Source organism: Ostrinia furnacalis, unplaced genomic scaffold (genome assembly GCF_004193835.3).
Source record: "Ostrinia furnacalis isolate ACB-3 unplaced genomic scaffold, ASM419383v2 OfSCF1638, whole genome shotgun sequence".
Taxonomy (NCBI): domain Eukaryota; kingdom Metazoa; phylum Arthropoda; class Insecta; order Lepidoptera; family Crambidae; genus Ostrinia; species Ostrinia furnacalis.
In genome coordinates this window covers 1-72,089 of record NW_021131877.1, presented here as the reverse complement: position 1 = coordinate 72,089, position 72,089 = coordinate 1, and the positions used below count along the sequence as shown (strand labels likewise).

The window sequence follows — 72,089 nt, the reverse complement described above, 5'->3', positions numbered from 1 at the left end:
TTAGACAATGAAATAGACGAGTCCAATTAAAAAAATTGAGATGACCCAATAATCTAAGATGGATATTTTATTCAATTTATTCACAAAACTGGTATCGATATTGCCAAATTAGTGGAAACAGATTAAATGCAATATTAATGAGGTGGAGTTGGGCATTTTCGCTCTCTCGCTTGGCGCCACCTGCTCGTGATTATGCTTGTGAAACTTTTTGAAACTGTACTTTAAAACAGTGAAATGTAATTTAATATTCGAACGATGCAATAACAGAATCAAATGTAAATGCTTTACGTAGGCAGGTAATTAAGAGGGAAATGATAACAGTATCACCGATCGCGTTGACCAACTCAACTGAAGCCCAGGTGAGAGGTGATCGTATCTCAACGTCTTAATGCTGCCAACAATAGTACCAAAGTCGATTAAATGTCGGGTTATTGTAATCTGGAGCGTTCTGAAATCGCTTTGTTTCGTTGAGTAATGGCCGTTTCGAAACGGATCGTTAAGTGGAAGCTCTAGTGTTTGTATGACAACGTTACTTCATCGGACCTAATGAGAGAAACAAAAGACTGAAGATGAACTATGTAGAGCTATGAGAATTAGAGTACTATGTTGATGCAACTCATTTGTCAAAACCATTATGAAATAAATATCGTGCAATTAGAAATGGTGGCATTAAAGTAATGTTGTGAAAATAATTCGGTAAGGTTTTCTCTACATAAATAAAATCGATATCACAAGTTAAACACTGGTAGAATAATAATTACACTACGGATGGAAAAGTTTAATTAAGATACTGAAAACGAAAGTATTTTGAAAGTTTAATTGTTAAAATTTGTCGTGCGCTCATTAACTGTCGCGCCAGAAAGTAAAATTTCACTCGCAATTTGAATTTCGTTTTCGTAAATAGGTACAGCATAAACTGTGTTCGATAAAATCTCTCCGCGATTTTGTCCTTTCGAATCCTTGACGTAGTTTTTGTGGCAGCAGCTGTGAGGCAGGTGCGCGATGTTACTTCGGCGAAATTCGCCGGCGTTCGGCTCTGCGCCCGCGCCGGTGTAATCGCCGCTCGGGGCCCTTAAACAATTAACCACAAATGCTGGCGGTGATTTTATAACGTGCAATTTATTGTGTTTATCTCGTTTTGGAATTTTATACAAAGGTTGGGAGATGGTTAAAGCTCAGTTGAGTAAGTTTGCCATTTACAAGCATTGCAATCAAGATTTCTCGTTGAATCTAGTTCTAGGATGAGTTTAAAACTTGAGAAATAAGGAAATATTGTTTAATTCGAATTTTAAAATGCGTGGTTTACAAATTGGAAGAATAATGTAGAAATGTTCAGAACGAAGTGCCTATTAACCTGAGGAAATCTCATTATTTCGAGCGACCTCGACCCCTCAAAATGCGTTGAGAGGAGGACCCTGTGCCCTACTTTATAAAGTAGGGCACCTCCATGGTGTTTATTGATTTCCCCTGCTGTGAAGGGCGTGGGACCTTGTGATTGTGCATTTTAATCTTTGTTAAGCCTTACAGATTCTGCCTCCCGAAACAAGAGGCTTTCCGCCCGCGGCTTCGCCCGCGTGGAATTTTGTCTGTCACAGAAAAACTTTATCGCGCGCGTCCCTGTTTCAAAAACCGGGATAAAAACTATCCTATGTTCTTTCCCGGGACTCAAACTATCTCTATCTATCTCTATGCCAAATTTCATCAAAATCGGTTGCGAGGTTTAAGCGGGAAAGCGTAACAGACAGACAGACAGACAGACAGACAGACAGACAGACAGACAGAGTTACTTTCGCATTTATAATATTAGTTGGGATAAATTCAGTATCAGATCAGAACATGAAATCAATATTGGCACAATATTGGTCACTTGTTTTGGGCTGTTTATCTAAATAAGTTATTGCTACAAGTAAAAGGGAATTGGTATGATTCGAAGTGACGTCAATGGTTTTATCGGACACTCGAGTTCTGAAGAGGGTGATGATTAGACCAATACCTGGTACCTCATGGTGACCAAGTGACTATGACGCTGGCGTTGACACTGACCTATAAATGAAATCATTAACATTGACATGTAATGTAATAAGCAATGTGGCTTTGGAATTTTTCCATAGAGCCACATGCTTGATGTTTGCGTGACGCATATTTGTTTATTGAATTATTTCACCTTGACCATGGCGTACTTCTTTTGGTGACGACATTATTAAATGGAAATAGAAGAAAGAAAGGGGAAAAAATTAATTTGGTTTTTAGGACTACACAGCTTAGTTCGTTCGTTTCAGCCAAATGACGTCCACTGCTGGACAAAGGCCTCCCCCAAGGCTTTCCATAACGACCGGTCCTGCGCTGCCCGGCATCCAGGCTCTTCCCGCGACCTTCACCAGATCGTCGGTCCACCTAGTAGGAGGCCTGCCCACGCACGTCTTCCGGTACCGGCCCGTGGTTGCCACACGAGAACTTTCCTCTCGAGAACTTGCCTGCCACTTAGCTTAGTAAAATAATTAAATTAGTCGCTTTATAAAAATATTTACAATTTTAAATTGCAAAATCAGTGCTCTACCGCCATCTTGCTACGTCCTTGTCATTAATGCAGACGGCGCAATCTAAAAGATAACATTTCACGATCGATGTGAGGATGAGACAACGTTTTTAATACCAACAGTGCGCGGGCGCATGTTGCTCGTAGCTAAATGTCAAGCGCACGCGATAACGCATCGATCCGATGTGGGTCGCTGATCTAGATTGCGCAGTGCGCAGCACTTACGACGCATAATTATGCTATTTAATCTTGGATTATTTTGCTTTTAGGATTGAATTTGCTCATCATCCTGACTTGAGGATTCAGAATTTGTTTTTCGTAGGATCAACTGATAAAGACTTTTCGATGATAGAGCTCTTAGTATGTTACTGTATAGAGATTTTTAAGTAGATGGTAATGAAACCTGTCCCGATTCGTATTTGACCTACTATGGTACAAGAAATAATTGAGCATTTTAGCATTATTACAATCTATCAAACGATGTCTGTCTATGTTATCAATTCGTCGCACTCAGTCACGTGATTACTTTTCTATCCATAACTCTTGGTTCATACGTTGACTTGGACTTTAAATGATTATAAAGTACCTACAATCTTTAAAACTATCTTGTTAATTGATTATCCAGTCTTTAAGCAGCCGCTTCCGTAATGAGACAAAAGTGATTTGAACAGATTGTGGGAGTGGATTTTATGATTAGTTCTCAAGAATCAAATTACTGAGCTGACAAATGCCGAGCCGCTCCCCTGACCTGCGCCTGGGCATACTTAATTACCCGTAATGGTATTAAACGTCGGATTTGCGGTTCATCTAGGGTTGCCAGGTCCAAAGACAGAAAAGCCGGACTCTGTGCTTTATTTGGCCGGACATTTTACCCTAAAAGCCGGACATGTGACTNCATGTTCATGTTCGATTTATGTTTGTTTAGTTTGCCCCTTAGCTTCGTAAAATAATTAAAGGGAATCAGGTATATTTTAAAGTAAAAATGCGAAATAATTTCAACAGACGTGTGTACTGATCGAATCCAACGGACAGAGAGTAAAACAAAAGAATGCCATATGATTTTTCACTGTCACAATATCCATATAGGTTTCATATCTCGCGATCGCGAACATGCCCCCGCGCGTTGAAGGCTCGTCCTTCAACCGAAACATCTTCTTCTGGGAGCAACGGAACAATTTTAAATTGCAAAATCAGTGTTCTACCGCCATCTTGCTACGTCCTTGTCATTAATGCAGACGGCGCAATCTAAAAGATAACATTTTACGATCGATGTGAGGATGAGACAACGTTTTTAATACCAACAGTGCGCGGGCGCATGTTGCTCGTAGCTAAATGTCAAGCGCACGCGATAACGCATCGATCCGATGTGGGTCGCAGATCTAGATTGCGCAGTGCGCAGCACTTACGCATAATTATGCTATTTAATCTTGGATTATTTTGCTTTTAGGATCGAATTTGCTCATCATCCTGACTTGGAATCAGATATGGTGGTTTGTTTTTCGTAGGCTCAACTGATAAAGACTTTTTGATGATAGAGTTCTGCCACTCTCTGTATGTCAGGGTATATGTATAAGTAGAGCTTGGACCTGAAACCTATTCCCTTATAAACTAGTTATTTTTAGATGGCAACGAAACTTACAATTAGTACCGATCTGATAGTATTTAACCAACTATGGAATAAGAAACAGCTGAGCATTATCACAATCGTATCAAATAGTAAGTAAGTATGATTGTATATTTTATCAATTCGTCTCAGTCACGTGCTTACTTTTCTATCCATAACTCTTGATTCATACGTTGACTTGTCCTTTGGATGATTATTACGTATAATCTTTAAAACTATCTTGTTAATTGATTATCCAGTCTTTAAGCAGCCGCTTCCGTAATGAGACAAAAGTGATTTGAACAGATTGTGGGAGTGGATTTTATGATTAGTTCTCAAGAATCAAATTACTGATCTGACAAATGCCGAGCCGCTCCCCTGACCTGCGCCTGGGCATACTTAATTACCCTTAATGGTATTAAACGTCGGAATTTCGGTTCATCTAGGGTTGCCAGGTCCAAAAACAGAAAAGCCGGACTCTGTGCTTTTTTTGGCCGGACATTTTACCCTAAAAGCCGGACATGTGACGCGGGGGGTGCAATTGTGCACGAGTGAGTACTATCATCATTGGTTGCCCAACATCCTGATGTGTGCGCTTCATATTATTCTGTGGCTCGACTTTCGCCTAGTGCAGCAGCCAAATAAAAAGCCTAACTAAAGCCTGACAGGCCGGACAAGACAATATTTGGCCGGACAAGACCGTAAAAAGCCACCTGGCAACCCTAGGTTCACCTTTAGCTGGCATTTCGGATTAGGCCGCGGTCTCGCGCAGACTTGACTTCTCACGCGCATTGGACAGACGAGATAATTTGCACGGTGCATTTGTGATTTAGAACACTTACAAATTGTGTCTAAGTAACACATTATAGAGCTATAGCAACAAAGATACTAAAGGTTTAACGCTTAACTTAGTGTAAGGTGTTTTTGAGACGTCTAATGTTACTGACGCGAGAAAAACGCTAGAATTGTAACTTCAAATTTGTATTTACAAATCGAGATCAAAACCACAGAATACGCGTAATTGTCGTAAGAAGTTGTGTTACTTCCCGGATAATATTGAAAAACTTTACGTAATAAACAAAAGTTAGTGCCCGCCAAGAATTTTGGCTGGCCGCCCAGGAGTGACAAAGAATCCCGCCGTACGTAACCGCAAGTATTTGCGGACAGCGGCGCTTGCGCAGCGATGAGTGCGCGCAGATTTACGCCCGCGCCGAAAAGTTTGATGGATGTGCTTACGTATAAGGATGGCACTGTGTGTGTGATTTTAGCGTGATTTAATAGCATAAGCGGCCCTGAAACGGTATTTGGGAACTGGTTGAGCTTAAAGACTAAATTGTAAGAATTTATTCGGTAGAAACAGATTCATTAAATTAGCCTATTTCAAATTAGGGCTCTACCTTTGCGGAAACTTTATCTTACCTTTTAAGCATAATAGCTTTAGCTGAGAAAATAAGATTTTTGAACATTACTTAAAACGATAGGACATTAGGTCAATTGAAACCTATAGAAAAGAAAATGTGGTACCTAGATGAAAAGTCTCAAAATTCGACACTCAAATTTTCTAGCATGAAGGTGTTTTTCAGCAATTAGGTTGGCAAAATGCCGTGAGCTCAAAACATTTCTAAATTCTTAGTAAATTATTCAGTTGTGTAGGTACCGCGGGCGCCGGCGCTGCCGCCTAATTGCGCGCGCGCAATGAAAGCGCAGATTTATGCGCCGCTTAGAACTGCCCATAAAGCGGTTTACACCTCGCTTTGTGCGTTAATTATTCACACACCATGTAAATAAGCCATTGTTCACGCAGATACATCAGATCCTACATGCTAACTAATATAACAGGATCGTTATTAGTTTAATGGCGGAGATTAAACCCGTGTCTACATAGTTTATTTCGCTCTGGCGCTTGTAAATGGCATGCACTTTGTTAAATTCTAATCAGAGCGCTGTTGTTTCCCCGTTGTAAGCTCGCGGCCGGTGCGCGAACACGGCTCGCGTGTTTTATGCAAACGGGCGAATTGCGACTAATTCGCGTTCGCGTCTAACGGTCCTGGAAGGTTTATGTTATCTTAATCTTTTGGTTTAATTGCTTTAATTAAACGCGAGGACTATCTTGACGCAGGAAGTCTTTCGTTAGAATTAACAGCATCGGCTAATCTGTTCTTTTCTATCTTTGCAGGGGCAAATTCGCGTCAGTCCGCAAACTGCGCCACCTGGTGACAGGCGAGGAGTATGCAGCCAAGTTCATCCGCAAGCGGCGGCGCGCTGCGGACACCACACGCGAAATCCTCCACGAGGTGGCTGTGCTAGCACTCTGCGCGGATTGCACGCGCGTTGTCAGACTTCATGAGGTGAGTACTACATGGATAAATCGGATTGACTCATTCTTTACAAAGAATGGCTTGATCTTCAGACTCCCGCAGACTTTTGTTAGCTTTGCCAATACTGTTCCTTTATAAAAATATTCCTGTGCCAAGTTCTTCACATCGCGAATTGGGACATATCCTGTAGACTCTCCAGCAGTTGTCAACTTGCCAAAATCGATTGCGTAAACTGTTCCCTTTGTTTAACAAGAACAAATAGGTACTTACCCCACCAAAACGTTTTCCAGGTATACGTTACCCGATCAGAAGTGGCCATCGTACTAGAGTTATGCGCGGGCGGCGAGCTGCAGCGCCTATTGGACGAAGAGGAGAGGCTTTCAGAAGGCGCAGCACGACGCGCGCTCAGACACGCGCTCGAAGGGCTCGCGCACTTGCACGCGCGGCGCGTCGCGCACCTCGACCTGAAGCCACAGAACCTGCTGCTCACAGCGTCGGGCGAAGAGCTGCTTATTTGCGACTTCGGCATCAGCAGAGCGATACAGCCAGGGGCGCACGTCAGAGAAATACTTGGCACTAGAGATTATGTCGGTGAGTTTTCGTAAAGTAGGATGTTGAAATGATCTTTGTTTACACTCTGCTGCATCAGTGCAGAGGATTTAATCCTGAAGTTGTGTGCGGAAGTTTCGTTCTGAACCTAAAAGAGAAGAGTGAGGAAGAGAGCTCCTAGGTTATTGATGACCTCAGATTCACGCCTTGAGGTTTCCTATTACACTAGTTGCTGGTAACCTCAATTTTTGAGAAGACAAGGAGAAGGCCTGGAACAGGCCAAAAGAAACCTTCAAAACCTCGTTGTGAATAAAAGAGAATATAGTATTAAAAACAATCAAACTAGGTAATATTGTAGTATGGGTAGTAGAAACTTTGAACACTTTTGGAAGAGTAATCAAGAACCAATAATGGTTGGTGTCTTTAGCGCGATTTATTAGCTGACTTTGTACTTGTCAATTCCAGCACCCGAAATCCTTTCCTACGAGCCGCTATCCCTAGCGGCCGACATCTGGTCGGTGGGCGTGCTGGCGTACGTGCTGCTAAGCGGCTACTCGCCCTTCGCCGGCGACACCAAGCAAGAGACCTACCTCAACATCGCGCAGTGCACGCTCAGCTTCCCGCGCGAGCTGTTCCGCGGCGTGTCGCAGCGCGCCATCGAGTTCATCAGGGAGACCCTCGTCGTCGATCCAAAGTGAGTATATCCGGCTCGGAGGACCATGACTCGCCCTTCGCCGGCGACACCAAGCAGGAGACCTTTTTATTATTTTTTTTCGTGGAAAAAATGCATTGAATTGTATACCTACCCTGCGGGGACATGGTAGGTTATGTGGGGCTCACCAAGTCAGAAGGACAAAGGCATACCCACTAAAAAGACCCTGGTCCTCCGTCCTTCAACATCGCGCAGTGCACACTTAGCTTGTGAAACCACTTCCCTCATCGCCGATTCAAAGTGTATCCGGCTCAAAGGACCATATTTAGATACTTTATGGATATCTTTTAATACTCCTTAGATAATTTGCTAATGAGCGGTTTGAAGAAAACCCTTGCCTTTAATCCAATTATCTACCTACCAATTTACTTTATTCTTCTAACAAATGATAGCCTGCATAAGTTTTATACCCTGAGATTTTATAAACACAAATCTGCCAATTATAAACCTTGTGTTATTAAATATTGGAGCTGGCAGATATAGGAACGATGTAATTTAGGAGCCTTCTTTAATTGGATTATAAATTATGAAATAATTGGGTTGCTCATTTTATTCCACTCATATTGTTACGTGTGAGTCCTCAATTCATTTCTGCCTTGCTATTTATTTGGAATGTTCATTTTATTCCTCTCGTTTTGTTACTTTTATGTACCTATATTTAAGATCAAATCACTGTACCATATTCTTGGAAATAAATGCCATATCTTTATGTCCTCAACTCGGCTCTACCTTATGTACAACATGGAATGCAATATTGCAGGGGTTCCGTAACTTATATGCAAGTAAATGTCTTTGTCTTTGACCACACAAAAAATTCCAGTCCAGATTATTTATTGGTCGTATCGAGCGGTCTGGAATGCATTCTCGCAGCGGTCGCAGGATTTTTAATACTTACTCGTAACTACACAGATGACCCGCTCCCCCCTTTAAAGGTCTTTGCGCTTCCCTTGGGGAACTCCTGTAATATTGACTATTAACTTTGCTAAAGTAAGCTGATTGTTAATACCATTCCATTGCCTTCAGGGGTCGTCTTACAGTGAAAGAGTACCTTTATGTAGAACTTGTACCTATGTTTAATGGTGCGTCCAGACTAGGCAAATTTGCTCGCGCGGCAAACTCAACATCCTGCTCACTCAAGAGCAGAGTGAGCAGGATGACCAACGCGAACGTGCCGCGCGAGCAAATTCGCCCAGTCTGGACGCACCATAAGACCAAATCATTGTGCCATATTCTTCAAAATAAAAATGCTATCATATCTTTATGTCCTCAACTCAGCTTTACCTTGTTTTAAGCTGATTTATTAATGTTACTGTTCTGTTCTCCAGGGGTCGTCTTACAGTGGAAGAGTGCCTGGAGCACCCCTGGTTGAAAGACGAGTCAGACATTCCCCGCGCAATCGTCGGCGTCGGCTTCCCCGAAACCGAGTGTGCGTCCGACACCGGCGACTCGGATGACGAGGACGGCTCCTGCAACGGGGTCAACGGGGTGAATGGGGTTAACGGGGTGAATGGGGTAAACGGGGTGAATGGGGTCAACGGGGTGAATGGGGTTAACGGGGTGAATGGGGTAAACGGGGTGAATGGACACAGCGGACACAATGGATGCAACGGCACTAACGGGACAAATGGGACGCATGATGAGAAAGGTGAGGATTTTTGTGATTGTAAGAACTTAGAATTGAACAGAAGTAGCAGAGTAATGTGAAAACTAAAGTGAGACAGTTTTGTTGAGAAAGGCTAAAAGAAAATTATTCCATGGACACAACTTTTTAATCAAGGTATTTTAAAAGATTACTTGTTGGCATACACTTGTGGTGTGACTCAACTTAATCCATAAAACTTGCGCTTGTTCTTTCTCTGTTATCTGTTAAATCCTCCAGCTAAACTAGATACGAGTATAAGCTTGTGTTAAGATTGAATTCGCTAAAATAGTCCAGCTGTCCAAGGGGATTGATATAACGACCCTCGAATTTTGACAGTTCAAATTCGTCATTGAGCTTATCGTCTCGAAATATGTGATTGATAATTCGACTAGGGTACTTACACGCGATTAATCTTAATTTTCATTAATTTCCAGACGCAGTGTCCTGCGGAGCGCGCGAGCTGCGAGCGTGCGCGGGCGCGCCAGCGTGCACGGTGTCGTGCGCGGTCACGTGCGCAGTCACGTGCGCGGGCGCGGGCAGCGACTGCGGCGAGCGCGACAAGCTGAAGCACGCGCGCGGCCGGTCGCCGCCCGAACCCGCGCCTTCCACGCCTAAGGTACTAAACACATTAATACGACCAATTCTAAAGCCCGGCCTGTGAGCACGTAGAAAAATGTTGGATTATAAAGCCTGGTCTGCGAGCACGTGCTCGCAGACCAGACTATAAAACATACTACAGACCTGGTGATAGTCAAATCCTTCTTTTAGCGAGGTTGATGTCCGTTTTCACCATCAATCCCTAATTTTTAATTGATCCCTATGAAACAAAATTCCTGGTGGTCAGAGGATTTTTGGTGTCTGCAAAAAATTGACCATAACTCACCGTAGATGTCGTATAAAGCGCCTTATGTACAGTGGGCCACAGTTCAAGCTACCCATTTCCGTTTTTGCTCTCGCTCTCATCAAATGGTGATTCTTTGCGATTGAAGGAGACGACATGACTGGAAATGGATAGCTGGAACTGTGGCCTATAGTACGGACTTCCCCAGCCACAAATATTTTATAATGTACNTGGTATCGTATGTATATTTGCTAATGCGCAGTTTGAAGAAACCCCTTCCCTCGTCTGGATTCAAAGTGAATCCGGCTCGAAGGACCATATTTAGATACTTTAATACTATGCTCCTTAGATAATTTTCTAATGAGCGGTTTGAAGAAAACCCTTGTCTTTAATCCAATTATCTACCTACCAATTTACTTTATTCTTCTAGCAAATGATAGCCTGTATAAGTTTTATACCCTGAGATTTTATAAACACAAATCTGCCAATTATAAACCTTGTGTTATTAAATATTGGAGCTGGCAGATATAGGAACGATGTAATTTAGGAGCCTTCTTTAATTGGATTATAAATTATGAAATAATTGGGTTGTTCATTTTATTCCACTCATATTGTTACGTGTGAGACCTCAATTCATTTCTACTTGCTATTTATTTGGATTAATCATTTTATTCCTCTCGTTTTGTTACCTTTATGTACCTATATTTAAGATCAAATCACTGTACCTTATTCTTGGAAATAAATGCTATATCTTTATGTCCTCAACTCGACTCTACCTTATGTAGGTATGTCAACGTGAAATTGTGAACTCTGTCAGTTTATAATATAACGCGTAAGATTGTAAACTAACAGTGGGTTAGATTAGGTTAGGTTGTAATTTAACTACGTCAGATTATAATCTGACGGAATTCACAATTTTACGGTGACATGTACAACATGGAATGGAATATTGCAGGGGTTCCCTAACTTATATGCAAGTAAATGTCTTTGTCTTTGACCACACAAAAAAATCCAGTCCAGATTATTTATTGGTCGTATCGAGCGGTCTGGAATGCATTCTCGCAGCGGTCGCAGGATTTTTAATACTTACTCGTAACTACACAGATGGCCCCCCTTTAAAGGTCTTTGCGCTTCCCTTGGGGAACTCCTGTAATATTGACGATTAACTTTGCTAAAGTAAGCTGATTATTAATACTACCGTTCCATTGCCTTCAGGGGTCGTCTTAAGATCTCGAGAGAAGAGTGCCTTGTGCCTATGTTTAAGACCAAATCATCTATCTATCTATCTAAATATATATGTCACCGTAAAATTGTGAATTCCGTCAGATTATAATCTGACGTAGTTAAATTACAATCTAACCTAACCTAACCCACTGTTAGTTTACAATCTAACGCGTTATATTATAAACTGACAGAGTTCACAATTTCACGTTGACATATATAACTCAAAGGTGACTGACTGACTGACTGACATACATAGTGATGATCACTAAGTGATCTATCAACGCACTGCCCAAACAACTGGACGGATCGGGCTGAAATTTGGCATGCAGGTAGATGTTATGACGTAGGCATCCGCTAAGAAAGGATTTTACGAAACTCCACCCCTAAGGGGTAAAACGGGATCCACGCGTACGAAGTCGCGGGCGGCCGCTAGTTGTGCCATATTCTTGAAAATGAATGCTATCATATTAAGATATGATAGCATTCATTTTAAGACCCCCCTTTACCTTGCTTTAAGCTGATTTATTAATGCTACTGTTCTGTTCCCCCAGGGGTCGTCTTACAGTGGAAGAGTGCCTGGAGCACCCCTGGTTGAAAGACGAGTCGGACATCCCCCGCGCAATAGTCGGCGTCGGCTTCCCCGAAACCGAGTGTGCGTCCGACACCGGCGACTCGGATGACGAGGACGGCTCCTGCAACGGGGTGAATGGGGTTAACGGGGTGAATGGGGTTAACGGGGTGAATGGGGTGAACGGGGTGAATGGACACAGCGGACACAATGGATGCAACGGCACTAACGGGACAAATGGGACGCATGACGAGAAAGGTGAGGATTTTTGTGATTGTAAGAACTTAGAATAGAAAAGTAGCATAGTAATGTGAAAATTAGAGTGAGACAATTTTCTAGAAAGGCTAAAAGAAAAGATATTTCATGAACAAAGTTTTAGCTAAAGCATTTAAAAAAATACTGTTGTAGCATCCACTCAATTCATAAAACTTGCTGTTGTTCTCTACAATTTTTTTTAAAGAATATTCTGTATCTGTTTTATCCTCCAGCTAAACTAGACACGAGTATAAGTTTGTGTTAAGAGCGAGTTCGTTAAAATAATCCAATGGTCCAAGGGGGTCGATCTAGCGACACACGAATTTCTTCACGAACGAAATTCTTCATATTCAATCTAAATAATATTCTGTTATCTGTTAAATCCTTCGGCTAAACTATGTAGTAGTATACGAGTATAAGTTTGTGTTAGAGTGAGTTCGCTAAGCTGTCCAAGGCGATTGTACTAGCAATTTTGACAGTCCAACTTCGTCATGTTGGGTTAATATTGTATTGTTTTGAAATATGTGTAATGGATAATTCGACTACCCACTTGCACGCGACTAAACTGTTTTTTTTTAATTTCCAGACGCGGTGTCCTGCGGAGCGCGCGAGCTGCGAGCGTGCGCGGGCGCGCCAGCGTGCACGGTGTCGTGCGCGGTCACGTGCGCGGTGGCGTGCGCGGGCGCGGGCAGCGACTGCGGCGAGCGCGACAAGCTTAAACACGCGCGCGGACGGTCGCCGCCCGAACCCGCGCCGTCTACGCCTAAGGTACTAAACACATTAATACGACCAATTCTAGCCCGGTCTGTAAGCACGTAGAATCCCGTCCAATGACCCCAAGCTACCCATCCTTATCGCTCGCGCGTAGTTATATTGCTGTGGCGACTGTGCGACTGGCACCCGAGTAAGTGAGCGCGACAGCTACATAATTACGCGCGAGCGATAAGGATGGGTAGCTTGGGGTCATTGGACAAAATTCTACGTGCTCGCAGACCAAACTATAAAACATACTACAGACCTGGTGATAGTCAAATCCTTCTTTTAGCGAGGTTTATGTCCGTTTTCACCATCAATCCCTAATTTTTAATTGATCCCTATGAAACAAAATTCCTGGTGGTCAGAGGATTTTTGGTGTCTGCAAAAAATTTACCATAACTCACCGTAGATGTCGTATAAAGCGCCTTATGTACAGTGGGCCACAGTTCAAGCTACCCGTTTCCGTTTTTGCTCGCGCCCTCATCAAATGGTGATTATTTGCGATTGAAGAAGACGACATGACTGTAAATGGATAGCTGGAACTGTGGCCTTAGTATGGGCTTCCCCAGCCACAAATATTTTATAATGTACCCGTATTGAATTAATTTTATTATAAAGCCCGGTCCGTGAGCACGTAGAATTTTGTCCAATAACCCCAAGCTACCTATCCTTATCGCTCGCGCGTAATTATATTGCTGTCGCGACTGTGCGACTGGCACCCGCAGTGAGTGTGCGAGCGCGATAGCAACATAATTACGCGCGAGCGATAAGGATGGGTAGCTAGGGGTCATTGGACAAAATTCTACGTGCTCACGGACCAGACTATAGATACTAAACATTGTTGACTGAACGTTTAACCCCGTCCAGCAGTGGACGGCCGCGCTAACCGCCCGCCTTCTGCAGGTGTCCCGCAAGTCGCACCCGCACCCGCCGTCCGTGCTCGCGCTGTGCAAGAAGTTCCAGCCCGACTACGAGAAGCCGGCGTCGCTGCCGCCGCCGGAACCCGCCGCCGCCGCCGCCGCCGCCGCCGGACCCGCCGGCTGTCTGCGGCCGCCGCCGCGCGCGCGCCCGCCGCCGGACCGCGCCGTGCTCTGCTAACGGCTCCTGTGCTGCCGTCCGCGGTAGCACCCGATCAAACCGAGCCCCTTTATGCGCAAATTGGCAAATTCGCTAATTGTCTTGCGGCCGCAATCTGCCAAATTCGCAAAATCACAAGTTTCAAAAATGTCCAGTGGGGTCTAGACAAAGTGCAAATTATAATCGCAAACCAGTCGAAAAGTGATCGAAAAGCCCCTTTTTTGTATGGAGTTTTGACGGATTCGATTTTCGATTCGATCAAAAAGTGCGTTTTGTCTAGGGGGGCTGTGTGCTTACCATGAGTTTACGCTAGGTGTGCTCGCTAGCGAATACGTCAAAAAAATGTATGAAGATTTTATTTCTTGACAGTAACCGCTAGGGGCGCTGCACAATACGTCATACATTTAATGTCATTTTTTTACGTAGTCGCTAGCGAGCACACCTAACGTAAACTCATGGTAAGCACACAGTTGTTTAGGTTAAATAATAAAAGTTAAGTAATTAATTGGCAAAACTTTAAATCGTTAAATGTTAAGGTTTTTTTTTATTATAAAACCATAAAACCGTAATTTATGGACATTTTTAAAACTTGTCATTTTGCGAATTTGACAATTTGCGAATTTGGCAGATTGCGACCGCTTGACAATTTGCGAATTTGACAATTTGCGCATAAAGGACCGAGCCTTCGACTCGAGGCACCGACCGTGCCCTCAAATCTGACCCTCATCGCCTTGTAAAGTCCAAATTTTTTTATTAACCGCGTCGAAGGCTCGCCGCCGCCGCCCGGCGGACGTTCCGTGTACATACCCCTAGTTAAGTTAGCGATACGCGGTTGTATATTTTTAATTCGGCGGGGCCCCAATTGCGCCTCGAGGTACAAAGCCACAGAGTGTTTGGTGGGCGACGCGAGCGCAAGTAAACTTCATACTTTGATATGGGTTTGTGGACTTGCAGTCGACATCAAAAGTAACAGCGCACCGTTTGATTAAGGAAAAATGAAACTTGCTGAGCTTATTTAGAATACACGTAAGATATTTTGAACCTTTTTAGGTGCTTCGCTACTTTTGATGCTGTCTGCTGTGATAATGAAGATTACAAGACAGCAATCATGTCGATTATTTAATTTAATGACTTCTGGATGAAATCACGAAATTATCAAGTGCCGCGTTTTACCCACACAACACTTGCGTCGTCTACTTAAATGCTATATCTGTGTACAAAACGCATAATGTGCAAGCGTCGGCCGCCGCGCGCCCGCGCCTTTTGATCCCTGGAGCGCAACAGAAGTAACTTACTGCCCGGTTGACTCGCACCGTATGCCAAAGGCATAAATAAGGACCTAGTTGGCTTGTCAGGTGCCTATTTAGAACTGGATTGTACTTGAGAAGTAAGTCATCCCCAATGAGTATGTATGAACACGTGAATGACGCGTACCCGCATAGTGGCTTAGTGGCAGGTGATTCTTAAAAAGAACTCGGTCGCGATGCTGTTAGTTACATCGTACGCGCAGTATTTGTGATACTTACGTGCTCAAAGGGAGTGAGCTTACTTATCTATCCTCTTACTCTATGTCGACCTTCAAATATAATCCTTGCTTGAACGAAGAGTTAGCGCATGCTAAATTGTTCCCTACGTAACACATGATTAGGCACAAATCGGCTTGGATAAATCTGTGTTCAAGCAAAGTTACGCTTGGAAGTCGAGCTAGAGTATGAGATCCTTACTTCTGTTGTGGAAGTAGTGTCAAGGTCATCTCGCATGACGCAGGGTGATGACGCTACGAAGATGAATAAGTATTACATACGTTCGATACGAGTGTATGTTGATCGCATTACGCCTGTGGCGAATGTCGATGTGTTTATATGTAGATGTAAAGTTAGTTGGAGGCGCCGGGCCGGAGCCGGTAGTGGGCCCGGGGGCCGGCAGTGGGCCCGGGGGCCCCGGCGCGTATTTATTGTTGGCGCCGCGCCGCCGGCCGACGCCGCTTTACTTACGTACTACTTAGATAATAAAATTGTTAATGTGTCGATCACATCGCGTGACATTATATTGTAGTATCTAAGTGTTTAGATGATTTTAACAGAGTAATGTACGTTACGTAGGTCGAAACGGTAGCAAGATACCGCCCGAACGTCTGGGACCAAAATTGTTTGTCGGTAGATATTGTACAATATTGAAATTTTATCACTGGGAGTGACCGTTTTCGGGTTGTTGTTAGATAGAGGAATTGTTTACGTAGTAAACGTCGACTAATGAGCTCAAATCTTGCGACTTAATTTTTGTAAATTGTTTATGAAATCGTCGAGCGTTCGTGCCGTTGTCTAGTTAATGCATTCACATGTTCGAGGTCATTTTACTGTGTAATTGTTTGTCATTTATGAGAAAGTTTAATTTTTAACCATTTCTCAACTAAACTCGAAGATTTATACCTTGTGAGAGCTGTTGTGATTCGTGAAAATAAATTATTGTGATACAGAAATGATGTTTCTTTTTTGGTTTATTGTAACCCTGATTCCTATCCCTAAAAACATGTATGAGGTGTAAAAAATAAAATGCACATATTCTACTAACGCATATTTTTATTCATGAAAACTGTTTTGAGTTCTATAAAACTCACATTAATATACAAGTATATAGACGGGAATATCTAGTTACGAGCACCAAATAACACTTGTTTCTATTCATAACAGAGACAAATTGGTGTCGATGCAAAAAACTATGTATTACTTATCTATCAGTTTACATAACTTCATAACTAGTTACACGAGACGGCAGTACATGTTAGACAGTTCTATGTTTACATTCTGAACATAAAATACGCTTTATCGAAGTGCTACTGAGACCGTGCGGGAGTCTAGAGATTAGTACTTAGCTATAGCTAGAGAATACACATTTTAACTGCCGACAAAACAACAATATTTAAATTAGTAACTATTAAAAGAAGATCAAGATGTTTCATAGAAAAATATTGAACAAAAAATCGAAAGTAAAACCATAAATAAATTAAAGGAAGCTCACGACACGAGGCTGGTCTAAGATAAATATTTGCCCAGCAGTGGGACATAATATTATTAGAAATATGTAGTACTCTTATGGAATTGTTTTGTTGTGGCAGAGTTGTTGCAATTGTAATCCGCTCCAGACTCCGAGACAGCCAAGTAGCACAAGAGATTATTATATATTGGGTACATAAATGTAAATCATTGCGACGGTTCATTAAAATAAATGGTCCCAATACTGAAGACCGTAACTTAAATTAAAAATCACATACAGGAATAGCAGAACCACACATTCTTTACTATACAATAAAAATATCATAAATGATTTAAATAACTAAGCAATTACTTATTTTAACCCTTATTCAAATGCGAGCTGGTATGCATTTTTTTTACAAAGTTGAAGTGGATTTTGGGTAATTGTGGGTCACTTATTTCATATTTTTGATCAAAATTTATAAAAAAAATAGGGGAAGGGGTAGTTTTTTGGGTGGTAAATAATTTACCATTATCCATTAATGACTACCAATTATTAAATGTTGCGTAGGACCATAATCTAGGTACCATTAAGAGAAATGACATGAACACAGTCATGTTTCAATGGGATTTCTACCAGTTAAGTTGTTGTGTTGTCGCATAATCGATCACAGATCGATTATTAATCGAATTGCCAAAAAACGATACATCGATTAACAATTCGATTAATCGATTTTATTGATTACCATCATTACTATCATTTGATTGTTAATTCAATTCCTTATTTTCAGCAATATAATCGATTATTGAAATCGAATAATCGATTATGATTTATTCGGTATACATACTTACTAAATCGATAGAATCGATAGTAAGATACGATACAATACTCTCAATATGATCGATAAAAGCAATGTAATTGACCTAATACTATTTTTATTACCCTAATGTGATGTGAAATACTATGGAAACTTTGCATATTCAACGACCTCTATCTCCGTATCCCCGCGTATTTCAGGGTTGTTGTCATACTATGAAATAAAGGACTAGTATTAAGCTTTAATTTAGTATACTTTTTGTTTCTGTTGGACTAACGCCCAATATGCCCATCATCCTTTATTATTTTATAAAAACTACATTTATTAATATTAGTTATTATCATTACAATTATTATGCTTACCTTGAGTCTGAAACTAACAATTAACTTATTACGTAACGTCAAAACGTTACGTAAGTAGTTATCAAAATAACTTAAAATTTCTCCAAATATTTATTTAGTTTTATTTGTGCACATACAAAAAACAACAGTTTTTTATATTATCATCAAACTTTTGTCAAGACGGGATCGGACAGTGGTAAACTAATTACCACTTCTTTAAAATGTCTAAATTATATGAATAAATCAATTGCAGACGCTGCCTATAAGTGAGATTATACAATAAATGTTATAGTTTAGGAATTTGAATCGAAAAAACACTTTTCAGAATTTTCGTTGAACAAAGTTTCAAAAATACCAAAAAAGCGCGCTAAGAACTTGAAAATTTTGACACCAAAACCGTTTGGTTGACTTTGACATTACCTGACAGTGACAAATGACGTTGAAAAGTTGTAAGATGGCATAGATAAGTAAAAAAATATATTTAAAAATTAAAATAAGTGACCACGATATCTTTAAGTATTATAGCCTGACCAGGAACATAAAAACCCTCGCCATGTTGCGGAAAACGAATGGTACTAATTTCTTTTAATAGCAACAGTAACTGAAAACTTCATTGACATGGTCACCTTGCATGTCAGTCTATTGCTGTCAAAGTGTAAACAAACTTTATATTAAATGTGCGCAATTGATTTTGTGAATTAAATTGCTAAAATCTTTTTATAGTCGTGAAAGAAAAGTGGTTCACAATGTGTTAAAATATTTGTCGAAGAGAAATACTAAGGATTCGGACAATATTTTCATTGAATAATGTTTCCGACAAAGGTTGTCAAATTGACTGACATGTTTATCGTATAGTACAGTCCACTATGAAAATTAGCTGTGGTTGGTTTCAACTACCAATTTAAAAATTTTTTGTCACTTTCTAAGTGCTGAATTTTATGGAATTGGGNATCCACATGCACATTTTTGAGTTCTATAAAACTCACATTAATATACAAGTATATAGACGGGAATATCTAGTTACGAGCACCAAATAACACTTGTTTCTATTCATAACAGATACAAATTGGTGTCGATGCAAAAACTATGTATTACATATCTATCAGTTTACATAATTTCATAACTAGTTGCACGAGACGGCAGTACATGTTAGACAGTTCTATGTTTACATTCTGAACATATAATTAAAATAAGCTTTATCGAAGTGCTACTGAGACCGTGCGGGAGTCTAGAGGTTAGTTATAGCTAGAGAATACACATTTTAACTGCAGACAAAACAACAGAATATTTATATTAGTAACTATTAAAAGAAAAACAAGATGTTTCATAGAAGAATATGAACAAAAAATTGATAAAAAAATCAAATAAATTATAGGTTTGGTCTAAGAAAAATATTTGCCCAGCAGTGGGACATAATATTAGAAATATGTAGTACCCTTATGGAATTGTTTTGTTGTGGCAGTGTTGCAATTGAAATCCGCTCCAGACTCCGAGACAGCCAAGTAGCACAAGGGATTAAGTAGATATTGGGTTACATAAATGTAAATCATTGCGACGGTTCATTAAAATAAATGGTCCCAATACAGAAGACCGTAACTTAAATTAAAAATCACATACAGGAATAGCAGAACCACACATTCTTTACTATACAATAAAAATATCATAAATGATTTAAATAACTAAGCAATTACTTATTTTAAAAACTAAATTAAAGGCATTGAGGCTCGCATTCTGAAACAACGCTAAAAAGCCGATTCAAACTCAAGAATTGAACATGCGATTGGTTTCACATGTAATCACTCAAGTGTTGTTTCACAATACGCGCCTGAAATACAAACACAACCGATTAAGAGAAATGATTTGATTACGATTGAATTTGACTAGATTGAAGGAGTGAGGATATAAAAACGATGTCGAATTCAAATAATCGAATCATAAAATAATACTCGAATCACAGCCCGAAACATATTATTATACCAGTGAATCGTAGAATGTTTCGGCTTACACTACATTTAGTCTTACTGAGCCTTGAAAAAACAGTTCTATCCTAAAAAGTTGGTAAATATCATAGTTAATGCTCTAATTATAAAATATCTGGGAGATTAAAAACAAAATATTACATCATTATATTACTGTCAAGAACATACATTTATTGATAACTGGGTAATACAAAATACTCATCAGCACTATGCTAAATACATATTCATAAGACTGATATGAACACGATTTATTTAATCTTTATATTGGAGGAATATTCCTATTGATAGTAATTATTACTAGCCTACGGTAAATAGAGCCATCATGGGACTAAATATTACTTTTTAAACTACTCACGACGTACAAAACCAAAAACTCGGAGCCAATTGCGTAGAAAGAAATGGGCAGTTTAAATTTATTTTTATTAAGTTCAAGTTTAGTATTTTCGGATACATGCATTATGCATCCCTCTTTCGTAGCGGGATGAGCGATACCGAAATATGAAAATACAGAAACATAGTTATGGAGGAACCCATAGGAGACTGTAATTGAAAAATTACCTACAGTATACTAGATATTATCGTCGATCTTAATACACTTAGATACAATAATTTCTAAATACACAACGCGAACGAAGCGTTTCTCTGTATTGCTTATCACATACATACATAGCTGATCACTTTCGAGTTGCAACACATGGCCTAAAACTTTTTATCTAAATCTATCTACCTTAATTCTCGAAAACCTACGATTTACGTTAGTTTGAGGAAGACAAAGTGTCTTGTAGTTAATTGGCTACCTAAATGTTACACTAAAGCTGCCTCATGGTAAGCTATAGGTAAAAATTGTCGGACCAAAGGAGTAAATTGTTAAATATTTTGAAGTTCAAATACTTTAGCAAAGCAAAAATTATAAGGCGTAGTTATAGGAAGTTGGCAACGTAAGCGTACTTGCTAGCTACAAAAATATATTTTTCTACGCCTTGGGATCTATTTATTTCGACTTTAGTCTTTAGATACACTATTTGTAGTCTAATTCCCGCAATAGATAGGTTTCACTGGTTTTCTAAACGTGTTTATTTATTATAGGCACGAGACAAATTGTCACCTTGTTAGACGCTCATCTTTTAAAGTTAAAATTACGATCTCAGTTCACACGACACAATAGAAGAAATCTATTTGTCACATAAATAGTTTGATGTCGTCTCTTTCTTTACCTAATGTAAGAGCAGGCCGGAGAGCCTAGTAGTCTGATATCTCTTTTCATTACCTAATGAGAGAAAGAGCGAGTCTTAATTCGTGGAATGTCCGCTAGACGTGACGACAGTGTCCGCTAGACTTGAGGTCAGTGTCCGCTAGAGGTGACGTCAATATCTACCAGACGTGACGTCAATTTAGATTAGAAGTCAACGTTAATGAAAGCTAGAGGTTGACGTCAGTGTCCGCTAGAGGTGACGTCAAAATCCACCAGACGTGACGTCAACGTCCGTTAGACGTGACGTCATTGTCCTTTAGAAGTCAACGTCAGTGAAAGCTAAAGGTGACATCATTGTCTGCTAGACGTGACGTCAATATCTACCAGACGTGACGTCAGTGTCCACTGGACGTGACGTCAATGTCCGCTAGAGGTGACGTCAATATCTACCAGACGTGACGTCAATGTCCGTTAGAAGTCAGCGTCAGTGAAAGCTAGAGGTGACATCAGTGTCTGTTAGACGTAACGTCAGTGGCCGCTAGAGGTGACGTCAAAACCCACTAGACGTGACGTCATTGTCCGCTAGACGTGACGTCAGTGGCCGTTGACGGCGAGCGCGCCGAGCTGATCTGCGTACTCGGTGTAGAGGCGTTGCCATCGCAGCTGCCGGACTAAGATGGAGAGCATCTCTTCTAGGACTTCGTGCTTGTTCATGCCCTGGAAATAGAGTTCAGTTTTGAACGATTTGTTTACGGTTTAGAATAGGCATATTAAAGGTTATTGAATAAGGACTCTGGAGTATAAAAATCTATCTAAAATGCAAATGTATGATGTTCTATGTATGGGGATAGGTCGACAAAAACCTATAACGGTATTCAGCATGGCACGTGAATACAAAAAAGTAAAATTGTTCCCTAAAGAAATTGTCGATTTTCAAAAACTATTGGTTAATTTGGATACATTATTATGTCAATACTTTCAACATGGTAGGTCTTTATTTACAATAAATAGATTTTTTTTAAACTAAGGCAAACTTAATTCTAAACAAAATAAAAATATACTTATTTTACTCAAAAATGAAAGTGTGTCCGTGAGGCAAAGAGGCGAGGATGCTGGCTGCATTTCCTCGCTGAATGGCAATACTAATACTTTCAATAACATGCACTTACCAGTATCGTGGATTGCCATTTCTTAGGCGTAGACGTGCAGTGGCTGGGACCAAGGAAGTCGTCCAATATCGTCCGGAGCTGGTCTTCTGTGCCTGAAATTTTATATTTCATCAGTAAGTATAGCTTAGGATACTTGCACTTTAGATGTGTTTTTGGGTTTCATTGTGCATAATGAAAAAAAGTTATACGAAATATAACCAAAACTAAAACAAAAACATAGGTTTTGCGTAGCAACCTGACTTCATCTTTGGCGGAAAAGGGATTTGCGCTCGAGTGAGGAATGTTGTCACAAACCTCTTGTGGAAACACAATTTTTCACAGTTTTGCTATGCATACTAGCACATATCTTGTAGAAAATCACTCTAAAGATAGTGTGATATGTATTTTTGTAAGTGGGTCACGGTGACCCAGCGTCGGTGTCACGTACCGTGGCTCGCGAGGTGCGCCACGAGAGCCGTGAGCCAGTGGCGGTAGTCGCGCGCGCGCCGCAGGTGCAGGCTGGCGGCCGCTCGCGCTTCTAACCAGCTATGCACCGCTCCTGCGCTGTAGGCTCCGCTGTAAACATTGTGAGTGGGTCACCGTGACCCAGCGTCGGTGTCACGTACCGTGGCTCGCGAGGTGCGCCACGAGCGCCGTGAGCCAGTGGCGGTAGTCACGCGCGCGCCGCAGGTGTAAGCTCGCAGCCGCTCGCGCTTCTAACCAGCTGCGCGCCGCTCCTGCGCTATATGCTCCACTGGAAATATAAAGTTGTAAAGGTTAGAACTCAATGTAATTTATATTCAATGAAATTAATTTTTAAGCTTATTTTCAAGTGATTTCGTTCGTTCGTTCGTTTCAGCCAAATGACGTCCACTGCTGGACAAAGGCCTCCTCCAAGGTTTTCCACAATGCACGGTTCTGCGCTGCCCGCATCCAGGCTCTTCCCGCGACCTTTACCAGATCGTCGGTCCACCTAGTAGGATAGTCCTCAAGTAATTTATGCACGTCCAAATGTAGTTTATTACACTACCTTACTTAGATGAACCTTAATCACATATTTTTAACAGGGAATACGGTCTCATGTTGTACAAATGACAAACGACTCTGACTATAGTGTTGTGCATGTCGGCCGTTTGGTGTAGTGGTTCAAAACGGGCTACTATTCCGGAGGTAGCGGGTTCGATTCCCGCACAGTACAAACATTTGTGTGCATGAACATATTTGTTTGTATTGGACTGGGTGTTTTCTATGTAAAATAAGTATGTATTTACAAAAAAAAAGTATTTAAGTATGTTTATATCTGTTGTCTAGTACCCAAAGTACAAGCTTTGCTTAGTTTGGGACTAGAAGCGCAATGTAAATGTCCAAGGATATTTATTATTATTTCATCATCATCATCATTTCAGCCATAGGACGTCCACTGCTGAACATAGGCCTCCCCCAATGCTTTCCATGTTGATCGATTGGTAGCGGCCTGCGTCCAGCGCTTCCTTGCTACCTTTACGATGTCGTCGGTCCACCTTATAGGTGGACGTCCCACGCTGCGTTTTCCGGTACGCGGCCTCCATTCAAGAACCTTTCTGCCCCATCATTATTATTATTTGGTTTTATTAATTTTTCTTTCTTATTTTTATTTTTTTCTTTTTACAATGTATTTATCAAAAAAATAAACTTATTATTATTATTATACCTGGCTGCAATTAACTGCGAATGCGTTCGATGTTCCCTGACGAAAATGAGACGACATTTCCGTCCTTCCTAGGTTTTCTCTCAAAATAACGTAATGAGAATACGTGCAGTAATCCCTAGGGAATCTTACCTGGCAGCGACGTTATGGGAATGTGTGCGGTGTTCCCTGTACAGCAGCTGCGAGGAACCGTGCGAGCCCTGGGAAGGCGGACGCGTCGCCGCCAGCGGGCCCGATGCGCGCCACACCGGGTCGGTCGCGTCTGACCACACCACCCTGGAAAGAATAGAAACAGTTAATATCGACAAATAAATATCGATATTGATACAACCCTATGATACTTAATTCTTTTTTTCTTTATTTGATTTGGTGCTCTTATCCACACAGATATGTCAGCCCCATTGTATCTTCACTTACAAACAACATATACATATACTTAGAAACAAGTCAAACTAGGTATTTATTTAGGTACTCTTAATTCTTATGCCCCACGTTTTGAACTTTACAACTTGGCTGTTGTTTGCTTTTCCACGCCCTAGTATGGGCGAGAGACAAGTCCTCGTTTTAAAGCCCGTCCAATAGGACTGGTTATGAAAATCAACATGGGCTATATTACAAATATTTGTCAAGTATTTATCTTTATTATGTTGTTTGATCATCTCTAATATAATAAAAATACAATTTGATGTTTAACTTGTAAAAAGCGTGATAACCTATACTAATATTATAAATGCGAAAGTGACTCTGTCTCTGTTACACGCCTAAACCACTGATTTTGATGAAATTTGGCATAGATAGTTTGAGTCCCGGGAAAGGACATAGGATAGTTTATATCCCAGTTTTTGAAACAGGGACGCGCCCGATAAAGTTTTTCTGTGACAGACAAAATTCCACGCGGGCGGAAAGCTAGTTGACACATAATGTAAAATAGCACTATGAAAATGTTATGAATAATAATGAATAAGACTTACCATGCACATAATTTCTTGCAGTAAATATAACTTTTCCCGTTGCTCAGCGAGATCATTGGGTTGCCGTCGTCTAACAGCGTGCAATTCGTTACCGTAACTGAAACAAAGAAAAATAATGTTAGATCAAAACTTCATTTACTAATTTCTTCCACCATTTTTAGACCCGGCTTTTACCCAGGCGAAAAGGAACGGAGAAGTATCGAGCGGATAAATTTTTCTATAGAATTTGACAGCGGCAGCGGCGAGACTCTGTGTGGAGTAGAGAGAGGAAGTGGAAATCATGAAATCTTATTCAAAAATCTCTTTCGCTGTACTCCGCTTTGGTGGAAACCGGGCCTTAGGTACGGCAAGCTATATTGGGACGTTTAAAAGCGCTTATTAAACCTATTTTTAGAAAAATAAACGACTTGAACTTTATTCCCTTGTCTTATGGTCCTAAATCCGTAAACGAACTAAAGTCGCTGACATAGCCCGACGGTTTAGCAAGCTGAAGTGGCAATGGGCAGGGCACATAGTATGTAGAACCAGGCCTGTTCATCTCTACGAGTTTACATCGAAAACAAAACACGCACGATGGCCCACCTACAGGATAATATTCTACAAGGCCTCACATACGAGCGAACATTGACTCACACACGCGTATTCTTGTGTATGATGGAAGAAAATAAAGAAAATGGTGTACTAAATACTGTGCAGTATTTAACTGCCTAAATAATAATAAAAACACAGAATGTACTTTTTTAAGTTGCCTCAAGACACTGAGAGGTAAATAAGTAGTTAATATTATTCATGATAATTCATGCTAAATCATGTATTTCCTCCGCCATCGATCAACATGGAAAGCATTGGGGGTGGTCTATGTTCAGCAGTGGACGTCCTATAGCTGAAATGATGATGATGATGGTCTTAAAACAATGAAAAATTAGGGCTTTCTATGTCCTCAAAGGTTTAAATCATTTACCTCCGTGTGACAACAGGCTCCTGAAGTTGAGCGGCTTGACGAGGCAAGTGGCGTCGTTGAGGTCCCAGATGAGCAGGTCGGCGGCCGTCGTCACCGCGGCCAGAGTGTCGCCCGAGAGAGTTAGTTTCGCTGCTGGGGACATTAGGGCTGTGGGAAGAAGTTGTATGGTATTTATTTAGGTTGCAGTTTTAACAGCGTTAAGTTAGTTTAATAAGACATAATGAGGGCTATCGTTTTTATACTTAACAGTTGGCACCCCTGGCGATTGACAGGACCTTACTCTACAGTGGCGCCATCTTGATGAGTGCAAATGCGATAGTCCTCCTACCACTTTAGCGCTCACCAGTTGGTGACACTGTCTTCGCTACTAGCAAGTGACTGGACCTTACTCTACAGTGGCGCTAACTGGTGAGCGCTAAAACGATAGCCCTCATTATTAGCGATTGACATGGCTACTTAGTTATTTAAGACACGACAGTAAATGTGAGTTTTTAAATCGATTGTTTCAATGACAGCTACCAATTTAGTGTTCATCAGTTAGTGCTACTGAAGAGGAAGGTTCTGTGCTGTAGCTAAGCTTAACCAATTGATGAGCGTTGAAGCTACGTAGAGTAAGATCTTGTTATTCACAATACTGAGAGCAAGTATGGTGCTATTCCAGTGCGGATCATAACCCGCGTTTATTATTTCATTCTAGTACCTTAGAACACAAAATAACATCATATTTGTATTCTAGTCCATTTAAAAATAATAAATCGAAAACATTAAAATAGCAAACAATAAAATGGAAACCTTTAACCTAGGTTTACCGAATGGACTGAAATATGAACTGAGGACTGCGTTTCCACAGCATTAAAAAAGTATGGCTATTCACTCGGATTTCAACTACCCTATTGACCGTTATGGGGTAGTTGTTTTACACCTCTTGACTTACCAATGGGAGGTAGAGCACGAATAGGTTTTGCGCGTCCCAGCCGCCAGGCGTGCAGCGCGCCGTCCGCGCACACCACGCACGCCCAGCGCGCGTCGCACGCGATGCACGACACTGCCGAGCCTGAGGAAACACAGTTACATCTATACTAATATTGTAAAGCTGAAGAGTTTGTTTGTTTGTTTACTTGAACGCGCTAATCTCCGGAAGTACTGGTCCGATTTGAAAAATTCTTTCAGTGTTAGATAGCCCATTTATTGAGGAAGGCTATAGGCTATACAACATCACGCTACGATCAATAGGAGCAGAGTAATAATGAAAAATGTTGCGAAAACGGGTTTTCACGTATACGAAGTCGCGGGCACAGCTAGTACTGTATACTGGGAAATGGGAGTATTTGAAGTTTGGACTTTACAACAATAACGATTCTCGGCATCGATTTGCTAAAAAAAACTACCACAGACATATATTTAATTCATACATATTAAAAAAAATATTGAAGAGAAATACGGACGGACAGACGGACAGACAGACATGACGAATCTATAAGGGTTCCGTTTTTTGCCATTTGGCTACGGAACCCTAAAAATGAGTAAATATTAGGACTTACCCAAATAAGTTTCCCACACTGGATCGTTTGAGATCGAGTTGTTGGGGAGCAGTTGTAGTTTTGATAGCGGCCCGTAGTGTGTGTTGCACGCTTTGTTTATGACCTGCAATAAAATATAAGAGAAATTTTTATTAACTTGTTGCAATGTTACAGGTGCATTTTTTTTCCAGAAAGGGAGCGATCAGTGAGAAATTTAGTCAGCATCAAGAATCTTGGGGGCTATGCGCAACTATTTAGAAACTCTCGTGAAGAGGATTTTTATAAAAAAGCAGGCTATGGTTTTACACAACTTTTATACAGCACTGGTCACTTGAGTGAAGTCTTTCCTTCTTACACCTGTATTCACAAACAATGCTTCCTTAAGTGACGCAGCAAATCGAACGCACAGCGTTGAATAGAGTTCTGTGATTGGTTCACGTGTAACCCTGTGCGTCCACGTGCACTGTGAGACCTCATAGTAATGTTTGTGAATACGGGCATTAGGCTATTGGCACTGTCAAATTCTCAGTAGAGACAGCATTAATGTAAACATACTAACAGTGTGCATGTGAGTCTTACCTTACTTAATCTTTTGGCAGCGTTGAATTCTCGCAACTGACAATGTTTGCAAGTAATCTCGTGCGTTTCTCTTAAGACATTTAACCTTTATGAAGTCTCAAACTCTCTGCAGCGCGTACAATAGGAGGCGGTGCGGGAGGGGAGGCGTCTCGGCGCGGGCGCAGCGCGGCGACTTTTATAGAAAAACTCCCTCACTCATTTAGGAAGCACCTAACCCTATAGTTTTCAGACACTTGAGTAAGTTCTTACCTGCAGTCTCAAGCTTCCAGCAGCTCGTAAGATAGGTCCGGCTGTACCAAGCGCGGGCGCAGGTAATGCTAAGACAGGCGGGGGCGCGGGAGGGGAGGCGTCTCGTCGCGGGCACAACGCAACGGCTTTTAAAATCAATCTCCCGGTCTATGAGCTCGTGCAACTGTTTAGATAGTTGAGTCAGCTCGCGGCGCGGCGCGAGCGTTTTCCGTCACTAGAGTAAAGCCTTACCTTAGGTCTTTGCTGGCGCCAGAATCCCGCAATAGAGGATTTTTAAAAGAAACTTGCAGTTTATGCGTTTGCGCAATTGCTTAGGAAGCACTTAGTTCTGCAGACAGTTGATTTAGTCCTCACCTGCAGTCTCAAACTCCCTGCGGCTCGCACAATAGGTCCAGCTGTACCGAGCGCGGGCGCCGGTAATGCTAACACAGGCGGCGGCGCAGCGCGGCAGCGTTTATAAACAAACTCCCAAGCTATGCGATCATGTGGCTACTTAGATAGTCTAGTCTGAGTAGTCTCACATGTGCTAAATCTTGCGACGGAGCATTTCTTTAGAAACTCGGGGACTTTGCGCCAGCGTAGCTGTAAATATCAGACACTATAGGTCTTACCTGAAGCCTCAGACTTCCTGCAGCTCGTACAATAGGTCCGGCTGTACCAAGCGCAGGCGCAGGTAATGCTAAGACAGGCGGCGGCGCAGGCGGGGAGGCGTCTCGTCGCGGGCGCAGCGCGGCGGCTTTAGTAAACAAACTCATAGGCTATGCGCTTGCGCAGCTGTTTAGAAAGTATTCCGTCACGCGAGTAAAGTCTTATTTACGCCACATTATTACCCTTGTAAAGTTTTACCTGTAGCCTCAAGCTCCCTGCAGCTCGTACAATAGGTCCAGCAGTACCAAGCGCAGGCGCCGGTAATGCTAAGACAGGCGGGGGCGCGGGCGGGGAGGCGTCTCGTCGCGGGCGCAGCGCGGCGGCATTAGTAAACAAACTCCCAAGCTATGCGCTCATGTAGCTACTTAGATAGTCTGGCCTTTGAGTAGTTTTACTCGTGCAAGATTTTCGCGACAGAGCTTTTGTAAGGAATCTCGGAGACTATGCGCAAACGCAGCATGCAGATACTTGAGTTAAGTTTTACCTGTAACCTCAAGCTTCCTGCAGCTCGTACAATAGGCTCGCCAGTACCAAGCGAGGGCGCATTGGGCCCTGCCTGTAGAATGACACACCCCCCTAACTTTTTGTAAAGCCTGGTCCGTGAGCACGCAGAATCCCGTCCAATGACCCCAAGCTGCCCATCCTTGTCGCTCGCACGTAATTATGTTGCTGTCGCGCTCGCACACTCACTGCGGGCGCGCGTCGCACAGTCGCGACAGCAATATAATTACGCGCGAGCGATAAGGATGGGTAGCTTGGGGTCATTGGACGGGATTCCACGTGCTCACGGACCAGGCTTTAATAAGGGGGATAAGGTCTTACCTGTAACCTCAGGCTTCCAGCGGCTCGTACAATAGGCCCAGCTGTACCGAGCGCGGGCGCCGGTAATGCTAAGACAGGCGGGGGCGCGGGAGGGGAGGCGTCTCGTCGCGGGCGCAGCGCGGCGGCCCGCGGGCCTGGTAGTCCACCGCCACCGCGCTTGCGTAGACGTTGGTCTAACCCACTGTGAAGAGAAAGGTTAGGTTTTGTAAGGATTTTTTATAATCTTAACATTTTCGTAAATGAGATATCGTTGGTTAAGTTCTATCACCACGTAAGTAAATTTTTGGCAGGTTTGACATTTTGATGCAATGAGGGTTTTCGCGAATGAAAAATCCGCCAGATGACAATACGACGAGGTCCAAATGCTGCATGATTAGTTATTTTTAACATGACATTGACAGATATGTAAAAATCCACCAATCACGCAGCAGTCAGACCCCACATCCACGTCCCGCCATCTAGCGGATCTTTCATTCGCGAAAACCCTCATTGGCTAGAGAATCGAAAGACGCGTCGTTTCGTCAAATCTCCTAAAAGTTGCTAAAAATGACTTACGTGATGATAGAACTTAAACGACGATATGTCAGCTATGGCGTGTGGTTCTTACAGAATAGACTAAGCCACCCGACTCTATTCATGAATGTCGAAACTTCGTAAGTGTTGCGACTCAGAGAGGAAGAGACATGCGAACATCTGGCCTCCCCATTTTACCTGGCCAGCTTAGTATAAGTGTAGACCTTCTTTGGCAAATTGAAGAGTTCTGTAGTGAAAACTAAAAATGACCGGATGACAATGGTATGTCAGACTACAGAACTAAACTGTAAAATAAATTACCAGCGATTGGCTGGATGGGGAGACAAGAGTACTAAGGTAGAGGGAGCGAGAGGTACTGAAAGAGGGAGCGTGGAATACTGAGAAAGAAACTAGGGGTCTGAGGGGGAATGAGGGGTACTGGGGGGAGCGAGGGGGTTACTGAGGGGGGCGCAAGGTACTGAGGGACAGCTTGGGGTACTGTGGGGATAGCTCGGAGTACTGAGGGGACAGCTCTGGATGCTGAGAGGACAGCTCGGGGTACTGAGGGGACGGCTGGGGTACCGCGGGGACCGCCGGGGTACTGCGGGGACAGCTATGGGTACAGAAGGAACAGCTAGGGGTACTGTGGGGACAGCTCAGGGGTACTGAGAGGACAATTCGAGGTACTGAGGGGACAATTCGAGGTACTGAGGGGACAGCTAGGGGTACTGAGGGGACAATTCGAGGTACTGAGGGGACAGCTAGGGGTACTGAGGGGACAATTCGAGGTACTGAGGGGACAATTCGAAGTAGTGAGAGGACAATTCGAGCTACTGAGGGGACAATTCGAGGTACTGAGGGGACAATTCGAGGTACTGACGTGTCGGCGGGGCGCGAGGTGGCGTGGTTGCTGACGTTGGGATGCGTGACGATGTCTGCGCGCACCTCCACGCGGATGCGCGACTTGCTCTGCGACGACGTGCTGAAGCAGTGCTCGCCGCCGCCTGGCTGGGAGCCTAGGGACTCGCTGGAAAGAGACAGCATATTCAATTCAGTATACAGGGTGTGCCTCTGTGGATCAAACAAAAAGATTGATTCTACTAAAGCCTGGTCCGTGAGCACGTAGAATTTTGTCCAATGACCCCAAGCTACCCATCCTTATCGCTCGCGCGTAATTATATTGCTGTCGCGACTATGCGACTGGCACCCGCAGTGAGTGTGCGAGCGCAAAAGCAACATAATTACGCGCGAGCGATAAGGATGGGTAGCTTGGGGTCATTGGACAAAATTCTACGTGCTCGCAAACCAGACTATACTTAAATGCAACAACTTTCATAAAGAAACAATATCCAAATTCTCAACCTACAAATTATCTTTGCGAATGACCATAGTTTGATGACTTAAAATCGAATAGGAGTGCTGTTGGTGAGTCACAGATCAGAGCAACGTATGAACGGTGCTTCGCGTAAAAACGAAAACGAAAATTTTCAAATAAATACACAACAATACAGTGCAATGTCAGTTAGTTTTGCGGCAAAGGTAAGACAGAATCTCTGATTTGTCCTGCGAGAACCCTTCAATATTAATCGAGACTACACACAGGCACGGTTTTGTCTAACTGGAAGTCTTTAAATAGACTTCGGACGCAGGTTGGCCGTAGTAAGGACAATCTGGTCAGGTGGAGATTCTTGGATGGCTTAAACATGGAGTGCAGGTGCAGTTTTGTTCCTGGAGCACCTGATGTCATGCCCTGAGTGCCCAAGCAACTGCACTCAGGAGGATTTGATGAGTGCTGCTGACAATGCCACTCTTGTGGCGGAGTTTTGGGCTGACACTGTGTAGGTTTGTTGTCGACACGAAAGGAAAAGAGGAAGAATACAGTGCAATAAACTCACTTGGCATCAGCGTGCGTGAGCGGTATGAACACAGGAGTGATGCGGCGCTTGCCGTCCGACGTCCGCGTCTCGATCTGCCGGTCGATGGGCCGCAGCGTCGTGCTCGCCGAGCTCACGGGCGAAGGCGTCAGGATTGGCTTCGACTGAAACGTTAATAGGTGGGATAGACCTCATTATTCGTACTATCAGGCCTGTTCATCTCCACGAGTTTACATCGAAAACAAAAAGCACGATGGCACCCTACAGGATTACTATTCGACAAGGCGTCACATACGAGCGAGCATTGACTCACGCACGCGTATTCTTGTGTATGATGGAAAAAATAAAGAAAATGGTGTACTAAATACTGTGCAGTATTTATCTGCCTAAATAATAATAAAAACACAGAATGTACTTTTTTAAGTTGCCTGAAGACACTGAGAGGTAAATAAGTGGTTAATATTATTACATGATAATCATGCTTAATCATGTATTTCCTCCGCCATTTTCTGCAGTTTGGCACCTCACGTCACACATCATTTTACCGAAGTCAGCCCTATGGCTTCGGCGCAGTACCGATCACTGACGTTTGTCAACAAAATGGTGCTTAACTCTTGAGACAAGCTAAATTACACCATATTGTTAATGAAATTGAGCATACATTTTTTTAAATACCTTCGCGAAGTAAACCTTCTGTACGTAGTACTTATTATTATTTTCTGGTACTATTAAAATAGGCTATTGAAAATATCTGTAGGTTCTATTTTCTCTTACAAGGTGACACAAACAATGACTTTGTTTGTTGTAACGAAAAAGTCACACTCGTTTGCCGACTTGCCTTAGAGGTGCAAGCTATATTAGTCCAGTCAATAAAGCATTATAGATGGAAAACTGTAGAACACAATTTCTGACTTCAGGACTTTATTTAGACTAGTTAGGAGGTGAACATAGCAAAAGTCCCCGCCCTTAGCCCTTGAGCCGGCGGGGAGAGGGGGGTTTAAAGGTGCCACTTTTCGGTTTTTCGCTTAATCTTCGGAAACTATGCGTCCTAGCGACATGACTACTTTGAACCAAAAAAAGCTTATTCAATTTGCTACAGGTGAGACCGTCAAGTTTTTCTATATCTTGTATAGTTTTTGCGGCATCTGCTCTAGAAGGTCTGTAAAATTGGAAATTTTATTGTTGTCTTACATGTTCCTTTCAGGAGAAAATCGACTAAATCAACATTGAGCAAACCCTATAGACATGCGGGAGCATGTTAAGCCTAGTTCCAGCGAGGGGACTACACCGTGCGTATATTTAGACGAATCACTTTGAACCACTTTTGACTCCTCATCACTCAAAAACTACTGTGCATTAACACTTCAAATTTGGCTCATGTGTTGAGACTTGCAAGATATACATCAGTTTCAAATTTCATAAATATGCCTCAAACGGTTCTTTAGATATTGACGTCCAAAAATCTACATGTCTGACCTATAGACCAAATTCTAACCACTTCCAGATGACCTCGAAGGTTCAAACTTGGCATCCAGAAAGGTAGTTATGTAAATACAAAGGAACAAATAAAAAACCAGTAAATTTTAACATTTCACATGTGATAGATAGATAGTAGTGCTCTAAATATCGATTTTTGAACGTCAATACCTAAATAACCGTTTGAGGTATATTTATGAAATTTGAAGCTGATGTATATCTTGCAAGTCTCAATACATGAGCCAAATTTGAAGTGTTAATGCACAGTAGTTTTTGAATGATGAGGAGTCAAAAGTGGCGCTAATTGGTTCGTCTAAATATACGCACGGTGCAGTCCCCTCCATGGAACTAGGCTTAACATGCTCCCGCATGTCTATAGTGTTTGCTCAATGTTGATTTAGTCGATTTTCTCCTGAAAGGAACATGTAAGACAACAATAAAATTTCCAATTTTACAGACCTTCTAGAGCAGATGCCGCAAAAACTATACAAGATATAGAAAAACTTGACGGTCTCACCTGTCGCAAATTGAATAAGCTTTTTTTGGTTCATAGTAGTCATGTCACTAGGATGCATAGTTTCCGAGGATTAAGCGAAAAACCGAAAAGTGATACCTTTAATCCCCCCTCTCCCTGCCGGCTCAAGGGCTAAGGGCGGGGACTTTTGCTATGTTCACCACCTAACTAGGCTAAATAAAGTCCCGAGGTCAGAAATTGTGTTCCACGGATTTCTCTCTACACCGTCGTTAAGGCATTTATTGACTGGACTATATTGGGATAGATACAGCCTCTCATCTGGCCCGTCACAGCAGGGCTACTCCAAAACGCTGTTTACGCAATTTCGGGTCTATCTATCACCGTCACTCATGCTTTGCGTGAGAGGGATAGCAACATTCGAAACTTCCGATAAGGTTTTTCGGAGTAACGCCGCAGATTTCACTGTCCATTCCATCAGCATTCAAAGCTCGTAGAGCTGATGGCGGTTGGTGCAGAAAAGTTCTCAAGTAGCGATCACGGACAAGAAGACGTCAAGTGGGCAGGTCCCCACTAGGTGAACCGACGATCTGGTGAAGGTCACTGGAAGAACCTGGATGCGGGCAGCGCAGGTACGGTCGTTGAGGAAATCCTTGGGGGAGGCCTTTGTCCAGCAGTGGACGTCATTTGGCTGAAACGACGTCACCTTCGTATCAAACTCACCTGAGACTTGTCGCTCTTAGGCGTGGACTATTCGCGGGCTTCCCTCTTGGCCTCCTGTTTCTCCCGCGCCAGCAGGATCTCAGTACACTCCACCAGCAGGTTGGAAGATAAGTCCGCACCAGACTCGTTGGCTAGACACTTGCCTTAGNCGGAGTTATCGCGTAACAAACATACAAAAAAAAACATACGGATCGAATTGAGATCCTCCTCCTTTTTTGAAGTCGGTTGAAAACTAGCGCAATTTTTTCAAAAAAATATACAACTACATATTATACAGTGCAATAAACTCACTTGGCATCAGCGTGCGTGAGCGGTATGAACACGGGCGTGATGCGGCGCTTGCCGTCCGACGTCCGCGTCTCGATCTGCCGGTCGATGGGCCGCAGCGTCGTGCTCGCCGAGCTCACGGGCGAAGGAGTCAGGATTGGCTTCGACTGAAACGTTTGCAGGTGGGGTAGACATCATTATTCGTACTGGTACTATTAAAATAGGCTATTTAAAATGTCTGTAGGTTCTGTTTTCTCAAAAACAATAACTTTGTGTAACGAAAAATCAAATCAATTTTCTGTATTAATTTAAGGCGACAATAGCTCAATAGTACCAGAGTAAATACAAATGAGTAGGTCATCTTCATAGAAACGCCCGAGCGCGGTTTGTATGTGAGCGCGCGCCAATACGTATACGGCGCGCACGCACACTGACAAAAAGCGTGGATTAGCGGTGAGGTGCATACGTATTGGCGCGCTCACATACAAACCGCGCTTGGGCGTTTCTATGAAGCTGACCTACTCATTTGTATTTACTCTGATAGTACTGTCTACACCAGACTCGTTTGCTGACTTGCCTTAGAGGTGCAAGCCATATTGTGATAGATACAGCCTCCCGTCCCGTCACAGCAGAGCTACTCCGACGCTGTTTACGTAGTTTCGGGTCTATCTGTCACCGTCGCTCATGCTGATATCTTGCTTTACGTGAGAGAGATAGCAACATTCGAAACGTCGGATAAGGTTTTTCGAAGTAACGCCGGAGATTTCACTGTCCATTCCAAACAAACCAGCATTCAAAACTCGTAGAGCTGATGGCCGATGGTGGAAAAAAAATTCTCGAGTAGCGACCACGGGCCGGAAGACGTAGAGTGGACAGGCTCTCACTAGGTGGACCGACGATCTGGTGAAGGTCACTGCAAGAACCTGGATGCGGGCAGCGCAGATACCAATCGATCAACATGAAATCATTGGGGGAGGCCTATGTTCAGCAGTGGACATCCTATGGCTGAAATGATAATGATGATTGATTGTCTCTTTCGTATCTTACCTGAGACTTGTCGCTCTTAGGAGTGGACTCCTCGCGGGCTTCCCTCTTGGCCTCCTGTTTCTCCCGCGCCAGCAGGATCTCAGTACACTCCACCAGCAGGTTGGAACATAAGTCCGCACCAGACTCGTTAGCTAGGCCCTTGCCTTATAAGGGCAAGCTATATCGACGGACGGACCGACGGATTAGCAAGCTGAAGTGGCAATGGGCAGGGCACATAGTACGCAGAACTGACGGCCGATGGGGCAGCAAGGTTCTGGAGTGGAGGCCGCGTACCGGAAAACGCAGCGTGGGACGTCCACCCACAAAGTGGACCAACATCATAAAGTCGCCGCTACCAATCGATCAGCATGAAATCATTGGGGGAGGCCTATGTTCAGCAGTGGACATCCTATGGCTGAAATGATGATGGTGATTCATTGTCTCTCTCGTATCTTACTTGAGACTTATCGCTCTTAGGCGTGGACTCCTCGCGGGCTTCCCTCTTGGCCTCCTGTTTCTCCCGCGCCAGCAGGATCTCAGTACACTCCACTAGCAGGTTGGAAGATAAGTCCGCACCAGACTCGTTAGCTAGGCACTTGCCTTATAAGGGCAAGCTATATCGACGGACGGACGTACCGACGGATTAGCAAGCTGAAGTGGCAATGGACAGGGCACATAGTATGCAGAACTGACGGCCAATGGAGCAGCAAGGTTCTGGAATGGAGGCCGCGTACCGGAAAACGCAGCGTGAGACGTCCATCCACAAGGTGGACCGACAACATCATAAAGGTAGCAGGAAGCGCTGGACGCAGGCCGCTACTAGGGTTTCTGATTTCTCGACTTATTTTTTTTCTCGAGTTTCGGGAATTCTCGAGGCCAAAATCTCGAGTTTTCTCGGGTCTCGAGTCTTTTAATTAAAACTGTTGAAATTGGTTGAAATTTAATAAAAACACGGGTTTTTATTAATGTTATAATGTGTCTGGGTTATAATCAATAATACTGTAAAGTTTCNTAGTGCTCTAAATATCGATTTTTGAACGTCAATACCTAAATAACCGTTTGAGGTATATTTATGAAATTTGAAGCTGATGTATATCTTGCAAGTCTCAATACATGAGCCAAATTTGAAGTGTTAATGCACAGTAGTTTTTGAATGATGAGGAGTCAAAAGTGGCGCTAATTGGTTCGTCTAAATATACGCACGGTGCAGTCCCCTCCATGGAACTAGGCTTAACATGCTCCCGCATGTCTATAGTGTTTGCTCAATGTTGATTTAGTCGATTTTCTCCTGAAAGGAACATGTAAGACAACAATAAAATTTCCAATTTTACAGACCTTCTAGAGCAGATGCCGCAAAAACTATACAAGATATAGAAAAACTTGACGGTCTCACCTGTCGCAAATTGAATAAGCTTTTTTTGGTTCATAGTAGTCATGTCACTAGGATGCATAGTTTCCGAGGATTAAGCGAAAAACCGAAAAGTGATACCTTTAAACCCCCCTCTCCCCGCCGGCTCAAGGGCTAAGGGCGGGGACTTTTGCTATGTTCACCACCTAACTAGGCTAAATAAAGTCCCGAGGTCAGAAATTGTGTTCCACGGATTTCTCTCTACACCGTCGTTAAGGCATTTATTGACTGGACTATATTGGGATAGATACAGCCTCTCATCTGGCCCGTCACAGCAGGGCTACTCCAAAACGCTGTTTACGCAATTTCGGGTCTATCTATCACCGTCACTCATGCTTTGCGTGAGAGGGATAGCAACATTCGAAACTTCCGATAAGGTTTTTCGGAGTAACGCCGCAGATTTCACTGTCCATTCCATCAGCATTCAAAGCTCGTAGAGCTGATGGCGGTTGGTGCAGAAAAGTTCTCAAGTAGCGATCACGGACAAGAAGACGTCAAGTGGGCAGGTCCCCACTAGGTGAACCGACGATCTGGTGAAGGTCACTGGAAGAACCTGGATGCGGGCAGCGCAGGTACGGTCGTTGAGGAAATCCTTGGGGGAGGCCTTTGTCCAGCAGTGGACGTCATTTGGCTGAAACGACGTCACCTTCGTATCAAACTCACCTGAGACTTGTCGCTCTTAGGCGTGGACTATTCGCGGGCTTCCCTCTTGGCCTCCTGTTTCTCCCGCGCCAGCAGGATCTCAGTACACTCCACCAGCAGGTTGGAAGATAAGTCCGCACCAGACTCGTTGGCTAGACACTTGCCTTAGAAGGGCAAGCTATATCGACGGACGGACCGACGGATTAGCAAGCTGAAGTGGCAATGGGCAGGGCACATAGTACGCAGAACTGACGGCCGATGGGGCAGCAAGGTTCTGGAATGGAGGCCGCGTACCGGAAAACGCAGCGTGGGACATCCACCCACAAAGTGGACCAACATCATAAAGTCGCCGCTACCAATCGATCAACATGGAATCATTGGGGGAGGCCAATGTTCAGCAGTGGACATCCTATGGCTGAAATGATAATGATGATTGATTGTCTCTTTCGTATCTTACCTGAGACTTGTCGCTCTTAGGAGTGGACTCCTCGCGGCCTTCCCTCTTGGCCTCCTGTTTCTCCCGCGCCAGTAGGATCTCAGTACACTCCACCAGCAGGTTTGAAGATAAGTCCGCACCAGACTCGTTGGCTAGACACTTGCCTTAGAAGGGCAAGCTATATCGACGGACGGACGGACGGACGGACCGACGGATTAGCAGGCTGAAGTGGCAATGGGCGGGGCACATAGTACGCAGAACTGACGGCCGATGGGGCTGCAAGGTTCTGGAATGGAGGCCACGTACCGGAAAACGCAGCGTGGGACGTCCACCCACAAGGTGGACTGACAACATCATAAAGGTAGCAGGAAGGCGCTAAAGTCTGTTCGCCGAGAGTTGATAAATATTATGAAATGTCTTGCAATAGCGACTGTCGCTTAATTATCGCATTCTGTATGGCGGGCGTCGTTTGTCACAACGCGCACTGAGTACCATGGTACGAGCCACGCAGCTGTCTTCAAGCGCCCCGGCCGGCGGGCCGCAATGTGTGAAACGCAATGCGTGAAACGGAATAGATTTATTTTAAATAAGACCGAAATGAATGGTATGACAGTGGGTAGGGCTTAGCCCAACATTGGGATACACTATAAGCCACTTGATAATAATGAAATACTTTTTATCTAACACATGGACGCCACGTGTTTGATCCGTATCCCCACGTATGCCCTAACCGGAATAATTCCCGTAAATTTAAAAGAGATAATAATGATTATCTACCAACTTTTTCATTATATCGACAAAAATAATTAGCGAGCCGCAATTTATAATGAGTTTAGAACCTCTGATATTTAATTTTTTTTATCAACTCTCGGCGAACAGACTTTAGACGCAGGCCGCTACCAATCGAGCAACATGGAATCGTTGGGAGAGGTCTATGTTTAGCAGTGAACGTCCTATGCAGCTATGATTCATTGTCTCTCTCGTATCTTACCTGAGACTTGTCGCTCTTAGGCGTGGACTCCTCGCGGGCTTCCCTCTTGGCCTCCTGTTTCTCCCGCGCCAGCAGGATCTCAGTACACTCCACCAGCAGGTTGGAAGATAAGTCCGCACCAGATTCGTTGGCTAAGCACTTGCCGTAGATCTTCTCGTAGAATGCGTTCTGAAAATATTAATTAAGGAATGAAGAAGGAGATTTCATTTAAAATATAGAGGTTGACACAAAATGAATGCGGATTGCGCAAGCCTTTTGCGACGTCTCAAATACATAGTTCCATATAAGATAATACAATGTCATAGAACGTGCGTATACGTCTACCACTCTGGACCGACATTTTAACCTTTATTTTAACAGCAGTTTTTTTGTTGTATACGAAATAAAAGCCATTTGACTTTGGCTTTTTTGAGCTTGAATTACGAGTATATGTAACTAACTAGCTTTCCGCCCGTGGCGTCGCCTGCGTGGAATTTTGTCTTTCACAGAAAAACTTTATCACGCGCGTTCCTGTTTCAAAAACCGCGATAAAAACTATCCTTTGTCCTTTCCCGGGACTCAAACTATCTCTATACCAAATTTCATCAAAATCGGTTCAGTGGTTTTGGCGTGAAAGAGAGACAGACAGACAGAGTTACTTTCGCATTTATAATATTAGTATAGATTCCTCGTTATTAATAAATATAACAATTATTTACCTTCTCTTCCATAGTAAGCGGTGTGCCGATTTCTTTGTTAGTAAACTGTATACAGGCCACGGTACCATCTGAACTGCACGCTAGGAGATTTAGACCTGTAAAAAGAAAATTGTAAATTAGACCAGATGATCAGTTCTGAGCTCTTTCATTCACGATTATATTGCTGTTGAAACTTCAGTATAGCTCACGGAACCTTGTGTATAGCTCACGGAACCTTCCGTATAGCTCACGGAACTTTCAGTATGGCTCACTGAACCTTCAGTATAGCTCACGGAACCCCCAGTATAGCTCACGGAACCTTCTGTATAGCTCACGGAACCTTCCGTATAGCTCACGGAACTTTCAGTATGGCTCACTGAACCTTCAGTAATCAGTATAGCTCACGGAACCTTCTGTATAGCTCACGGAACCTTCCGTATAGCTCACGGAACTTTCAGTATGGCTCACTGAACCTTCAGTATAGCTCACGGAACCTTCTGTATAGCTCACGGAACCTTCGCTCACTTAACCTTCAGTATAGCTCACGGAACCTTCTGTATAGCTCACGGAACCTTCAGTATAGCTCACGGAACCTTCTGTATAGCTCACGGAACCTTCAGTATAGCTCACGGAACCTTCTGTATAGCTCACGGAACCTGCAGTATAGCTCACGGAACCTACAGTATAGCTCACGGAACCTGCAGTATAGCTCACGGAACCTACAGTATAGCTCACGGAACCTGCAGTATAGCTCACGGAACCGTCATAATATCTCATGGAACCCCTAGTATAGCTCACGGACACTTCAGTATAGCTCACCATCCGAGCTCCAGGACAGGTCCAACACGCTGTCGGTGAACAAGTCGTGCACGACCACCAGAGGCCGCTTGAGCGACGTGAGCCAGATGGACAGCGCCCGGTCACGTGATCCAACTGCGGCGCAGCAGCACTTCTTGCCTTCTTTTACGAATATGTTGTTGTTGAACCGCTGGAAAGGAATAAAATATTTTTAGATATTTTACACAGCGCCATGTAGAAATTGAATATTTAATAAGCGATCAGACATTTAGATCGAAGACAATCTTATGCTTATGCAACTGCCAAAAGAAACTTTCATTGAATGTCCTCTCGCATTTCGTGATTGTTTTTGATCAGCTAGTGAAAATAGTTTCCCAAATGCGGATATATCATGCATTACAGAGGAATCTTCTGCACCTTAAATGCATGCCAGAAAAGCTAATGGAACATCCATCCGAAAATCCAATGGATGTTCTGTTAAAAAAATAGCTCAAAGGTGCCATCGATGCTCTATTGTAGTTCGAAAACTATCGCCGCATTTCTGTTGCGAGTAACCCTTTACCAATACAAGCATAATCGTACATTTAGCTTAGTTGAAGTTGAGAATAGTTATTTTAGAAATACAAATGAATTGAATGATTTTTTTTTATATTATTTATTTATTTTATATGTATTATTAACAGATTATGGTGACTCATTCTGGATATGGAGAGCCAAAATTAATCATGGAGGTAATCTCAATGGGGATTCTGCTCTCATCGCTTTTAATCACAAAAGAAATCTGCTCATGGTCTTATAATTCTGACTGAAAAAAATACAAGCTAGCTAGGGGTCATTGGACGAAATTTTATCTACTCGGCCACCGGACTTTAAATATTTTTTTTATAACTCTGGTTCTTTTTATAACTCACCGCACACGTGACAGCTTTCCTGTGTCCCACGAAGTCTTTGTCGCAGCGCCAGCCATCTCTTTCTACCACTTGCGCGGTGGGCCCGCCGCCATTCATGGCGTGTGCCGATAACACATACTGACCGTCAGGTGACCACGATAGCCGGAGGACGTGGGTCGTTCCTGGTAGATAATACGAGGTATAAATTAGATGAAACTAGAGCAGAACCAATAAGACATAACTAGGTGGCATGTGTCATAGAGGTATAGACCACAAAATAATAGCACTCTTGAAGTCTGTTTAACATTGTGGTTGTGGGATATGATGTTCATCCACAATAAGGAAGCTAGATGTTAGTGCTTCCTTCCGAGCGGGTGTTGTGCTCGGGGACCAAGGTCCAATTTACACTATCTTGGTTTGTCTATACAGGGTGTTACTTTGCATTCTTGCCATATTTACAGAGGTAGGTAACTATATTACTGATACTGAACACAAATCCGTTAAAAAATAATGCCCGAAAATTTTGATTTTTAATTTTGAATATTTTATTTTATCGACAATCTGTTAAACACATCACTAACTATCGTAACGCATGCACATCACTTATGTTAGCGATGGCGATGGAGAATTTTTTACTTTTTATTGTATTTTTAATATCTATTGCAATCTATTGTCTTTAAAATGTCTTTTTGACACTTTTGTAAAAAATTGAGAAATCCATCAATCACAAATCACGTTATAAATAATACAAAATGACTGAAGTGTATTCAAACAACGAATAATTTAATCAAAATGGTGCTTGGAGTGTCTGCAAGATGTCTTAAATGAAATGCTTGATGACGTACCCTTAGCGTTACACCAAATGCTCTACTACCAGCAGGATGGTGCTCCCCCACAATAAGGACGTCAAGTGCGCGAATAATACGTTTGGTGAACAGTGGATTGGACGAGGGGGTCCAGTAGCTTGGCCACCACGATCCTCGGACCTAACACCAATGGACTATTATTTTTGGAGTGACTTGAAACGACCTGTTATGCGCAGAAGAGATAAAAAGTGTAAACGTGTTACGTGAAAGGATTGCTTCAGCGAAACTGTGAGACAAAACGTTTATGTGTTGCGAAAACTAAAGCGAAATACCTACGCTTCGCCGTGCTAGACTGTGCCTTCATCAGAACGGAGGACACTTTGAACACTTGCTTCGCAGTACGTAAACTTTGTAAGTAGGAACTCATAAATAAATAATTAATTGTGAATAAGGTGATTTTATTTCATACTTAATTTATTAATTTGTAAAAATAGGGAACAATGTTATAAATTAATTAAAAGCCTAATAATTATTACGTATTCTTGACGGTCCTAAGCCCGTAAAGTAGAAACTGAGAGTAGAAAGGAAAATCTAAAATCAACTGAAGAGTATTTTAAAATAATTATTATGACTGGATAAAAAGGCTGGTACCCAGAGCCATAAAACATCACAGATTAATAAGAACTAGGCCACGCCCACTAGGTTTATTCCACTTGCACCTGTAGAAAGTGCGAGACAAAATTGGTTTATTCAGTATAGCTCACGGAACCTTCAGTATAGCTCACGGAACCTTCAGTATAGCTCACGGAACTTTCAGAATAACTCACGGAACCTTCATTATAGCTCACGGAACTCCCGGTATAGCTTACGTAACCTACAGTATAGCTCACGGAACCTTCATTATAGCTCACGGAACCACCAGTATAGCTCACGGACGCTGCAGTATAGCTCACCATCCGAGCTCCAGGACAGGTCCAACACGCTGTCTGTGAACAGGTCGTGCACGACCACCAGAGGCCGCTTGAGCGACGTGAGCCAGATGGAGAGCGCCCGGTCACGTGATCCAACTGCGGCGCAGCAGCACTTCTTGCCTTCTTTTACGAATATGTTGTTGTTGAATCGCTGGAAAGGAATAATAAATGTTTTTAGATATTTTACATAGCCCCATGTACTTTGAAATTGAACATTAATTTTTAACCAAGTTTAAAAAAAAGTAATTGGTTTACAATCATTGAATCATATCTTCACAGCATAAGGTTTAAATTGATGTGGTATCTGTGGATACCTGAGCCTGGTTAAGGGTTTTAAATAAGCGATCAGAAGTTAAGATCAAAGACAATCTTATGCTTAAGCAACTGCCAAAAGAAACTTTCTTTGAATGTTTTCTCGCATTTCGTGGTCCTTTCGGATTGACTAATGAAAATGGTTTCCTATAACGGGTTCATGCATTACAGAAATGCGTGCCACTTTGAATGGAGGTCAGAATCATCAATGAAAATGAGCCAATGTTGTATCGGACTGTCGATTCTAGGGTCCGATCGCCTCTAGAGTATTGCAGCTGGAGGGGTTAATGGGAGTAGTATTTACTTATGATGGAATCATTAGTTCTTTTAAAAAAATATTGTGATTATTTTGGCGTATGCGCACTACTGCGATTCTCTATTTTACAAATAGGCTTTTGAAAGCGATTTTATGTTAGCATGGTTAAGCACATTTTCACAAATAAATTGATGTAATTTGCTGCATCTGTAGAACTTACCGCACACGTGACAGCCTTCCTGTGTCCCACGAAGTCCTTGTCGCAACGCCAGCCATCTCTTTCTACCACTTGCGCGGTGGGCCCGCCGCCATTCATTGCGTGTGCCGATAACACGTACTGACCGTCCGGCGACCATGATAGCCGGAGGACGTGTGTCGTTCCTAGTAGATAATACGAGGTATAAAGTAGATGAAACTATAAATAAATAAATAAATAAACCTTTATTGTCACCATAACAAAAAAAATACAACTTTAACACAGCTTAACAATTAAAAATAAGGTGACAAGGGCATCCGGCTCAGCGTAAGCTGTACGGCACTAGGTCCATGCAGCGCTGGTTTTCAGCCGGTGCCAGTCTCCTGCACAGTAATACAGCGTACATAGGTAGGTGCAGTGATATAAAAAAGAGAAACAAGATTAAAATAAAAACCACACATTTTTCATCACCAGTCACTAAGCCTCTCCCACACCGAACTATAGCAGAACCAATAAGACATAACTAGGTGGCATGTGTCATAGAGGTATAGACCACAAATAGCACTCTTGAAGTCTGTTTAACATTGTGGTAATTTAGGCTTAGAGTAAGTCAAAGGATTTTTACTTTTTACTGCTTCTGTATTTAAAGGTGTCTTTTACAATGATAATGATTTGTTAGCTCAAGATTTTTCTCAACAAAATAAGGTCTAGAAGGAGATTTTCTCATAGAGATTATATTTTAATTAGAACCATTAATTATTTTTTTTACTGCTTCTGTATTTTAATTCAGGTGTCTTTTACAATGATAATGATTTGTTAGCTCAAGATTTTTCTCAACAAAATAAGGTCTAGAAGGAGATTTTATCATAGAGATTATATTTTAATTAAAACCATTAATTACCTCCACATTCCTCAAAAGGTTCAGTGATAACAGTTTCTGGTGCCCAGTCTGCTGTCTTCCATACCCTTAGTGACTTGTCATCTGATTGAGATGCTAGGTACTTGCCAACCTGTAAAGAAAAATGTTGATTAAAAAAAAGCAATTAGCGGAATACATGTTACAGTGTTATTTTTAATTTAATATTATGTCAAACACATAATTGACATAGTTCATCCTTAGTGAGCTGCCACACTGGCACTGCGTATGCGCAATGTTTCCCCCTAGAGTTTTCGCGTCGCTGCTCCGCTTTGCGTGTAATCCGCCAGTGTGGCAAGGCCCTTATCCTCTATAGCAGGGGTGGCCGATCGCGACTATTAGTCCAGTCGATCGTGGCAAGGCAAAAATACTACATGATTGTGTACTAAACTATGCTGTTTCATTTATGATTTCAAGAAGTATATAAGTGTTAGACCACCCAGGGTTTCGTTAGTAAAAAGTAGATCTTAGTCTAATCAAATTGGCCACTAGAGATGGGTTATACTAGGTAAATTTGATACTAGGTGCACCTATTCCTAGTATTTATTAATACTCGATCCAAATACCTATTCCACCTAGTACGTAGTAATTTAGCATACTTGACGCGACTAGTGCGGACTAANTTACGTGAAAGGATTGCTTCAGCGAAACTGTGAGACAAAACGTTTATGTGTTGCGAAAACTAAAGCGAAATACCTACGCTTCGCCGTGCTAGACTGTGCCTTCATCAGAACGGAGGACACTTTGAACACTTGCTTCGCAGTACGTAAACTTTGTAAGTAGGAACTCATAAATAAATAATTAATTGTGAATAAGGTGATTTTATTTCATACTTAATTTATTAATTTGTAAAAATAGGGAACAATGTTATAAATTAATTAAAAGCCTAATAATTATTACGTATTCTTGACGGTCCTAAGCCCGTAAAGTAGAAACTGAGAGTAGAAAGGAAAATCTAAAATCAACTGAAGAGTATTTTAAAATAATTATTATGACTGGATAAAAAGGCTGGTACCCAGAGCCATAAAACATCACAGATTAATAAGAACTAGACCACGCCCACTAGGTTTATTCCACTTGCACCTGTAGAAAGTGCGAGACAAAATTGGTTTATTCCAATTTGTACTGCAAAACCAAATTTACTAAAAACTCAGTGTACTTTCTTTATGTGAGTCTCATGTTTATCTTAAATAACAGGTATTGGTCCCTACTTTTATCTCTGTAAATATGGCAAGAATGCAAAGTAACACGGTGTATATACTTGGCAGGATATAAAACTCCGTCACCGCGATGCAGGTTTGTATGAGCGGCGGAGTGTGCCATAGTTAATAATAATTAATAATAATTAATAATAATAAATAAATAAATTCTTTAGTGTAGTAGTTACAGCGTCATCTGTTGGTACACAGTTTGTAGTGGCGTATCGTCGATGTCGCCACAGTGGTAATTTAGGCTTAGAGTAAGTCAAAGGATTTTTACTTTTTACTGCTTCTGTATTTTTAATTCAGGTGTCTTTTACAATGATACTGATTTGTTAGCTCAAGATTTTTCTCAACAAAATAAGGTCTAGAAGGAGATTTTATCATAGAGATTATATTTTAATTAAAACCATTAATTACCTCCACATTCCTCAAAAGGTTCAGTGATTACAGTTTCTGGTGCCCAGTCAGCAGTCTTCCATACCCTGAGTGACTTGTCATCTGATTGAGATGCTAGGTACTTGCCAACCTGTAAAGAAAAATGTTGATTAAAAAAAAGCAATTAGCGGAATACATGTTACAGTGTTATTTTTAATTTAATATTATGTCAAACACATAATTGACATAGTTCATCCTTAGTGAGCTGCCACACTGGCACTGCGTATGCGCAATGTTTCCCCCTAGAGTTTTCGCGTCGCTGCTCCGCTTTGCGTGTAATCCGCCAGTGTGGCAAGGCCCTTATCCTCTATAGCAGGGGTGGCCGATCGCGACTATTAGTCCAGTCGATCGTGGCAAGGCAAAAATACTACATGATTGTGTACTAAACTATGCTGTTTCATTTATGATTTCAAGAAGTATATAAGTGTTAGACCACCCAGGGTTTCGTTAGTAAACAGTAGATCTTAGTCTAATCAAATTGGCCACTAGAGATGGGTTATACTAGGTAAATTTGATACTAGGTGCACCTATTCCTAGTATTTATTAATACTCGATCCAAATACCTATTCCACCTAGTACGTAGTAATTTAGCATACGTAATATGAGTTTAAAATACAATTTGAAATTGAATAATAATTCCTCCCTTCATACTTCAACAGGCTTAGAACTGGCAACTTAAAAGTTGGCGTATTTATAAGATATGAATTTCATAAAAATATTTAGGTACATATTTTTTTCTTTTTTACATGAATTTACATGAATATGGTTTGACTACGTTTGTGTGCGTTTGCTTCGTCGCGCTCAAATCTGTTTGGTCAGACAGAGACGGAGTAAATCTCTACGTTCGCATATAAGCTTAGCGAGAAATACTCGGTGCGCGTAATACACGACTACGGATTACGCAATAATAACCTCTATTACTTTGGTAGGGTCGGAAATCGTGTAATTTATAAAATACTAGGTGGATCAAGTATTTAAAAAATTGGAATAGGTGCCGCCTAGTACTGTAAAATACCTAGTGTGTGGATCTGTTCTAGTAAATACGTCTCATCTCTATTGGCCACCCCTGCTCTATAGCTTATTTAGATACTTGTACCTTCGTTCGTTTCAGCCAAATGACGTCCACTGCTGGACAAAGGCCTCCCCCAAGGTTTTCCACAATGAACGGTCCTGCGCTGCCCGCATCCAGGCTCTTCCCGCGACCTTTACCAGATCGTCGGTCCACCTAGTAGGAGGCCTGCCCACGCTACGTTTTCCAGCCCGTGGTCGCCACTCGAGAACTTTCCTGCCCCNATTTAGATACTTGTACCTTGAATTGTAATAAAAACTAGCGAACTAATATTGACACTTACAGGGTCCCACGCAACGCCTTTCACCAGACCTGTGTGTCCGTTGAGAACACAGACCATCTCCGGAAACTTCTCAGCATTCCATATTATGATGGTGTTGTCCACACTGCAGCTGGCCAGCCACTTGTCCAGCGGAGACCAGGCCAAGTCCAGGACGTCACCTGAAAAATTGTGATCAGACATGAATTGAAATGCTCCTATAAATCATTAATAAAACTTACAAATACAATAAGGAAGTGTTTGTTTAAAGTGATATTTTCAGTAAGGTAGCAGATGACATCATAAAGGTAGCAGGAAGGCGCTGGACGCAGGCCGCTACCAACCGGGCAACATGGAAAGCATTGGGGGAGGCCTATTTTCAGCAGTGTCAGTCAGGCCTATGGCTGAGATGATGATGATGATTATCAGAAAGAGAATTAATGTCATAATAACGACAATGTCAAATGTCAAAATAACAATTAATTCCTATTCCTCGATTAGATCACAGTATGGTGAATGGGTTCACATAAATATATACGAACCAGCATGTCCCCTTAGCGTTGACAAGCATCTCCAAGTCTCAGCCTTGTGCTTGCCCTGCGCTCCGGCAGCCACACTCAGCCCCCACACCATGACCAGGCGGTCATCTCCACCGGACGCCAGGTACCGCCCAGCGTTGCTCCATCGCACACAATTTACACAGGCTGAAATGGAGAGAACGATCAATTTATCATATTGTACACCCAAAAACGGTGATTTAAAAAAAAAATAACATAAATAACGACGACGAAAGGTAAGAGGTTTTTTATGCAAGAAAGTATGTGCTAAGTTAGCAAAATTTGATTAGTAAAAGACTTGTATATTTTTTATAACAACTAGCAACCTATTTTGAAATATTTGGTTAAAAGTAATTTAAAATTTACATTTCCAAGCTGAATAAAATTAATTTATTGGGGTACCTAAGTGATTGTCCATTTGGCAAAGCATTTTCGGGATGTTCGGATCCACCTCCACTGACTCGAATAAAACCGAGTTAAGGTTCCACACGACGACCCGGCCGGAGTCCCCGCCTTGCCCGCCGGTCGCGAAACGCTTCCCAGCGGGGTGGATGTCCACCGAAAATATTGGTTTGTCTGAAAAATACAACTTTGTTTACCACTTCTTATAGGCTACCAATAATTGGTTCAAAATGTCCATTAATCCGACGTTCGTACACTCTTACCGTCATGATTGACCCAACTAGGTTTCAGGAGCTTCATTTATAACTATTTAAAATGAAAAATTTGCGAAAATAAGGCATAAAATTGATAAAAACAGACGATTTATTTATTTCCCTAAAATGACAATGAAATGACAGCTGGCGTGCATACCGCCCGGCATTTTTTTATTCGTCCAGAAATCAAAGCAAAATGGAGCTTGTTCTCTAATTTTTTTTCCCAAAGCTGAACAACCATGAACAACAGAAACGAACAGAAAAGAACAATGCATCTCTTTCAAAATAGCCGTCTTTTTAGCGCAGTCGCTAGCAAAGCCAAGCCACGTAGTCGCAACCGCAAGCAGAAGCTAGAATAGAAGCTTGGCTAGAAATTACTTTTCTCTATGGGCTAGAAATAAGAAATAACAGAGCCAGTCAGCCAGGGCACCAGCGTTGCCAGTTTTTTTTTCTCCAATTCGGGACTTTGGTACTTTTTGAGTGAAAATAGCGGGACTCTTCCGTCAGAAGCGGGACATAGTAAAAAAACGTATATAATCAAAGGTTTTCAAATATTTATCTTTTTATTTGACTTAAAATTACGTTTGTACGTGACAATATATAGCAAAAGTAGCCATAGAAAATGTATTTTAACAAAAAAATAATATTTTAAATCAGATTTACTCTATCGTTAAATTCGTCTTTAGAATAAAAAAGAATTAAATTAAAAATGTTTCATTCTTTAGAATAATATGGCGTTTAAAACAATAGTCTGGTGAAGTGAGTGTCTCTCTCCGAAAAGCGGGACCGAGCCTGTCCCGCGCGGGACATTTAAATTTGATTTAAAAATCGGGACGTCCCGCCAAAATCGGGACGTCTGGCAACGCTGGCCAGCACATAATTCATACGAAGTAGCAGAGGCCACAGCATTAGCTTCAGGAGCAGATGGCAGAGCTCTGCTGCAGATAGTGGTGGGCGAGTCCTTCGCCTCATTCGTAGCGCTTGCTTGTAAAATACCTATACTTTTTAGCCGTGGAATTTATGTATTTTTCCTTTGCGCTCTAAAAAAAAGCTATTTGTCAAGCTGACATTGACATAACTGACTGACAGGAGTGACAGGTGTTATCATCACGTCTTCTGTCATTCGCAGCGTGTTCTCTCTCAATCGAACTTTATTTTAGGATACGCTCCAAAAACATAATTTTGTATAAAAAGGCATGAGAGGTGCCGGAACTCTTATCCCAGCTCGTTTTCTGACCCTCATCGGGCACCTTTGTGTACTCGTAACGCTACTATGGGAGAGCCAGGAGAGCGGCAGACATTGTTTGCCAAGCCAGCACCACACGGAATTTATCCAGATTTATCACAACCGGTGAGTGGAATGACCCAGATTTAGAATCAAACCATACCTTACGTATCTATTCTTTTTATTTGATGTAGTCAGAGTTAAGGTTCTTGTAGTTTTTTGTCATAAATTTCGAATACACGATGTGCGTCATTGCGTGAGGGTCCCGCAGCCCGTTACGCGTGAATGCGTAAACAGAATATAAAGCATATCACAAGTATTTGTTATATTCTTTGCATGGTTGTACTTGTTGACTAATGGCATGACTGAATGTTGTTTTTTACAAGGTCGTTCTCGTGTATTACGATTTACGATAGATATGTATTAGTAATACACGATAGTATTATAGTATGGAAACAAAGAAACATCAATAAACATAAATATGTACTTACACTTACAAAGTTTTCCTTAAAACTTTTTAGTCATAGGTAATTTTACAAATTTTATCTTTGCAAGTGGTACCTATATGATTTAGTGTAAATCAATATTGTAGTAACTGCATTTTGTGTCCATGTATTATTAAATTAAGGTAATACTTATGAGCACTTTTGCCATTCAAGCACTTTTGCTATCTTGGTGAATCTTAGAATCAAGGGCAAAATATTGTTTAATATTTCATCTCACTAGGATGAATTCTATATTTTATTCTACAATTATTTCCTATGATAAAAGAATCCAATTAGAGATAAATGTCTCCAAAAATGTTAACTGTTACTATTTTGAGGAGTTTATAAAATTTATTTGCCAGTGAAGTAATGGTTTTAAGATTGTTACTAGTTTCAACACTTGCTAATGGTATATTGATTGTTGTAATTAGTGTATTATGTAATACTTTTAATAATGTTATTATTCTAATTACAATTTACATTGTTTCTTATAGCCAACATGATATTATAATCTTAAAATTATACTTACTTCCAGGTATAAGTCAGTCATGAAATAAATATTTGGTTTAATTAATATGTTGTATTGTAAGGTCTGATATTCTTGTGTCTAATATTTTTTACTGTATTCTATTCAAGTATCAAGTTCTTACAAAGTTCACAAAATAAAATAAATCAGGAGGACAATGCCAGGTGTTGTGTGTAGTATGTTTGATCGATCGATGGATGATCCAACTCATACTGGTTTTAACTGGTTTATATGAGCGAGTGGACTCTCTCTGTTGGGATTACTGTGCGATTGTGTGCTTTCTGTCTTTGTCGAGGCTAGGGCTGTCACATTTTTTTCCATTTTAGTACTAAGTACTATCTATCATTATTTTTTAAACTTGTAAATTAATGGATTATCAGATATATAAAGTAGAGATGAAACGGATATCCGGTAACTATCCGGTAGGCCGGATATCCGGCCTAAATTTACTATCCGGCCGGATACCGGATAGTAACTCACTATCCGGCCGGATACCGGATATTAAAAAACTACGACATTTTCCTATTAATAAAATGAAATATATTAATCTTTGACGTAAATATCAATAAAATGGCTTATAATAATGAATGACGGCTTTTATTTAAAGTCCAAAAAGTTTTAAAAAAGCCATATTATTCAGGCCTCAAAAAAATATTATTTTTTTCTGGGCTAATCACTCTAATGACGAATACATAAATAGTAAACATTCGTTAATGTCGAAATATTGCCAAATAAAAAGGCGATCTTTTTTTGAGATTTCTGGTGACAATAATATGATGCATGCAGTTCAGTCAGATTACGCACCAAGTAAACTAATTTAATTTTCGCTATTCAATCACACACTCAGTATAGCAACCGAAATCACCTGAATTGATCTGCCCCCTAGACAAGTGGCAAAATCTGACATTTTATTCGGACGGATTCGATTTTCGAAAAGTGTGACTTGTCTAGTCTACTAATAGACCCACTGATCGCGTTCGAAGCACCTGTGCGGCGCTAAGCTAGTCACGATATGCAACGAGACAATGGGCCAACTATCCGGCCGCCGGATATCCGGCTATCCGGCCTAGCAGCTGGCCGGATATCCGGTATCCGGTATCCGGCCAAACAACTATCCGTTTCATCTCTAATATAAAGAGCTTTGTTAAACAAAAAACTGAAATTAAAATTGTCTAAATAAAAAACGGGAGGTTCGAGTTTGGTTTCAGTATTGTTTTTAAAGTTGACTGTACTTAGATAAAAATAAAAGTTAAGCCAACCTATCCAAATCTGTCATATAATTATTGACTTCATGTAAAGGTGCCATTGACTCTACTTTGCTCTAGAACAAATTTTAATGTTGACTAACACCCGATTCCCATATTCAATCCTTGTCCAAATCCGGATTACAACTGTCAAATTGAATTCAGTTTTAGATTATATTTCCAAATTTTTCGATACATTTACACTTTAATATTTATTTATTTATTTATATTAGGGAAACAAACAATTTTGATATACAGACAAATAATCACACAAAAAAATAGGACAGAAATCAGCAAAGTTTCCACAGTTAAAATTAATACAGAGTGCAGACTAAAAATTAATTAAATAGTAATAAATTATACATTAATTTCTAAATGTCAAATAAATACAATGTCAATTTTATAAAATGTCAAACAGTTAACACTGCAGTACACGCGCCCCGTTTTTTACACGAATACACGCGCGGCCTACTCTGGTAAGCCAATTTAAAATCACTGTAAATCAGTTTGTAAGCAATTTATGTATAGAATTACTATGTAAATGATAAAAGTGTTTATTATAGTTACTTTATAATCAAAGTTTATTTATATAACTATTTGGGATCAAACATTATAAACATATTAAAAAGTTGTGAATTTTTTGGACCAAAATTGCACTCTGAGACCAATATTAACAAAAAGCAATTGACTGAAAAAATATGATTTGTTTTTTATCTGTCATAGTATTCAAGACTTTCTACTGCCTGGTACACGGGGTAAATCCATTTGTTGCAAGTCTTTCATAATTTTTTTGTCGAGTGATTTCGGGATTTTGAGTAGACCCGCAGTTTTGACGGCCAATTTTAGAAAAGTGCGTAGACGCTAGTGACCCAACCTTTAATGGCTTACTGACAAATTTAGTAAACGAGGCTTTCCTGGAATGCCAGCTCTCTGGCGCAAGTTTTCAAAAAGTTATAGCGTAAAGTGTTACCCTGGTCTACTATAGTAGTCCGCGCGTGTACTCTAGTGTTAAATTTAATAAAAATTATAAAATGTCAAAAAGTTAAATATTAATAAAATTATATAAATTAAAAACACAATAATTATGTAGGTCAAAATTAAAATCAAGTTATATATTCAAACATTCTCTCAATTGTTTTTTATAAGATGGTAAGGAAGAATTAAAATATTGTTTAAATAGTCTTATAAACAATATAAAAATGTAAAAACATCAAAAACCGCAGTTATTTTGGCCAAAAACATATTAAAATTTGACAGTTGACAATCCAAATCCGTATAATTTGGATTAGGATTGAATATAAAAATCCAGCATAAAACGTTTCTGTAGGAGTTCCTATAGTATTTTGTTGATAATCCAAAATCAACCTATTGTTATCTAAGTAATGCCTCTGTCAATTTTACCATATCACTGAGTCAACACTTATTAATGAAATGTACTACTGTGACTTATAATATTTAACTAAACAAAGAAACATCTTAATCTCTTGTTACTACTGTATATTGTATTCAAAGTTTGCTCTTGCATTGATGTTGACTGTGTAATATACCTCCTTAAAGCATTACTGTTATCTGTAGTTAATTTTATATTTTACAAAACCTATTATCCTCATATCAACATTTGCCTGTATTTTTCCAGTATTCAATAATAATACATTACAGTACAGATTAATTTAGCTCTTTTTAGTCAAAGTAATACATCCATCATCATTACACAATTATTCCAATTCTATCTTTTTTGCGAAAGAAAAGAAGCTCGCGATCGGAATTCTTGCACGAAACATAGAATTGTCCTTTAATACAAAAAGTTAGACTCTAGTTGAACTTTAGTTTTGTAGTAAGGCCTATTATGTTAGCTGTTTTTTTTCTCTATAGTCATCACTATAGAAGACCAGAAGGTCAACACTTTCTCACACGCCCGAATTCTCTACATCATATTAACTGCTCAAATCCTGAACCTTAAAAAAATCAGCATAATGTTATGGTGTCACACACCGCACGTTACTCGCTGCACGTGCACGCTCTTGCCTCACTTCCACAATCTACACGTCTTTTTTCCACCCCTAGCAGTTCCGACCTGCCTCAACAGCCGACTGAAACTGGTTACAATTACCACAAGCGGTTAAAAGTTTACAAAACACGAGGTGTTAAGATCGAGTTGCGCCGGCGCAGACCGTAGTGTGCCTGCCACTCGCGGTGCGGTCAGGCTTCACTGACTTCTGATTTAAAAGTGTGCTAGTTAATTTTTATTTTAAAGGTACTGTTAATTTCAAGTTCAGTTTTGTGTGGAAACCCTAACTGCTTGAGAGTTGAAGAGTTCGGCAACTCGACTACCAAGTTAGCTGCAGTCAAATTTATGGGTTCATCAGCTTCTAGCGAAGTAAGTTTCGTGTGAAATAGACAATCGAGCGTCTGAAAGGTACTAAGGCGGAGTCTTGGTAGAAGTCCTGCTTAATCGGAAAAAGGAAAGCAGAGCGCTTACTCTAAACTTTACGTTACAGTTGTCGAACGATTCGGTAAAAAACGTGTGACAATAAACTTAACGGAATGGTTCTGAAAGACGAGCCAGGGCTGCAGGAGTGGCAAGATATTAAAATGTGTCCTGGATTGAAATAAAACATTCGCCTACAATTGCTTTTTCTGTGGTTCTTCCACCGTTCAGTTGGGTAGAGCCCCACGTAACTCCTACACTAGCTGTCCCCATGTGTATGCAGTTTAATGTGTTTTCCTAGCTGGTGCAGAAGTAGGATCATGGAATTAGAGATTCAAAACTATATTATGCACTGTAGAGTGCATAACATAGTTTTCTGCATCAGAGATCTGTAATATCTTTTAGATAGAGCAGTTTTTGGTTTAACGAAGTTGCGGAAAATCAAGTCACTTCAGTGTCTACTTGCTACTTAAAACTAAAAGTAAATTCAAGTGTTTTTATTAAGGTTATATAAGTTGCACAGTGTATACTGATTACCGCTGAAAGCAGAGTTCAAGGTGATCGCGCGTCGGTATAATACTAATTTACCTCTATACGAGGTTAGTCGTGCCCGGGCTGCGCACGAGTCGCCATCGTTGTCTATTGAAAATGGTCCACGAGCGCGATGAGAGGAAGGTGTGTTTTGTGTGATGTTCATTTGTTTTGGGAATAATGAGAAGTGTGAATTTGTATGTGTTTTTTGCAAAGTTCCTGCAAAGGTTTTAGTGCGATTTCATTCAGGAAAGTAAATTGAAATTAATATTTTTCGGAATATCATTAATTTCAGTCAGAGATAGGGTAACAGGATTTTGGTCTATCACAGTAAGTGTTTATCAAGTTTGCCGATGAGGTACACTTTCTTTCATAAGAAACTTGAAAGTTTTCAGAGAGACTGAAAGATTTCGATAGACAGGTTTTTCTTGGAGAATCAACGCGTGCGGTCACCATGTTTCAAACCATTTGGATAGAGTCTAGCAATGACTAAATTTTTTTATTCAATAAACATTCGTTTCCTATTAAGTTTTTTGCGACAAAACGTGCATTAAGTCCTCTTAGAGGCGATCTACAAATTTCGCTTCATCAAAAGTATCAAAACGCATCAAAATTGGTTCAGCGATTTAGGCGTAAAAATAACTGTAAACTAAACAGATTCTGTTACAAATTCTTGTATGCTTACATATTTTCAAAGTTTTAGAGGTCACACAACCTAACGATACCCTTCGACTTAATTTTATAGGACCTTATCAATTACATTCGGACAAGACGGAAGTAACTTCGAAATTGGGCAATAACATTCATTACAATGATAATTTATGTGCTCGTGTTGTATTCGATTTACTATTTGGTTTACTAACCCTTTGTGTGTGGGAACTGCTTTATTATAATTCCTAGTTACTTAGGCTGAGTTGCACCACCTAACTTTGACCGTAACTATGACGATAACCTGTGTTTTTTTGTATGGATTTTGACAGATTTTTGACGTTTGTCAAAGTTAAAGTAAGATGGTGCAACCCAGCCTTAGCAGGCACACAGTCAGCGTCAAATAGGTAGTTCGTGACACCCAAAGTGGCCAAAAAGTTGACAAGTTGAACTTTATTCTGACTGTAACAAAGACATGTTGCTAACTTTGTGGCAACTTTGGGTGTTACTATGTGAAGATACAACAAAATTAAAGGGTTTTGCGTTTTTTTTTTTTCGACAAAAATTTACAAGAATTTGACCTCTATTTGATTTCAATTAATTAATTTTAAGTTACCAATCCAGTCACTAACTTAAAAAATACGACTTAAAAATACTTCACAATAGTACTATACATAACATATATTTACCTTGTATGGTATTTAACTGTGCTTTATCCATGTACATATTTGATTTTATTACTTTTGATGTTATTGCTTTATCCATGTACATATTTGATATACGCAAATACATAGACATTGATATTTGTTTACTAACACGTCTGGTTTGAAGTTCGTTCATCCATTGTAAACATAAGTCATAAATATCATGTACTTTCTTACACGTGTCCAAGAGTACATTATTGTATTTACTAAATTATGTACTGCTATATCGTGTTGACGTAGGGCTAGTTCAAAAACTTATTGCTGTTATATAAAGGAGGAAAAGCACCAAGAAAAGTTTGAGAGAGTTAGGTTTATGTAGATACATAGTACCTATGTGTCTTAACTTTTTTACATTTCCTTCCCACATTCACATTCTTCTATTGGACTTATGGTCCTATGTCCCCTAGATGGGGCAGAGGGCGTCCACAACAGTCCTCCATCGCGTTCGGTCTTGAGCTGATTGATTCTTCTATTGGGCTTAGTTAGAATACAAGTTAGATAATTCTTCAAGAGGTTGTAAGAAGAGTGTAAGAGATCAGAGTCCTATTTCTGAATTAAGGCATATTTACAATGATACTGTCAGGTGCATGTACGGGCTTTTTCGCGGTCTCACAAGCCCTGGGTGCACCACATTAGACCGCTATATGACTATACCTTTTAAACATTGAAATGTTCATTCCACGTTGACATTATGTAATTTATTGTTTGTCATACTTTCATGGGTTCTACCTGTGAGAATACTTTCTTTACATTGTTAATGCTTGTGGTGTATTGCTATTTATAAATGAAAATAGGTACCTATAGGCAAAATTGATTGGAAAAGAGAATTCACACGACTTTCTACATAAAGTGCTTTCAATTACTGGGTGTGGTCGTGCGATTGATTGTTGCGGGTTTTTCATTAGCTGTAGTGAAAGGAAACTGCCTTCGATTTGCTATTATATATGCTGTAGGTACTATATGTATGTTTATGTACTTTACAATTATTTGGAAAAGAAAAGACAACGTACGTACTTCTTTAAACTCGTAGGTATATTGTCACAAGGACCTTGAAATGACACATAGGCCCGGTTTCCACTAAACTAAAGGAACGAAAATATGGAGATGTATTTTTTTAAACTAGTCAGATTTCCGAACCGATGCTGATCCGAGTGAAAATAACGAAAACAGATGCAAAAGATTTCTCGTCTCCTCTTTTTTAGCTTTGATGGAATCCGGGCCTTAATTTCAAACACTCCAAAATGAGATGGAACTCTATATGTGTGTTTTGGTTGGTTAATCTAACTAAATATTAATGTGAAAGTTGTAGCTTCTCTGACAGAGCTCCTGATAGCCTATCAGGGACTTTATCAGCAAGAGTGTGCATGTTGCAGGTTGGTCGCGGGCTTTGCAGCGTCCGTTGTGTTCATAGTCATCGAGCTAACGACCTTCATACTCGGACTAACCATGTTCTCTCCCTCCGTCTCTCTCATCTGTATCCTTTTCTTAACACTACCTGCCTTCTAGACAAAATGACATTCGCGAACGAATCGAATTCGCAATCGGTTTACAAAGCGAAGTTTGAAAAAAGTTTCTTTTTCAAATCAAATGTTCTTTGTTGCTTCGCGCTGGTGCAAAAGTTATTGCATTAATAATTTTATTTAAATAATAGACCTGTATCTAATAATAATATGAATCCTGTTAATAAGAGCAAAAACTATCTCGAATGTCACTTTGTTTAGCAGAGCTGTAGATCCTAAATCCGTGAGGGTTAAGGTTCTATTTCACTGTATAGAATTAATTTCGCTTTTACTTGTTTTTATTCTCATGTAATAGGCCTTTATAATTAATCAACTTTAACTTCTAAATTATAATTATCATAATGTAACAACATCTGAAATAGTTATAAACCTAGGGTGGAAGACGCTGGCAGCTGTGACACAGTGTATACTAGTACAGCTGTCAACGCTAACCTCTTTGTAATAATAATGTTGTTCAAGCTCCATTATGTACTTAGATTATCGGCCGTTTGGTGTAGTGGTTCGAAACGGACTACTATTCCGGAGGTAGCGGGTTCGATTCCCGCACAGTACAAACATTTGTGTGCATGAACATATTTGTTTGTATTGGACTGGGTTTTTTCTAAGTATAATAAGTATGTATTTACAAAAAAAAAAAACTATTTAAGTATGTTTATATCCGTTGTCTAGTACCCATAGTACAAGCTTTGCTTAGTTTGGGACTAGAAGCGCAGTGTAAATGTCCAAGGATATTTATTATTATTATTTATTATTAAGAGATTATTGTAAACAGGAGTATATAATAAAATTATTATTATTCTTATTCTAAAAAAATTTTATAATTTTTTGCCAACACATGTTTTGACTGTCTCAAAAAAGCGCTATCTGCCAGTTAAAATCGCGTGCATGCTTTCGGAACATTGGGTAAAGTGGGTACCTACTTTCTGAGAAAATTTCTTGTGAACCCCTGGGCCCCGACAAAAACATGAAAGTATAGTGTTATTTTTGTCAAACTTTTAAGACTGTATAGTTCTAGAAGCTAAATTACGAAGTCTAAACAAAGGATGATCGTAGGCTTGATTTCCTCCTGGGCTGACGTCGGCAGCGCGTACGAATAGTCGAATATACACTTAGTGCTATGAAGCACCGCATTGCAACGCTGTCGTCAGATGATTACATAGAACTAGTGTATGTTCGCCGACGTCAGACACCGCCTGTGTCATTCAGAGTGCATTTCTATGCATGAATTACTTACTTTGGTTTCTAGTAAAAAAAATCTCAAGATATTTTTATCTATCCATCGATATACAATTAAATATTAAAAAATAAAATAAAAGGTATTTAATTCAGGCAAAGCCCATAAAAGTGTTAGTAACAAAGGTCTTAGAAACTATGTTAGTAAATCATACAATAATTACAATTAAAAACGTCAATTAAATCAGTACAAACGCGATACCGAATAATAAAGAAAGAAATTAAAAAGTAACGCTTTTGCGCCCCATAATGTTGTTGATTTGAATTAACATTCCAAACTCTTATCAAACAATGCACATACACATAAGTACACAGTAAATAACACTATATGACGCATAGCATCAATGAAGCCCGTTCAATGTCCGTAAATGAACTCAAATTGGTCCATTCACGTGACTCTATATTTGGAAGGGCCATCAACCGCTGATGCATTCCTCTTTCAAAGACGATCAATATGACACACTATGAATTAATTAATATGACACCATACATTCATTGGTAGGCTCAATTGCCAGTCAAACATCTTGAAATGTAGTCGCAGGTAAGCTATTGTCAAAGAATGTAGCAAACACAAAGACAAATTAACTGTATTTGGACTCCACTATTCCAAAAGACCCTAGCTGACACTGTTTATTTTTCCGCCTTGCTGACCTGGTGCTGCAGATACTTCTGTTTTTTACAAATTACTAATAATACCGTTAACCCCTCGTTTAAGTTGTGTTACGAGTGGGTTCACCACAATAGTCGAGCGGCGGCGGGGTTCGAACCTGCGTTCCTCGGATCACGAGTCGGCCAGTCCGACCCCCCCACCGTTCTGCTTTCTTTTTAGCTTAGCTTGTACCTAGTTCCTGGCCAGAAGACTGTATGTAAATGCTGCTCTTTACCTTTAGACAAATCTACTTACTACCCACACCCCTAATAACAAAGATTTCCTTGACGCCCCACGCCAGCCATCGCCGCACACGGCTCAGCCGCCATTCTCCTCTCATACTTCGTTCTGGACGGCTGGCTTTGCGACTGGTACTGGCCGATCTTCTCCCTCTGTTCTGTGCTGCCGGCCATAGTGGATATGACCACGGCACTGATGACCATGTGCTCTAACAAGTGGTGATCAGAAGAAGCGTTCTAGGTTAAGTTAGGATAAGGATGTTTTGCAGCAAGTTTTTTGGGATATTTGTAAGTGTGTGTTGTTTTTTGGAATGCTTTTGATTAGCCTAAGTACTAAACTCTTTAAAAAGCAGCCTACAGTACCTAATCCTAATTTCTATTATCGTGCTATATTTGTTTTAATTGGGTATGCTTGTTTTAGTGCATGCTATTTTTATGATCTTTCAGTACACCATGGTGGCACCATCGATCGCGCCACAAACATATTACAGGTATATGGAGGGACATACGTTGCCGGCAATAAATGTAATTTATTTGGTAGCTGAAGACACCAATGAGGGCTATCGTTTTAGCGCTCACCAGTTGGCGCCACTGTAGAGTAAGGTCCTGTCACTTGCTAGTAGCGAAGACAGTGGCGCCAGCTGGTGAGCGCGAAAGTGGTAGGAGGACTATCGCATTTGCACTCATCAAGATGGCGCCACTGTAGAGTAAGGTCCTGTCAATCGCCAGGGGTGCCAACTGTTAGGTAAAAAAACGATAGCCCTCATTATGTGGCGTCACTTCTTGGCGCCATCATGGTGTCCTAATGAGATGGGGCCCTTAAAATGTGTTTAAATTAATCTTCAATCATTACATTTACAACCGTATTCCCACTGAACAGATATGACATTCAAAATAAGATCTTAAGTTTCCCACTGATTGTTTCCAGGTAACCGAGCATCAGCATTTGACGGAGTCCCACGAATACAAGCCAGGATGGTCGTTCTACCTGGTGCTGGCTGGAGTAGCCACCACGCTGGGGTCCTCGCTGCCTGTAGGGTTCAACATTGGAGTCGTTAATACACCAGCTGATGTGAGTATGGACCACCAGGCATGCGTCGCTGCCAGTTCGTTCGTTTCAGCCAAATGACGTCCACTGCTGGACAAAGGCCTTCCCCAAGGTTTTCCACAATGAACGGTCCTGCGCTACCCGCTGACCTTTACCAGATCGTCGGCCCACCTACATAGTAGGAGGCCTGCGCACGCTACGTCTTCCAGCCCGTAGTCGCCACTCGAGAACATTTCTGCCCCAACATCCATCATCTCTACGAGCTATGTGCCCCGCCCACTGCCACTTGATTTTAGCAATTCTGCGAACTATGTCGGTCACTTTGGTTCTCCTGTTTTATTTTTTATATTCGTTTTAGTCCTTTTCAAGGCACTTATAAACGTACAGCTATACTCGTACTATACAGTCAGTAGGACCTTTTTAGCATTGCCATATTATATGTATAAGTTTCTTGCTACCTTGCTGTTATAACAACTGCATGCACGAGAGTAGTGTTTAGTGACTGGAGTATACGCGTGCACAGACAGAACAAATAACTAAAGTGCCTAATCACTTTTTTAAATTTAAACAGGCTTTATTTTATTTATCTCGGTTGTTTTTAGGTAGTCTTTTTATGGATTCTACCGAGAGTTATAAAAGTATCTCGTGGAATTATTCAACACAATTTTTCTTTGCATAATTAGTCAACCACTAAATGACTAATTGAAAAGTAGGCTACGCACTAACAATAAAATGCTGTGTTTAATCAATTTCTTATTGTTAAATTGTTATTGTTCATTTATTACGAACGTGGCTAATTATAGACCAATCAAAGGTTCAAATGCGTTGCGAAAAGATCAGTCATCAATTAATATTGATGATTTGAAATTGATATCTAATAACATTTTTAGTTACTGACTAGCTTACCCACGCGTGTAGTTTCAGTATGTCGCAACAAAGACATTCTCTATAAAGGCAAATTAACCATTCTCCTATAAAATTGACAATAATGGTCTCAAACGCGACATTTACTATGTAGAAAACATAACCCTTTTTCAACGCAGTCTGGTAAAAATGTTTACTATGAATAAATGTCGCGTTTGAGACCAGTTATCCTTAATTTTATTCGGACAACTAGCGGCCGCCCGCGACTTCGTACGCGTGGATCCCGTTTGACTCCCTTAGGAGTGGAGTTTCGTAAAACCTTTCTTAGCGGATGCCTACGTCATAACATCTACCTGCATGCCAAATTTCAGCCCGATCCGTCCAGTGGTTTGGGCTGTGCGTTGATAGATAAATATGTCAGTCAGTCAGTCAACCCTATGAATTAAGATAGATGTAGTTCCACAGTGAATTTTTTCAACCACAACTTCTGACAGTCATAACTCTAGCATTCAAAACCCTATTGCTCTGGTTACAGCTGCTAAAATCGTTCTGCAACGAGAGCATAACCGCCCACTATGGTGTAACCCTGGACGAGGGCTGGCTTAACGTGCTGTGGGCGGCTGTCGTCTCCATCTTCATCGTGGGCGGATGCACAGGCTCTATACTGGGCGCTGTGCTCGCTGACCGCTTTGGAAGGTAACTTTGTAACCCGTTTTTTCATTATTAAAAGCGTTTAATACTTTTTCAGCTATTTGTCTCCCGCTTTTCAACAGAACGAAGTTGATGTTATATTTAGAATCTATAAAATCTCTCTATATTCTTCTAATTAACTTCTTTGCGGGTTCCAAGAAAGTAAGTTATCCCTGGAAATACATGGAATGCCTGGAATGGAGGCCGCGTACCGGAAGGCGCAGCGTGGGACGTCCACCTACAAGGTGGACCGACGACATCGTAAAGGTAGCAGGGAAGCGCTGGACGCAGGCCGCTACCAATCGATCAACGTGGAAAGCATTAGGGGAGGCCTATGTTCAGCAGTGGACGTCCTATGGCTGACATGATGATGATGATGATGAAGCTATCCCTCGGGATTACTCAACCGTTACTGGTTGTGTCTCATTGGAGGCCAAACTGTCAACAACTGTTACAGCTTGTAATACGATTCTATTGTAGTTTTATTATTCTTTATCAAATACATACATACAATAATCGTGTGATTTATCTTCGTATCACTAGTTAATTTATGTTATGTATATGGCAGTCTGTAATTTGCATAACGATTACGAAAGTCTATATTAAACAAACTTGCAAACTTTTCCTATTAATTGGCGGAAACAGTTAACAAAACCATTCAAATGTATTTTTTGTATGAAACGTTACCCATTTGTGGCATTGGTGATTCTAATCGATTAAAATTCGTAACACCTTCGAACAATTCGCTCCATAGAGATTGCTGTTTGTTTCATGTGTGTGTGTTTACCCATATATGTGGTAAATACCTAAAATCTTACATGTAACAAATGTTTGTTAGTTGACGCAAGTCGCTTAGGAAAAAATAAAATTTAATTTACATTTGTTTCCTCCCAGCTGTTTCCTGTCTCGTTTGAACATACCCCTCGGCCACTCTATTTCACTTCAGAAATTAGACCATGGCCCTCCGTTTGCTCTATAAAACATTTAGTAAACATGTGAATATTAACTGGTTCCCACCTTGATCGTTAAATGCTCATGACCCCCAATATGTTGAAGACGGCACNAAACGAACAAAATATTGCGCTATTTTTTTTATTGCGCTGATTCTGCTGCACACTGATGTCTGGATCCTTTAATGGATGGTATTGTTTGTTTACACATACAATGTCATTATTTTGTTGCAATTTCTTACAAAACTTGCGCGCAAACATCAAATCTAGAAAATGATCAAACTTCTGATGCTCGTAACTCATTTCAGACTGAGTTTAGAGGTATACATGTCATAGTAAGTTTGGTTTATTACACTATTTTGTAATCAAAAACCAAGGTTTGGTTGATGGCCGCGCGAAAAAAAAAAGACGCCAATTTCCGGCATTGTCTTTTATTATTACATCGCATTATCATCGTCAGAATTATCAATTTTAATTATTGACTTACTCTTACTAATTAGAAATCAGAAAGTTTGTATGGATGTCTTGATGTTTGTTGCTCTTTCAATTAAATCAGTTAAATCATTTTAATCTTCTGAGTTTTATTTTTATTTTCCACTCTCCCATATACGGATTGTATATGGACATTCTATCCTATTTTAGTTCCATTAATATTACTACTGTTAGGTGTTAATTAATATAAATCGATATCGATATTCATGTGAAAAATAACGACATACATCACTAGCATGCACACATATTTATATTTACACACACAAATGACATCTCATTTTTGGTTTCGTTTGACAGCTCGTGATTGTTGCTCTATTCCGAAGGAATATTAACTTTATGGTTCATCCATTGTAAACATAACTCATAAATATCATGTACTTTCTTACACGTGTCCAAGAGTACATTATTGTATTTACTAAATTATGTACTGCTATACCGTGTTGACGTAGGGCTAGCTCAAATACTTATTGCTGTTCTATAAATAAGGAAAAGCACCCATCTAATTTTCATTGAAGTTTTAGGAAAGTTTGAGAGAGTTAGGTTTACGTAGATCCATAGTACGAGTATATGTCTAAATTTTGGATTATTGGACTTAGTTAGAATACAAGTAAGATAATTCTTTAAGAGGTTGTAAGAAGAGTGTAAGAGATCAGAGTCCTATTTCTGAATTAAGGCATATTTACAATGATACTGTCGGTGTACGGTGCATGTACGGGCTTTTTCGCGGTCTCACAAGCCCTGGGCGCACCACATTAGACCGCTATATGACTGTAAACATTGAAATGTTCATTCCACGTTGACATTATGTAATTTATTGTTTGTCATACTTTCATGGGTTCTGCCTGTGAGAATACTTTCTTTACATTGTATTGTATTGCTATTTATAAAATAGGTATAGGTAAAATTGATTGGAAAAAAGAATTCACATGACTTTCTACATAAAATACTTTTACAATTACTGGGTGTGGTCGTGCGATTGATTGTTGCGGGTTTTTCATTAGCTAGTGAAAGGAAACCGCCTTTGCTTCGCTATACGAGAGATTTACTGTACTATAACTATGTATGTTTATGTACTTTACAATTAGTTGGAAAAGGAAAGATAATGTACTTAAGTAGATATTTCTTTAAACTCGAATATTGTCACAAGGGTCCTGAAATGGCACGGCCCGGTTTCCACTAAGCGTAGATGAGAGGAGACGTGTTTTGAAAACTAATTACATTTCCGTACCGAAGCTGAGCTGAATGAAAATAACGAAATCAGATCCAAAAGATTTCTCGTCTCCTCTTCTTTAGCTTTGATGGAAACCGGGCCTTAATTTCAAACACTGAAAAATAGATATCTGTGGTTGGTCTAAATATTGATGTGAAAGTTGTAGCTTCTCTGACAGAGCTCCTGATAGCCTATCAGGGACTTTATCAGCAAGAATGTGCATGTTGCAGGTTGGTTGCGGGCTTTGCGGCGTCCGTTGTGTTCATAGTCATCGAGCTAACGACCTTCATACTTGGACTAACCATGTTCTCTCCCTCCGTCTCTCTCATCTGTATCCTTTTCTTAACGCTACCTGCCTTCTAGACAAAGTGACATTCGTGAACGAATCGAATGCGCTTCTTTCGAAAGTTTATTTCTTAAATCAAATGTTCTTCGTTGCATCGCGCAGGTACAAAAGTTCTTACATACCTACTAACATGAACCCTGCTGGTGAGAGCAAAATCTGTCACAAATGTCACTTTGGTTAGCGGAGTTGTAGACCCTAAATCCGTGAGGGTTAAGGTTCTATTTCACTGTATAGAATTAATTTTATAATTTTTTGCCAACACATGTTTTGACTGTCTCAAAAAAGCGCTATCTGCTACTTAAAATCACGTGCATGCTTTCGGCCCCGACAAAAACATGAAAGTATAAGTGTTATTTTAGTCAAACTTTTAAGACTGTATAGTTCTAGAAGCTAAAGTACGAAGTCTAAACAAAGGATGATCGTAGGCTTGATTTCCTCCTGGGCTGACGTCGGCAGCGCGTACGAATAGTCGAATATACACTTAGTTCTATGAAGCACCGCACTGCAACGCTGTCGTCAGATGATTACATAGAACTAGTGTATGTTTGCCGACGTCGGTCACCGACGTCAGCAAGCCTGTGTCATTCAGAGTGCATTTCTATGCATGAATTACTTACTTAGTTTTGTTTCATGTAAAAAATCTTAAGATGATTTTTATCTATCTATCGATATACAATTAAATAATTTTAAAGCGATACCGAAGATAAAGAAAGAAATTAAAAAGTACGCTTTTGCGCTCATAATGTTGTTGATTTGAATTAACATTCCAAACTCTTATCAAACAATGCACATACACATAAGTACACAGTAAATAACACTATATGACGCATAGCATCAATGAAGCCCGTTCAATGTCCGTAAATGAACTCAAATTGGTCCATTCACGTGACTCTATATTTGGAAAGGCCATCAACCGCTGATGCATTCCTCTTTCAAAGACGATCAATATGACACACTATGAATATTTAATTAATATGACACCATACATTCATTGGTAGGCTCAATTGCCAGTCAAACATCTGATTAGGTAGAAATGTAGTCGCAGAAAAAGCTATTGTCAAAGAATGTAGCAAAAAAAAAAACAAAATGCTTAACTGTATTCGGACTCCACTATTCCAATAGACCGTTTAAAAAAGCTGACACCTTATCTTTTTCCGCCTAGCTGACCTTGTGCTGCAGATACTACTTGTTTTTTTTTACAAATCACTAATAATACCTTAACCCCTCGTTTAAGTTGTGTTACGAGTGGGTTCACCACAATAGTCGAGCGGCGGCGGGGTTCGAACCTGCGTTCCTCGGATCACGAGTCGGCCAGTCCGACCCCCCCACCGTTCTGCTTTCTTTTTAGCTTAGCTTGTACCTAGTTCCTGGCCAGAAGACTGTATGTAAATGCTGCTCTTTACCTTTAGACAAATCTACTTACTACCCACACTCCTAACAACAAAGATTTCCTTGACGCCCCACGACAGCCATCGCCGCACACGGCTCAGCCGCCATTCTCCTCTCTTACTTCGTTCTGGACGGCTGGCTTTGCGACTGGTACTGGCCGATCTTCTCCCTCTGTTCTGTGCTGCCGGCCATAGTGGATATGACCACGGCACTGATGACCATGTGCTCTAACAAGTGGTGATCAGAAGAAGCGCTCTAGGTTAAGTTAGGATAAGGATGATTTGCAGCAAGTTTTTTGGGATATTTGTAAGTGTGTGTTGTTTTTTGGAATGCTTTTGATTAGGCTTTTAAGTTTTAAACTCTTTAAAAACCAGCCTATAGTACCTACTCCTATCATCCATATGTGAAATTAACGAGCTATTAGCGTGCTATATTTGTTTTGATTAAGTATGCTTGTTTTGGTGCATGACATTTTTAAGATGTTTTCTCAGGGCCCTATTTTATAAGGACACCATAGTGGCACCATCGGTCGCGCCATCAACATATTGTACAGGTCTTATAACAAGACCTGGTTATCCATATAACATGGAGGGTACCTCAATATTTATTATATTAGCTTGGTTGCGCAACCAATTAATTACGGGTAACCAAAATGTATGTAGCTATTATTAATTTGGTAGCTGAAGACACCACTGTGGCGTCACCTCTTGGCGCCATAATGGTGTCCTAATGAGATAGGGCCCTTAAAATGTGTTTAAATTAATCTTTAATCATTACATTTACAACCGTATTCCCATTGAACAGATATGACATTCAAAGTACGATCTTGAGTTTCCCACTGATTGTTTCCAGGTAACCGAGCATCAGCATTTGACGGAGTCCCACGAATACAAGCCAGGATGGTCGTTCTACCTGGTGCTGGCTGGAGTAGCCACCACGCTGGGGTCCTCGCTGCCTGTAGGGTTCAACATTGGAGTCGTTAACACCCCTGCTGATGTGAGTATGGAACCACCAGGCATGCGTCACTGCCAGTTCGTTCGTTTCAGCCAAATGACGTCCACTGCTGGACAAAGGCCTTCCCCAAGGTTTTCCACAATGAACGGTCCTGCGCTACCCGCTGACCTTTACCAGATCGTCGGCCCACCTAGTAGGAGGCCTGCGCACGCTACGTCTTCCAGCCCGTAGTCGCCACTCGAGAACATTTCTGCCCCAACATCCATCATCTCTACGACCTATGTGCCCCGCCTACTGCTAAAATCATTAGCAATTCTGCGAGCTATGTCGTACACTTTGGTTCTCCTGTTTTATTTTTTATATTCGTTTTAGTCCTTTTCAAGGCACTTATAAACGTACAGCTATACTCGTACTATACAGTCAGTAGGACCTTTTTAGCATTGCCATATTATATGTATAATTTTCTTGCAACCTTGCTGTTATAACAACTGCATGCACGAGAGTAGTGTTTAGTGACTGGAGTATACGCGTGCACAGACAGAACAAATAACTAAAGTGCCTAATCACTTTTTAAATTTAAACAGGCTTTATTTTGTTTATCTCGGTTTTTTTAGGTAGTCTTTTTATAGACTAGACGAGACGAGAGTTATAAAAGTATCTCGTGGAATTATTCAACACATTGTTTCTCTGCATCATTAGTCAACCACTAAATGACTAATTGAAAAGTAGGCTACGCACTAACAATAAAATGCTACATGCCTTCTTATTGTTATTGTTAATTTATTACGAAGCGTGGCTAATTATAAACCAATCAAAGGTTCAAATGCGTTGCGAAAAGACCAGTCATCAATTAAATTAATTGATGACTGAATATTTTATTAAACAATGAATAGGTACACAGAATATTGATGATTTGAAATTGATATCTAATAACATTACTGACTAGCTTACCCACGCGTGTAGTTTCAGTATGTCGCAACAAAGACATTCTCTAATAAGGGCAAATTAACCATTCTTATTCACTCATAAAATTGTCAATAGCTAAAACGCGACATTTACTTTGTAGAAAACATAACTCTTCTTCTGGAGCAGTCGGGTAAAAATGTTTACTATGAATAAATGTCACGGTTGAGTCCAGTTATTCTCAATTTTAATCGGACAATATAGTTTAGCAGTGAATTTTTTTAACCACAGCTTCTGACAGTCACAACTCTAAGATTTTAAACTTTCGCGTTCCATTTCAACTAAAATACGGCTACTAAAATTTCAAATAAACCACGGCTGCAGCATAGCAGCCGAAACGTCAAGCCGTGAGTACATAATGTACTTAAACCTTTACCTGGTAGTGGCAGAATTGTTGCCAAAATATTTTTCATTGGTTTTGTACCTTATGTTTTCTCGATAAGGTTCAAAACCAATGAAAAATATTTTTCTCTATACCAGTTAAAGGGTTAACTCATTAATAAACGTCGCGTTAAGACCCTTGTCTTTCTATTTTAGTCACAATTCTAGCATTCACAACCCTATTCCTTTGGCCACAGCTGCTAAAATCGTTCTGCAACGAGAGCATATCCGCCCACTACGGCATAGAACTCGACGATGGCTGGCTTAACGTGCTGTGGGCGGCAGTCGTCTCCATCTTCATCGTGGGCGGATGCACTGGTTCTATACTGGGCGCTGTGCTCGCTGACCGCTTTGGAAGGTACTTTTGTAAGCAGTTTTTGTTAGATAACTTGCCAAAAACACCCCCTATATTCTTCAGATTAGGTGGTATGTTAATCTGATTAATATCTTCTGTAACTTACTAAAACTCCCTATTTATTCTGATTCTATCTAAATAATACAGGGTGTTTGGCGGAAGGTTAGACGAACTTCGTGGGTGTATAGGTAAGGTCATTTTAAGAATACAAGTTCGCCTATTTGACCCTAAGTGAGCTACTTTTTTTTAATTGATATGACATTATTATTCCACCCACTAAGTTTGTCTAACCTTCCGCCGAACACCCAGTATACTTCTGATTAATTTTTTTGCGGATTTCAAGATAGTCAGCTATCCCCCGGGACTACACAACCTTCAAATGTATTTTTTTGTATGAAACGTTACCTATTTGTGGCGTTGCTGATTCTAATCGATTAAAATTCGTAACACCTTCGAACAATTCGCTCCATAGAGATTGCTGTTTAGTTTCGTTTCATGTGTGTGTGTTTTCTCATATGTGTGATGAATAACTAAAACCTTACATGTTACAAATGTTCTAAGTTGACGCAAGTCGCTGAGAAAAAAATAAAATTTAATTTACATTTGTTTCGTCCCAGCTGTTTTGTAATTTCCAGTCTCGTTTGAACATACCCCTCGGCCACTCTATTTTTCTTCAGAAATTAGCCCATGGCCCCCCGTCTGCTCTATAAAACATTAACATGTGAATATTAACTGGTTCCCACCTTGATCGTTAAATGCCCATGGCCCCCAGTATGTTGAAGACGGGATTTTTGTTGTATTCTTTGTTGTCGCCATAATTGATTGATACTTACTGTCCATGGTGCATCTTTTCTTAAAGATTACTTAATCTTTGTTTTGTCTCCTATCATCCGCTTTGCACTGGAGGGAAGTCTAACCTTTTGAATGTATTGTTTATTGTATTGTTTGCAGGAAGAAGGCGACGATAGCTATAAGTGGGCTATGGGTGGCAGGGGCCCTGATGTTCGGCTTCTGCCGCGCCGCCAACTCCGTCGAGATGCTGATACTGGGCCGGCTGCTCGTCGGCTTATCTGGAGGTACGAGCTGTAGTATACTCATTTATCTAAGCGTTTAAAGTTTTTGAAAGAAAGAAAACAGGGTTAAATGTCTGATATGATGTTTTGGGTCAATCAACCTTACGGGCCTTAGACGTTCAAGACTTCTCTTGGACGTATAAGTA

At 40.8% G+C, this 72,089-nt stretch overlaps 3 protein-coding genes across 8 annotated transcripts in view; 2 read left to right on the top strand and 1 right to left on the bottom strand.

Moving 5' to 3' along the window:
* Drak (Death-associated protein kinase related) overlaps positions 1-14,314 on the top strand; it is a 152,989-nt gene extending 138,675 nt beyond the window's left edge. Inside the window, exons 2-7 of one of the 6 annotated variants that reach the window (XM_028305132.1) lie at positions 6,316-6,487; positions 6,748-7,048; positions 7,472-7,700; positions 11,977-12,251; positions 12,835-13,016; positions 13,908-14,314. In XM_028305132.1, the coding sequence (XP_028160933.1) occupies positions 6,316-6,487; positions 6,748-7,048; positions 7,472-7,700; positions 11,977-12,251; positions 12,835-13,016; positions 13,908-14,102 (1,354 nt within the window). In that variant the 3' untranslated portion in view covers positions 14,103-14,314. Of the gene's footprint in view, positions 1-6,315; positions 6,488-6,747; positions 7,049-7,471; positions 7,701-9,043; positions 9,364-9,794; positions 9,977-11,976; positions 12,252-12,834; positions 13,017-13,871 lie in introns of all 6 variants that reach the window. The other 5 variants (XM_028305131.1, XM_028305130.1, XM_028305129.1 and 2 more) reach the window with 5 other exon arrangements.
* A 4,890-nt stretch (positions 14,315-19,204) lies between these two features.
* On the bottom strand, positions 19,205-49,994 carry Hira (histone cell cycle regulator-like protein). Its single transcript, XM_028305150.1, has 20 exons — positions 49,806-49,994; positions 49,543-49,716; positions 49,126-49,287; positions 48,608-48,765; positions 47,238-47,346; positions 44,727-44,887; positions 43,921-44,089; positions 40,495-40,589; positions 39,797-39,964; positions 35,318-35,460; positions 31,362-31,508; positions 29,969-30,149; positions 27,692-27,794; positions 27,085-27,204; positions 26,151-26,297; positions 25,190-25,286; positions 24,351-24,494; positions 23,158-23,285; positions 22,553-22,644; positions 19,205-22,100 (listed from the first exon to the last, which is right to left on the bottom strand). The coding sequence occupies exons 1-20, from the start codon at positions 49,840-49,842 to the stop codon at positions 21,978-21,980; spliced, it is 2,658 nt and encodes an 885-aa protein (XP_028160951.1). The 5' UTR covers positions 49,843-49,994; the 3' UTR covers positions 19,205-21,977.
* An 895-nt stretch (positions 49,995-50,889) lies between these two features.
* Positions 50,890-71,946, top strand: LOC114353233 (solute carrier family 2, facilitated glucose transporter member 9-like; the record flags this gene model as incomplete). Its single annotated transcript, XM_028305147.1, has 4 exons — positions 50,890-51,147; positions 62,157-62,300; positions 63,676-63,836; positions 71,822-71,946. Coding segments are annotated over exons 1-4 (508 nt in total), but the record flags the coding sequence as incomplete, so codon positions are not given.
* Positions 71,947-72,089: the final 143 nt, after the last annotated feature.

What these genes read in the sequence shown, in the direction of transcription:
- Hira (XM_028305150.1), bottom strand. Translation starts at nt 49,842, where the DNA reads ATGAAGCTCCTGAAACCTAGTTGGGTCAATCATGACG. An exon ending in CTAAGAGCGACAAGTCTCAG is followed by an intron (nt 35,461 to 39,796) that starts GTAAGATACGAG and finishes CAAACGTTTCAG; the next exon opens with TCGAAGCCAATCCTGACTCC. An exon ending in TGCAAGAAATTATGTGCATG is followed by an intron (nt 24,495 to 25,189) that starts GTAAGTCTTATT and finishes TATTCTTTCCAG; the next exon opens with GGTGGTGTGGTCAGACGCGA.